Source organism: Cavia porcellus, unplaced genomic scaffold, assembly GCF_034190915.1.
Source record: "Cavia porcellus strain 051 isolate PalLab524CR breed Dunkin Hartley unplaced genomic scaffold, mCavPor4.1 scaffold_12, whole genome shotgun sequence".
Classification (NCBI taxonomy): domain Eukaryota; kingdom Metazoa; phylum Chordata; class Mammalia; order Rodentia; family Caviidae; genus Cavia; species Cavia porcellus.
Window position 1 is genome coordinate 59,748,243 of NW_026947495.1, and position 52,961 is coordinate 59,801,203.

Genomic DNA, 52,961 nt, shown 5'->3' on the forward strand with positions numbered 1-52,961 from the left:
AAGGGGAAAGTTTTTCAACCAGTCTCCAGAATACGTCAGGAGAGGGGCGATGGAAAACACTCTTAACGTATCTGATTTTAACCAAATACACTCCAAAGAAACTCTCCTCAGGCCTAAAATCTTTCCAACGCAGTAAGTCCCACTAACTGACTGCACCAGCGGTGGCTAGGCAACGGTCCGCGCATTCTTTGCTGCGTTAGCCCCGCCTCTGGAGGCGCTTTCGCCCTTGGGCGCCTCAAAATTCCGCCTTTAATTGGCTAACGTCTCGCTGTGGATGGGCGGGAGAAAGGCGTCAAGCAGTGCTGTCACTTCCGGCCCGTGAGCGCGCGGGTTGATTCGTCCTTCCTCGGCCGCGGGTGCTCGCAGCTCGGAAATGGCGGGTAAGTTCCCGGGAAAAGTTTACCAAGGGGAGGAGGTGGGCAGATACGGGAAAGAACGCCGAGACAGCGGTGACAGTGCCCGCTTGGAACTTTCAGGCTCTCGCCTGGCTTCCAGAAGGCCTGCTTTGGCCGGGGAGCCTGGAACTCTTTGAGTTGAGCTGCTGGTCGCGGAGTCCGCGCCCCCGCCCCCATCTGCTCAGGGTTCTCCGCGCTCTGCGAGCGACCCGACCCCAGCGAGGGCCAGGCGCCTGGCTGAGCGTCTCTCGCTTTGGGCTTGGAAAGTGCCAGAAGCCTTGGGCCTGTTTTTCTTCCTCCCTTTGGCGGCCTCAGCTCTTCTACATCTGGTGCTGTCCCCCCTCCCCCCTCCCCGCCTACTGATTTTAAAGCTCAGATCTTCCTCCCGATCTCTTCCCACCTTCCACTACAGCCAGCCTCGCAGCTAGCGCTCTGCAGCAGCCTCGCCCTGCACTAGGACAAGCTCTGGACAGAGTGCGGAACTGTCTTAGGGTCCCTAGGATCATAGTTAGGTGTTCTGTGAAAGGCGCGACGTTCGCGCACCTTACTTATCTAAACTTCTTTTTCAGAGGGCCACTATAATCTGTTGTGTTCTACTTTGTGTTATCTTCAGTTTACAACGTTTAATCACTTAAAACTGCTATTGCACTGTACTTGTATTGAGGCTGTTGGTGTGTTTATTTTTTCAAATTACACATCTTTTTTGAGGTGATGGGCAATTTTAATTATTTTCCCCCGATGCAGTTATCACTGTATCTTAAGTATTTCATTTTTATGAATATGCTGAATAGTTGAACTATGGCATATACTCTACAGATGTTAAAGGAAGGACTGTTCAGTCAGATTTTTGGGGTATGCTGGTACCACAAAAGAGAGGAAACGTATGTACCATATGTACATATTTCTAAGAATTACATCAGAGTTCCACCACTTAATAGTTGGGTGTCCTTCGACTTATTTTTGTGGCCGCTTTTGGTTTTGGGGACCTAACCCAGGGCCTCCACACTGAGCTGAAGCCCCAGCCCTTTTTATTTTGTAATTTTTTTTTGAAAGAGAGTGAGTCTTCCAGCTTGAGCTCAAACTTGCGTCCTCCACCTTCAGCCTCCTAGAATGGTGGGATTATAAGCATGCACTACCACACCATGTTACCTGCAGTTTTGTAAGCAGGCATGTTTTTATCAATTTAGCTTCATATTTAAAACCTCAGGTTTAGGAAAGGTGTGGTGGAACCATGCCCAGTGCTAAGTCCCCTGTACAAAAGAAAAAAAAAAACCAAAACCCACAAAACTGGGGATTAAGTTATGATTTCACACATGATAAGAGATTGTGTTGCTTAGGTTGTGTAAATTCCTTGAGGTAGGTTCCATAGTCTTCATTTTATAGATTAGGCTCAGAGAGTCTTAGTAATGTGTTCTAGTTCACAAACAAGTAAGTAATAAGGTAATAATGGTGAAGCTTGGAAAGCCTGGATTTGAATCCAGGAGTTCTGTTTCCAAATCTTTAACGTATACCGCCTTAAACGGTATGTGTTTATGGTAGCCACTTTTTTTTTTGGTACCAGAGAGCAAACTCAGGACTTTGCACTTGCCAGGCAGGCATTTATGCCACTAAGCTAAATCCCTGGCGTAACTTTTTTTTTTTTTTTTTTTTTTTTTGGTACTGGGAATTGAACTCGGGACCTTGCACTTGCTAGGCAGGCGCTTATGCCACTGAACTATATTTCCTTAGCCAGTTTTTGAAGTTTATGACTTGTGTTCCTTTCCTGTGTTCTGCCTGTGAGGTTTATTTTGTTTTGTTTTTTCTTTTTTGAGATGAGATTTTGTTACATTCATCAGGCTGGTCTAGCACTCCTCCTCCTACCATTGCCTCCTGTAGCTCAGACTACAGGCCTATAGCACCACTCACAGCTGACTTTTTCCTCTTGAATTTTTATGATCATTTTGCCAAGGAGATTTATTGTCATCTACCTGGAAGTTTTCTCTTGATAATGGTTTATTTTGGTGTTACTTGGTATATCTATGATGGGTATCTACTATGTAATAAAACCATTTGGTGGTTCTAATTGCCCACATTTATAACCATGCATACATGACAAAAAAACAATTTTTTGTAAAATATAATGGAAAGCTTTTTCCTTCTTGCCCTGTCCCCGATCCTCTCTTATCTCAGTGCTAACTATGGTTACCAGTTGGTTCTGTATCCTTTTTGAGATAATCTCTATTTCATCAGTTTTTTAATAACTGTTTTACATCTCTCTGGGTAGAATTGTTCAGTATTAGAAACAAAATGCTATTGTAATTATTGAAGGACATTCTTGGTTTCTTATGTCTGATAATAGAAGCAGCGACACTGTAGCATTATTTTTTCATTTTAAAAATTATTTTTCACATTAATTTTTTTGGTACTAGAGATTGAATCCAGGGTCTCATGCATGCTAAGCATATGCTGTACTATTGAGCTACACCTTCGGTGCCCCCAACCTTTTTTTTTTTTTTTTTTTCCTTTTTTGGTACCAGGGATTGAACTCAGGACCATGTGCTTGTCGGGCAGGTGCTTATGGCACTGAGCTACATCCCTGGCCCTAAATTTCTTTTTTAAAGGGTATAATTCCTAGCAAATAATTTGTGTCAGGATTAGATGTTTGGCAACTCAGTAGTATATTAATTTTCAGGTTTGTTTATGCAAACTATTCCTAGTCTATAAACTTCAAAGGTGTTTTTTGGGTTCATTTATTGAGACATATATAGAAAATGACCTTTACTTTTGTGATCTATTGTCCCACTTTTAATAAGAATCTTACTTGTAGCCTGGCACGGTGGCTCACACCTCTAATGCCAGCAATCTGGGAACCTAAAGCAGGAGGATTGCAAGTCAAGCCCAGCATGGGCAACTCAGTGAATTAGTGAGATCCTCTCTCAAAATAAAAACTAAAAAAGGCTGGGGATGTAGCTCTGTTTGAAGGCCCTGAGTTAAATTCTCAGTACCACCCTCCCCCGGAAGACCCAGAAAACAAAAACAGAAACAAAAAGCTCTACTTGTATGTTCCCTTGTTTGAATCTTTTGCAACCAAACATTATAGAAACTTTTTCCCTTAGGATTTGGTGCTATGGAGAAATTTTTGGTAGAATACAAGAGTGCAGTAGAGAAGAAACTGGCAGAGTACAAATGTAACACCAACACAGCAATTGAACTAAAATTAGGTATGTATGCCATTTCCAAGTGATAATATGTGTATAGTATGTGTATGTATGTATCTTTCTGAATTTTAAGAAGAATTGTACATAAAAATAGTTATTTGTGTAAATACAGATTTCCACATTCATTGAACATGTTCAGATTTTACTTAAGTGAAAAAATCTTGATTTATGTCAGAGTCTTGAGAGATGGCAAAGTTAAGCATGTTGGGAAGATGTAACAAAAAGTGATGTATTTGTGATCTTAGCTCTGTAAGAAATTGTTCTTTTTTTTTTTTTGTATTTGGACAGAAATCTTTTAATTTTTTTCCCACATCCTTTTAATAGATATTGCTTATAGATTAATGAGTTTCAATTTGGGAGATTTATGCATGCACATAAGGAACTTTAGTGATCTGTGGGCACATTTTCACCCCTATCACCTCCCTTGCCCCATCCTCTCTGCTAGTTTCACACTGTGTATGTGGGCGGTTTCAGTGTATATAACATATGTTGATCATATCTGTCTCCCTGCTACTGCCCAGGCATAAACGCTTTCACACTCCCCTTATCCTTTTCTTGTCTAGAAAAAGCCTGCCTTTAAATTTCTTTCTTTTCTTTTCTTTCTTTTTTTTTTTTTTTTGGTATCAGGTATCATACTCATGACCTTGGGCTTGCCAGGCAGGTCCTGTACTGCTGAGCTATATCCTGGACCCTGCCTTTAACTTTCTTGTCATCTTTTTTTTTTTTTCATTACACATTAGAGAGAACTTAAGATATTTATCTTGAGTCTGGCTATTGTTGTTTAACATGGTGGTCTCCAGATCAATCCATTTTTATATAAGTGACAAAAGTTTATTCATTATGGATACATAATGTTCCATTAGCACATTTTCTCATTTTTTGTTGATGGGCTCCTGGGTGGTTCCATATCTTGGCTACTATGAATTGTGTCACAGTAAACATGAATATGCAGGTGTCCCTATAGTATGCTCTACTTTTGCTTAAAAAAAGTATAGGCAAAAGCCTATACAAATAATAGACAGTATCAAGTGTTGGTGAGATTTGGGACAGATATACTCATAATGCTGGTGGGAACATGAAATGTTCTACTTTAGAAAACAATTGGGCAGATTCTTTTTAAAAATTAAACATACATTAACTCTATGACCTACCAGTTCCACTCCTAGGTATTTATCCAAGAAAAATGAAAAAAACTTGTATCTATATAACAGCTAGGCTGTGAGTATTTGTAGGAGCATTATTTGCAGTAGTGAAAAAAAATTTAGACAGCCAAATTTGAATCAACTGGTAACTGAGTAAAGTATATGGTATTTTTTTGGGTGGAGGGGCAAGGGCTGGGAATTAAATTTAGTCCTGTTGTATTAGGCTACATCCCTACTTCTTTTTAAAATTTTAAGATAGGGTCTTGCTAATCACCTGATTAGGCTCACACTTCTGATCCTCCTGCTGTGTAGCCTCCCAGAATGCTAGGATTACAGGTGTGCACGCCACACCTGGCTGATGGAATACCATTTGACAATAAAAAAGAATGAAATTCTGATATCTACCACTTCAGAAACATGTTAAATGAAAGAAACCAGACAAAAACACCGTATTGTATGATTCTGTTTGTATGAAGTGTTGAGAAAAGACAAATCCATAAAGACAAAGTAGATTAACGGTTGTCTAGAATTGGAGATAGAAACAGAGAATAACTGCAAATAGGCATGAAGGTTTTCGTGGTGACAGAAATGTTTTAAAATAGATTGTGGTACAACTAAATGTTCTTTAATTGTACACTTAAGTGGAAAAATATATACTCATGAATCTTGCCTCTTCCATTTGTCAGTTTTCTCATTTGTAAAATGGAGTTAATAGTACTTCATAGTAGTTGTAGAGGTTAAACATGAAGCTATAATTATTTAACTTAATTTATAGAAAATAGTAAATGGCCCAACACCGTTGTGTACACCTGTAATTACAGCACTTAGGAAGCTGGGGCTGGAGGACTGCTGTGAGTTTGAAGCCAGTCTGGGCTACATAAAAAAGTTCAGTGCACTATATAGAGAGATTCTGCTTCAAAAAGAAAAGAAAATAGTAAATGCCAGCTGCTATTTTAGAAAACAGTGCATGCAAACTTAACAAGGAAAGTGACAAGGTAATCCCCTGAACCCTCACAGTAAATAATTGATCTGGATTTTTCTATGCATACAGTAATTTATTTTCTAAAACTAAGAATCTTGTACAAGCTGCTTTTTATTTAAGTTTACAATGTCTTAAATATTCTTTGTGACTATATGTAGATCTCTTGAATTTTATAATGCATCTATTGGGTATACTTACCCTATAAGTATACCCTTTTGGGGATTTTGATACTTTCTTCTGTGTATATCCATTTACATACCTTTATCTGCTTATATGTTGATAGAATGTGTAAGTAGAAATTGATACGCTAGGACAGAGTTTTTCAACGTCAGAACTGTTGACATTTTGGGTTAATTTTTTTTTTCCATATCCCATATATTGTATGATGCTTAACATCCTATTTCTAGTCTCTACTCACTGAATGCCAGAAACTTTTTTGTGTGTGTGTGTGTGTAGTACTAGGGAGTGAACACTTCGTACTGAGTTGTATCCCTAGATCTCCTTCCTCCTCTTATTTTGATACCCAGTTTTGCTAACTGCCCAGGCTGGATTCTTGTGATCCTCTTGACTCAGCCCTTACAAAGTGCTGGGATTATGGTTTTGCACCATACCACTGTGTATGCTGTTTTTCATTTTCCTCAAATTATGTATCCCATTCTGATTTGAATTTGTAATCATCTGTCTCAGCCTCTTAAGTGGTGGGATTACAAGTGTGTACCACCATGCTCAGCTTTCATTTTACCAATTTTTAAGTACAGTTAGGTGACAAACAGTGAATGTAGTTCCATCACCATTATTTTCAAAACTTTTATCACCTCGAACAGAAAGTTTTAACAGATAAGCAACAAATTCCACCACCACCACCACCCCCATTTGCCAACCTCTGGTATTCTTTGGATTTGAATTGGAACTTGCATTTGTTTGTGGTATCTCTTTTTGGCTTCCTCAAACTGAAGCAGACTTCACTTTCACGACCTTGACACTTTCAAAGATTATAGGCCAATTATTTTGCATAATGTCTCTTACTTGAGGATGATATGATGTTTGCTTATTGTTTATTTTAGGTCATAAGTCTTTTGGAGGAGTATTCCAAAAGTGGTGCTCGGATTTCATTGCACTATATTAGTTTCTCATCTAACTTCCATTCCTTTATATCCTATTTTATTTAATGGATTGTAACCTGTTACTGTCACTGTTCTCAAATTGTCATTGACTTAGCCAGTGGGAACCCATTTTGGGGTGGCTTGTGTCTTTTTTTTTTTTTTTTTTTTTTTACTTGTTTCTGATTGTTTGATTATTTCATTCTTTGGTTGATTATCTTGAAAATAGATGGTGCATGCTCACTGTTGTCTCCACCTAATCTCTAGAATTAAGTTATTTTTCCATGGAGCTTTGAGTTTTTTTTAAATGCAAAGTGGTATTTTGTAGCTAAAGTTTGAGTACTAGGTAAGTTTGTTGCTTATTAATGTTACTTATATTAGTGAAAGCAGGCCATCTTAATCCACAGAACTTTGTTCTATCTCATTTAGTCCAGATTTTGGAATTTGAATTCAATAAAGAGTATAATGGAGTTAATTAGGGTGTCTCCAGTGTACATTGTAATATTGAAACTGCTAATATTGCAAGTCAGTGATGTTGATGGGCATGTTGCAGCACACTGAGGCAGCCTATATATTTTTAAATAAACTTGTAAATTGTGTGGTTAAGGGAAAGTGTGTTGTCAAAATACTAATACCTCATGTAGAAAAATTTAGATGTAATCTGAAATACAGTTAAATACTTTGGGAATGTATGGCCAAAGCTGTGAAGCTGCTCGAAGGTTAGAATCTATTTATATGAACCTTATGAACATGCATTGACAGACTTGAGTGTACGTTGTATTTTTAGGTAGTCATCAGACTTTTCAAGTTAATTAAATTAATGTACTTTGGTGATTTCTTAATTTGGCTTTGGGCTAATAAGTCATTGTTGTAGTTAGGGGTTGCAAGGAGAACAATTACATATACAGGACACAGAATTTATATTTTATGATGGACCCCCAGAATTAAATACAAAAAAGTGCAGAAAATCTGTCCACAACATTAAAGACCTAGAAAATCCTGCCAAGGGCCTGGATCACACAGCAGTGCCCTGCATGAATCCAGCAAAAGATCTGGAGCCCATGACAGGGCCCCCCAAGAGTCCAAATGGAGGTCTAGAGCCCATGACAATGACTCATGCAAGTCTGTTTTACGGATCTGCTCTGGAAAGCTCAACAGTCAGTGGTGGAAACTAGAAAGTATGTCAGCAGTGTGAAGAATTTGTGCCAGTGGGCTGAGAGTTTTACACTGGAGCCAAGAAACAACACTCAAAAAAAGGACCAAGGCTCCCCTAAAAAGTACCACAGCCATTCTCAGCAACAGTGAGTTCCCTAGCCCTCTGACGATGAGAACAGCCAAGTACACGTCAGGAAGCCAGGGTGACAAGCTTCTCCTGGAGATTAAACAGCACACATCTTCCCCTCAGGAGCCAGGAAGTCACGCTCAAAGTAAGGACCAGAGCTCCTTCAAAGTGAACTGCAGTCATTGTCAGTGACTTGGTCCCGAGCTCCTCTAATGATAATGGCTGAATACATATTGGGGAAGCCAGCCTGACAAGTTCCTCAAGGAGAACCAACAGCTCCAAATAACAATACTTAGGAAAACCCGTACACTATGCTCTTCCTCTCTGTGTCTCTATTTATGCTGGCAACTTTCCTCCACTGGGACATCTATACTCAGCACCTTGTTGATTTAACAGCTGGTGTTAAGTTGACCACCAGTTTTTAATTCATAACAGGCATATAGACTGTATCTTTTTTCAAAATGTGTTTTGTCTCTCCAAAGACTCCAGAGCACTGAGAATTAGGTTGTATAAGAATTTTATGTATAGTCATAGAAACAATAGGACATAGGTTCAAAAGGAGGATTCATTGTAAGCCTATGTTCTGTATAGCAATGGGTATCATTTTGTATTCCAGGCTCTGAGCTTCTGTTTTCCTCCAAAACTGTGAGTGATGCAGGTTTTCCTGGAAGGAAAAGTTTTAGTACTTTAAAGTATTTTTTTCTATCTCTTTCCTTCCTTCTCTTTCTCTTTCTCTTCCCCTCCCTCCTTTCCTCACTCACTTTTTCATTTGTCTGTTCATTCATTCTTTCATTTTTTTCAGACAGGGTCTTGCTGTGTAATTTAAGCTCACCTTGAACTTATTATATTGTCTAGGCTGGCCCTCAACTCATGAGGCTTACTAAGCGCTTACTAAGCTTAGCTTACTAAGCGCTAGGATTTCAGGCAGTGTCCCACCATGCCCAGCTCTTCAGTTTCTCATATTGCATATTTTCTGCTCATTGAAGTAGCACATATTTTGCAAATATTTTTGGAAGTACAAAAGAGCAATGAAAGTTACTTGTAATTCATCATTCTAACTACTGCTGTATTATAATTTAGTGCTTCCTTCTAATATTTTTAATTATATATTCATTTATATTCTTTTTTTTTGTGGTGGGTACCAGGAATTGAACTCAGGATCTTGTGCTTGTCAGGCAGGTGCTGTACTGCTGAACTAAATCCCCAGCCTTCATTTTTATTATTTCTTCTTACAAAATTGCTATTACCATATCATAACTAACTGATGCATCATGAACATTTTTCTGTCATCATGTTTCTCAAAAACATGATGTTTAATGATTGGCCTTTGTGTTTACTATAATTTGTTTAGTCATTTTCCTATTTTACATTTGGAGCTGCTTGTTTTTTTGTTTGTTTGTTTGTTTTCTTTTTACTTGCTTTACTACCAAAACTGAATGTAAAGACTTTAAAAAGATTGATGTTTCTGATGTCTACGAGAGAGATTGCACTTGGTGCATATTCTCATATATGTGTGTCAGATTGATTTAGGTCTGCACTCGTACTTACCAATATTAAGTTTCTGTTTTCTGTGGACCACATTTCATGGAGAAAAACTTCATTAATTTTCATGATCGAGGCACTTGAAGAAGGCTGATTGTAAGACACAACTACAAACACACTCGCCACCTTATCCTTGACAAAGAGGCCAAACATGTTCACTGCTCTCAGTGATAGCCTCAGATGATAGCCTCTTTAATAAGTGGTGCTGGGAAAACTGGCTTTCTACAGGCTGAAGACTTAAATTAGACCCATGCTATGCACTAAGCTAAAGTAAAAATGAATCAAAGATCTAAATATTAAGACAAACACTTAAATCTATTGGAAGACAAGGTAGGGGTAAAAATCTTGAGGACATAGGGGTAGACAAAGAGTTCATAAATAAAAACCAAACTGCATGGGAAGTTCAAACAATGAACAACTGGTATCTCATTAGAAAGTTTCTACACATTGAAAGAAATCATCAACAGAGTAAAAAGAAAACCCATGGATTGGGAAAAGATTTTTGCCAACTGTCCCTCAGACAATGGATTTATATCTAGAACATATAAAAAATTGAAAAAAAAATAAGGCCCCCCAAATTCAAAGACCCAATCCAAAAATGGGCATCTGAAGTGAATACACAATTCTCAGATAAAGAAATACAAATCGCAAGTAAATATGTGAAAAAAAAATGTTCAACATCATCAGTCATCCAAGAAATACAAATTAAAGCAACACTGATGTATCACCTCACTCCAGGAAGAATGGCCAACATCAAGAAATCAACCAATAAGAAATGCTGAAGGAGCTGTAGGGAAAAAGGAAACCTTCTCCTCTGTTGATGAGAGTGTAGATTGGTATAAACACTACGGAAATTAGTGTGGAGATTCCTCAAAAACTAGGAATAAAAGTTGCATTTGACGTAGCTGTTCCCCCTCTGGATATTTTCTAGAAGAACTGAAGATACTATGCCATGGCAACATATATGCACCTATGTTTATAGTTGCAAAATTTTTAATAGCCTATGTTGGAAACAACCCAAATGCCCATCAGTTGAGGAATGGATAAAAAAGTTGTGATATTTTTGTACAATAGAATACTACTCAGCCGTAAAGAACAATAAACTGGAGGCTTTTATAGATAAATGGATACAACTGGAAACCACACTCAAAAATGAAATAAATTGGACTTGCATGTGTAAACACTATATTGTCTCATTAGTGTAAGAAACCAAAAGAGTAAATAAGATTCAAAAGTTACAGTGGATATAATAAAAGGAAAAAAAAAAACATGCTCAAAGGAAAATTAATATTGTTTGATTAATTTTGCATGCCTGTATCTGGTAACCTGACCAACTGTTTTGAAGACAATAATATGCAAATAACAATCATGGTTAAATTCCTATCATCTTGATTTGAAATCCTATATTGCTATTGATTTTTATTTGAAAGCCTATATTGCTATTGATTGTTGTCATTTTGCTATTGTTACTTTGTTGTTTCTTGATTTTTCTGTTTTTTTCCCTTTAAAATAAAAAAAGGTCAATTGTAGAAATAATTATCATAAGTAGGGTTATATCACTTTTGTCTGTGCTGAGGATTTAACACAGAGCCTTTGTGCTGAGTTACATCCCTAGTCATTTTTATTTTTAATAATGAGCTAGTCTTGCTGAGTCACTGAATTGCCCATGTTGGGATGGTATTTTCGGCCCTTCTGCCTCGGCTTCTAAACGCCATGTGAGTGTATTTGGTTGTAATGTTTCTTTAATCTCTTTCAATCTAGAAAGTCCTTTTCCCCTACCTCCAGTGTCCCATTTCTGGCCATTGATTTATTTGGATGAGTAAAGTCAAAACATAAAATTATGAGACAAATCTACATCATCCATTTCCTTTGGCGTTAACTTGTTTCTCCTCTGTATTTCCTATAAATTGAAAGATAAATAATTTTGTAGGAAAAATATTTTTGATAAGGAAACGTCACAGGTGATACTGTGTGCTTCATGTTGCATCAAATCAGTAGGCATATAATGTTCCTCTGACCCTCCGTGAGCAGTATTGTTAAATCACTTGCAAGGGTAATGATTACCAGATCTTTACAGTGAAAAAATAGCTGTACAGTATTTCTATAAATTAATTATCTGCTTTGTAACCCAGCGAATGACTTAACTGACTATAAAGACTTACAAGTTTTTCATCTATAGCTTATCTTTTCATTGTTCAGTTGTTTAAGGACTTTTTGATAGTTTTTCTTCATAAGATAATATCAGGAAAAGTCTACTAATACAGTGTCAGAACTCACAATAAGCAGTAAAAATTTTGAAAAAAACCATTTCCATCTTAGATTGATAGAAATTAAAACTGAGGGTACAGGAATATTCTTGAATCTATTGGAAACAGAGTTTAAATCGCTCCTGGTAGGTATATAAACTTTTAGGACATGTATAGAGGATACTTAAGCAGTATTCATAAAATTAATTCAGTACTCTTATTTTTCTACTTCTTCTTTGTATATACTTGTGAAGGTACAGTAACATGTGAAAAAGATGTCATTGCAGCACTGCTTGGCTGTTTTCCAGTGCTGGGAATCAAACCCAGTGCCTCTTTCAAGCATCTTACCAGCAACTTATAGGCCCAGCCCATGCAACATTATTTTTTTTTATTTATTTTTGGTACTAGGGATTGAACTCATGACCTTACACTTGCGAGGCAGGGACTTTGCCACTGAGCTATATCCCCAACCCTGCAATATTATCATCATCATCATCATCATCATCATCATCATCATTATTTTACTTTTATTTGCATTTATTTTATAGTTAATTTATTCTCATGCCTTAAGTTTTTGTTCCTTCAGTTTCTTTGGGGATATCTTTTTCTTCTGTGCAACTTCCTCCTCTGGTTAGAAGTAATCTGTCTCTTTTTAGTAAGGATCCTCTCACTGTGGCAGGGTGAGCTCATGTATGTGTTAATCTAGCCCCGAGCTCTGTAAGTAGGGTGGTGCATCCTGGTGCTTTGTTTACCTGTATATGTTCAGTGACCAGAGAGTCTACATCTAACTTTAAGTTCAGCATTATTCTTTAGATTTTTAAAGCATGTGCAGCAAAAATTAGCACTCTGTGGGCCACTGACCCCGAGTCCAGCCCCACAGTTTAGCCTGGGCACACCTACCACCTCCACCATTGTAATAACAACATGGCACACATTGCTTCTTTAATATGACATACCTCACATAGTTGGTGGCCTTTTGGGTATGCATAACCTTGATGGCCTGGATGGTTTCACAGGTGTTCTTAAAGTGAGCAGGAAGATTAGAGCTTCTTGATTTGCATGATTTTGTGGGATTTTCTGGGTCAAGGAAGTAGCAAGCCATTTTTACAGGTCACCTCAGGTTGCTTACAGGAGGAGTCCACAATATAATTTGTAATAGGGGGAAAAAATGACTGAGAACAACATAAATGTCCTCTTGCAGTCAAAAAACATGATGTGATAAGAGCTTCATCAAACTGGGGTTCTTCTTTTTTTTTTTTTTTTACCGGTACCAGGGATCGAATTCACGACTACACGCTTGCAAGGCAGGCGTTTATGCCACTGAGCTAAATCCCCAGCTTGTGCTCAGAATGTTCCATACAGTATTCTGTGTTCACTTCCTAAATGATGTAGTTTTTCTTATCTGAGTACTTTTTTTTTCTATTTATGTTGTGTGTAAATTTATTTATAAAAAAGTCAGGTACCTCTGTCATATCTAGTCTTTTAATTCTTTAGGGGTTTTGAAGCTGAGGCTTTGAAATAATGTTCTAATTTTTACTGTTCATTGATATGAGACTGCACTATAAATTATAATGAAGAAATGACATTTTATGTAAGAAAAAATGTTGGTTGCATCTTAATTGTAGTGAAATTTTGGAAATATCTTTAATATATTTTTTATTCTTTTGAACAGTTCGTTTTCCTGAAGATCTTGAGAATGACATTAGAACTTTCTTTCCTGAATATACCCATCAACTCTTTGGGGATGAGTAAGTAACATTGTGGTAAAACACAACAAAATTCCATTCTTTTAGGTTTGGAAGTTAGATTTTATTTTTGTTATTACTGTTTTTCATGTACTTTGTTTTAAAATATAAATATTTTAAATATAAAATACAGAATAGTATTTTTTACATTGAGATACTAGTCTAGTTTAGTACTATGAACACATTATCTTGTTTACTTTCTCACAGCAGTGTTAGCTGTGTATTAAATTTGTTACTCTGTACATGTGTGGTAATTGTGTAACTGCCTAAGGAGATATGAATGGCTGGAGTTCAGATTCAGTCAGCCAAACCCCTACTTACATCACTGCTACTTTTTGGTTTTGTTTTTCCTTCCTTTTTTGTTTACTACTTCTGGTATAGCATATACTTATTCCTCTAAAACTAGAGAGTTCCAGTTGTTGTTCTGTTATTGAGTAAGCAGTTAGAGAAATTTATTTTTAGAAGTAAGTTTGAGAATAAGTCTGAGGGTATTCAGCACATCCTTTGATTTCTTTCACCTTCACTACATTGTTAGAGTAGTCATTTACCATTTTCTTTATTTTTTATTTTAAAAGTTCAAACTGACAGTTACAAGAACATATAGTAAACACTGAATGTCTTTTACCCTTTACAGACATCTTTTTTAGTCACCTTTTCTTGAATCATTCTTTTTTTGTTTGTTTTTTTGTTTTGTGACACTGGGCATTTAACCTAGGGCATTCACAATGAGTTGTATTTCCATTCCTTTTTAAGTTTTTTATGTTGAGATGAGGCCTCACTAAGTCACCAGTTACCCAGGCTGTGCTAGAATTTGCAATTCTCCTACTTCTCCAAGATTGGCACATGCAGCCACATTCAGCAATCATTTTTTCTCTTCTTATGTAAATATATTATCATTTTGTTGTTGAACCAGTTGAGAATAAGTTTCAAAATCTCTTAACTTCTGATTCTTCAGTATATACATATCTTTTAAAAACAAGAATGTTAACCATAGTAGATTGATCAAAATCAGGAAATTTAACTTTTTTTTTTTCTTTTTTTGGTCTTTTTCATTTTTATCAGTACCAGGGATCGAACTCACAACTATGTGCTTGCAAGGCAGGCACTCATGCGCCTGAGCTAAAATCCCCAGCCCCTGGAAATTTAACTTTTATACAGTATTACTTTTTTAATGTTTCAGTTTCTAATGTTGCCTGTTGGTTTCTAGTAATTCTTTTATAACAAGGTTTCTGCATCTTGGATCCAGTCAGGAGTCATATTGCATTTAGTTGTTGTCTCTCTCTATTTTTCTTTCATCTGAAACAGTTCTTTAGCCACTTTTTTTATTATGGGCATTTTTTTTGGAGTATATGTGGGTTTTGAAGAACACTTCTTTTCGATTAGTTTCTTATGAATTCAGATAATGTGTATTTTTTAGTACTGCTGCAGAAATGGTTTTGTGTCTCCAGTGTCATAATAGGAAGTCTACAAAGTCAACTTGTTCCATTGTTGGTTAACTTGGGTCACTTAGTTTGGAGAAGTCTGCTAGATTTCTTCAATGTAAAGTTAATATTTTTCCTTTGTAATTTATAAGTAATCTGTAAGGATATAATCTCAGACTGAAAAATATTCTGTACTGTTACCCAGTAGTTTTAGCATTCATTAATGATTCTTTTTTTTTTTTTCCGTACCAGTGATCGAACTCACAACCTTATGCTTGCCAGGCAGGTGCTTATGCTGCTCAGTTAAATCCCTGACCCTTCATTAATGATTCTTGCCTGAATCATTATTTTACTATGATGAGATTGTACAAGGGTGATTTTCTAACTTCCTATCTTCTACAGTTTATCAGTTTTCATTCTTTTAGGAAGAACTTTCCTTATACTTGTTTATGTTAGAATAGACTCATTATTGTTACTAATTTTGATGCCCAAATTATTACAGATAAAGCAGCTAGCAATCTTATAAATTTTTGAGTCCCTCATCATTGTTGTTTTTGGTACCAGGAATCAAACTTAAGATCTTGTGCTTGCCAGGCAGGCATTTATGCTGCTGAGCTATATCTCTGGCCCTGTCCTCGTCATTTTGGAGATGCTTTTCTCTGTGGTACAATAAGATGTTCTGGATTCATCTTGTACTTTGTCTATTTTGAACTCCACCAGTTTCCCAAGGAATCCTGGTTGTAGTAGAAAAGGATATTTAGACATAGTCGACATTTAAAGTAGTTCTTCTATTAATGGCTTTTCCTATGCATTATTTAATATCTTATTAAATAAGTAATTATTTAATATCTTATGAAATAAACAGTTATTTCATAAGATTAAAATATAAGCAGTTATTTAATAAGATCAAAATATCTTAACACACTGACAATGTGGTTTTTTGACAATGTGGTTTTAAACTGCCAAATATTTCTATAGAGTAGGGAACGATTTAGACACAGTTGACATTTAAAATATTTCTATTAATGGCTTTCCTCTGCATTATTAAATACTTATTTAATAAGATATTAAAATATCTTAACACACTGACTTTGTGTTTTTTGTTTTTTGACAGTGTGGTTTTAAACTGGCAAATATTATAGAACAGAATAGTAGGGGAGAAGATTTAGACAGTTGACATTTAAAGTATTTCTATTAATGGCTTTTCCTCTGCATTATTAAATACTTATTTAATAAGTTATTAAAATATCTTTGGCACAGTGACAATGTGTTTTTAAATTGGCAAATATCTATATATAACATTTCCTGAGAATTTCTCATTATTATTGTATCAGATTAGACATTTTATGTATTTTTTAAATACTAGTAATTACATTTTATTGCATATAGACTCATGAAGAAATTTCAACCTTTCATATTTTAAACAGGTTTTATTATAAGAATATGAATTATGTCCTCTTCAGATTTTTATCTTTAGGGATGTTTATTTTATTTTCTTTCTACCGCCTTAAAAATCTCTTCTAGGACTGGAAATGTAGCTCAGTAGTGGAGTGCTTGCCTTTTATGCACTAGGCCCTACTTTAGTCTCCAACATCAAAAAAGAAAAAATGCAAAGGTTATAACCCTTTATCTTATAACTAAAGGATATTGACTTTGAGACTGCTGTTGTTGCTTTTTTTTTTTTTTTTTTTTGTGCACATTACTTTCAGAATTCCTGGAATGGTGAGTGCTTATACTTTATTTTGCCTAAGACAGAAATCTGGAAAAGACACTGCTTCTTTCAAGTAGTCTTCTGTCAGAACTTACTATTGTTTGTTTGTTTTGGAGGAGTTTCATTTAGTTGGTTTTGTTTTGTTTTGTTTTGGTTTTTTTGTCTTTTTCCTTTTTATCGGTACCGGGGATCGAACTCACGACTGCCTACTTTACTTGTAAGGCAGGAGCTTATGCCGCTGAGCTAAACCTCCAGCCCCCCCCCCCTTTTTTTAAACAGTGTCTGTGTAGTACAAACCAGCCTTGCAGTCTGTGTACATCAGGCTTGTCTTGACATTGCAGTTTTGTGTTAGCCTCCCAAGTGCTGAGATTACTGACATGTGCTACCATGCCCAGCTAGAATTCATTTTTTTAAATAATTAAGAGGAGGCTCAAACAAGATGAAATCTTGCCTGAACAACTTAGCAGGACTCTTTCTTAACGTAAAAATAAATAAAGAGCATTGGGCATACAACTCTCTGAGTTCAATTCTCTTTTTTTTTTTTTGTCTTTTTCCTTTTTATGGGTACCAGGGATCGAACTCACAACTGCTTGCTTTCAAGGCAGGCGCTTATGCCGCTGAGCTAAATCCCCAGCCCCCTGAGTTCAATTCTCAATACTACAGTCAACCAATCAGTCAGTATTAAGTGATCATCAAAACACCTTTTTTTGAGGTATAAACACATTATGTCACCATCACTAATCTCAACTCTGGTTCTCTCCTGTACCAGGCTGTCAATACTTTTTATCTTTGTAGATTTACTTGTTCTATGTATTTTAAAATTCACTTTTTTTCCTTTACTTTTTAGAAGACTCTGTAAGCTGAAAAGTGGAATTAAAAGAAGTTGTGATAGGGGCTGGGGATTTAGCTCAGCAGCATAAGCTTAGCACCTGCCTTGCAAGCAGGCAGTCGTGAGTTTGATCCCTGGTACCGATAAAAACGAAAAAGACAAAAAAAAAAAAAAAAAAGAAGAAGAAGAAGAAGTTATGATAGCAGTGAGCATAAAGGAAAAATTGGCAGCTGCAGATCTATTATCTTATGTTCATAGAAGGGTTTGCATATACTTAGATGGGTGTTATCACTGCTTTAGACAGCTATGGATGTTAGTGATAGACATAAGCGATAAGTTGAAAAGACTGTTCCAAGGCTAGGTGTTAGGCTTCTCTAGTTGGGTTCTACTTTACCACCATTTGTATTGTTTTAAGTGCTTCATAGTAATAATAGTTGCCACAGATGTAAAAGTTACAATAATGTCTAACATTGAGTATTTACACAGTGCTAGTCAATACTTTGAATTTTTAAAATTTATTCATTTAATCAAAATAGTATTTCTGAGCTAGATCCTATTATTCTACTTTATAGATGCAATTGAGGCATAGTTTCATTGGTGGATGTTTGTTTTATTATTATTAAATACTGCTTACAGTCTGAATAATCAATCAAGTTTTTGTTTATATATACAGTTAATACTTTTTAATGACTGCAAAAAATTCATTCCACTCTTCCCCACCTTATTTTAGTGAAACTGCTTTTGGTTACAAGGGTCTGAAGATCCTGTTATACTATATTGCTGGTAGCCTGTCAACAATGTTCCGTGTTGAATATGCATCTAAAGTTGATGAGAACTTTGACTGTGTGGAGGTAAGAACAGAAATACATTTATTTGTTTTCTAGTTGAATTAATTTTAAAAATCACATGATCAGTTTTTAGTCACTGAGATATTATCTCCCTATCATTTCAGTTAACCCTGTGATCATGATCCTTAGCCTTTTTGTTTCTTGGATGGACCTTCTCTTTAAAAATCACCTTTTTTTTTTTTTTTTTTTTCTTTTGGTGGTACTGGGGGTTAAACTCAGGGATGTTCCACCACTGAGCTATACCATCAACTCTTTTTATTTTTTTAAGTTTTAAGACAGATTATTGCTAACTTGTCCAGACTGACCTTAAATCTCAACTTGCAATCTTCCTGCTTCAGCCTCTTGACAACCTTCAATTAAAATTGTGTACTGCCTTGCCTGATCCAGGTTTTGTCTTGATTGTAAACATGGAAATTAATATTTTTTCATATAAATGGAAGTACCTAAATTTTCTTTTACTTTTGTGTAGAACCCAATTTCTCACTGCATTTCTAATGTCACAGATTTTACTAATGTATTCCTTTATGAACATAGATAATCAAGGTGATTATATTATGAAACTGTTTAGTACCTGTGATCCCAGTATTTGGAAGGTTGAAACGGGAAACTTGTTGTGAGTTCAAGACCAGCCTGAACTACATAGCAAGACTCTTATCTCAAACAAAACAAAACACTGTTTGAAGTAATGTTTTCAAAAGGAGATGAAGGTAAAGGAAGATATTAAGAAGTATCTTCTGTGATAGGCTTAGGTGTTGCCTCATATGGGGAAAAAAAGCATTTTGCAAGTGTGACCAAGTTAGGAATATCTAGGTGAAGCCTAAACACAACCATCTATGTCCTTATGAAAGAGAGGGAGGCAAAAGGAGATGTGATGACAGAAGAGGACAGTGCAGTGTTCCTACAGAGACAGAATGATGTGGCCACAATCCAAGGATGCATAGCTATTGCGGAGCTGAAAGAGGTAAGGTAATGGATTTTCAAAAGAGAGTGTGACTCTTTGATAATGGCCCAGTAATACAGACTTTAGACTTTGCCTCCAGACAGAGAATAAATGTCCACTGTAAACAAACATGTTTGTAGGATTTTGTTATAGCAAATACAGGAAACTAACAGACATTTTTGTACCACCAAGTGGAATGGTGCTGTAATAAGTAATTTAAAATGTAGAGATAACTTCCAATGAGTACAAGCCTTGAAAAAACATGTATTAACTTGAATAGACTGAGGTAGAAATAAAGATGTCAAAAGTACTGTAAGGTAAGGCTTAGACTAAAGTTAGAAGAAAACCTATGTTATCTTAGGTAGTACACTTACCATAAACGTGATTTTGGGTAGAAGGGTGAACTTTAAAGGCAATTCTGTGATGGTTCAGAAGAAAATGAAGACTTTGTGTTTGGAAATGGAAGAAAAGGAGAGCCTTGTGTAATGGCAGAAAGTCTCATGAAGAAGAATTTGTAAGGATTGATTGTAGATTATTGAAAGTTTGCCGTCTGGTGTGTGCCTGCTTATAGTAAATATGAAAAGAAAAGAGGTAAATTGAGAGAAGAACTGTTATGTATGCCAAAAGGATCCAGAATTAGTCTTGAGAAATTCTCAGCTCATTCAGATTGCTGAATATATCAGAATTAGATTAACTGTAAGAAAAGTGTTCTGGAAGGAAAGCCAAGGATAATCTCTGGCTAGTGCTGAAGAGGTTAGGCGTGATAATCACAGAACTTCATCATTAAACAAGCTCAGGGCAGGGCTCTGAGAGGATCTGTGGAGGACCTTTTCTGTTTGATGCCGTGATTCTCATGACATTATAGTGATACCTAAAGGCTTTGAGAGTCAAAGCTGCAAAGTTTAGCTTGAATTGAGAGAACAATATGAAGATAGGCTGAAGAACTTCTAAAATTCTGCAGATACGAAAGTGATTCTAAGTAATACTGTATAATAGTTGTGGTAGTAGGATGCTTGAAAAGTAGTATTTAAGACAGATTTATTAAAATGGACTTTTTCCATAATCAAATTAGATTATTAAATTCTCCAGGCCCAAGCCCAGTTAGATTTTTTTTTTCTTCTTTTTAAGATAGCATGTCTTTTAGGCAGGCTTTGAACTCACTGTTGAGACTCAAAGTAGCCTCAAACTTAACAACAGTCCTCTTGCCTTAGCCTTTCAAGTGCTTGAATCATAGGCAAGTGCCAGCATACCTGATTTTCAGCTAAGTATTACAAAAAATGCAGGTAATATTTTTCCTTGTGCTGTACAAGATTCATTGAGGATTTTTTTTTTTATTTTAAAAAAGCAAAACAAAAAAAAAAAAGGATAGAAATGATACAGAATTTCAGAAAAGAAAAAAGGGAATTAACACTAGTTAGTATACTGCATATTGTTATCTCAACTAGTTGCTCAGGTTACAAAATCTAGACAAAAGTAATCAAATAATGACAGCAGAAACTTATTTTTGATGAACTAAGAGATTAGTAGTATAGTTATCTGTCTAGCATACATATACATATATACATTTTTATGTTTACCAATATACATATAATCTTTTTCTTTCTTTTCTCCTTTCCCCTATTCTAATGCTGTCCTTTTGAGCACTTTCTTTCCCTTTCATTATTATAACATCTATTGTATATTTTGAATCTTATTACTCTTTCAGATTTTTTTATTTTTTATACTAGGGAGACTATGATGTTTATAAATGTGAGTTTGATTTATTTCACTTGTGAGTATGGTCTCAAGTTGCCTCCATTTACCTATAAAAGCCTCAAGATTATCCTTTTTATAGCTGAGTAATACTCCATTATATAAAAATATGACATCTTTTTTATCAATTCTGCAGTTGATGGGCATTTTGGTTGTTTCCAAGATTGTTTTTTTTTTTTTTTTTTTTGGTCTTCTTCATTTTTATCGGTACCGGGGATCAAACTCACGACTGCCTGCTTGTAAGGCAGGTACTTATGCCGCTGAGCTAAATCCCCAGCCCCGGTTGTTTCCAAGATGTAGCTATTACAAATTGTGCTGTTAACCAGCGGCAGAAAAATAGCATGGCAGAAATAAGGCAGAGAAGGTTGGCCATAATCATTAATATAGATTGGCTCAATTCACCAATAAAAAGAAACACAGGTAGAGTGGATCAAGAGATAGGGTCCATCAGTATGCTTTATATAATAAATACATTTAACCCAAAAGGGGGTTTATAGACTGAAAGTCAAAGATGAGAAAACTATTCTGTGTGACAGGGAACCAGAAAAAAGTGGGAGTAGCTTGCCCCATCAGCTGCAGATTGATTAGAAAGCCATGAAACTTTTATACAATGGAAAACTACTCAGCTATAAAGAAAGATTACCTTGAGGCTCTTGTAGGTAAACGGATACAACTTGAGATCATGCTCAGGGGTAAAGAGGTTCAGAGTCACTTGAGTGAATAGCAGGTTGTCTCCCTAATATAAAATCTAAAGGAGTTGGTAGGGTTCAAAATGTACAATACATCCTGTGAAAGTGAAAGGGGAGGAACTGTTTAAAAAGGGAAGGCAGTGGCTGTTGTTAATCTGTTATGATTTGAAACTCATGTTGTTTTCATTGTTCTTTTTAGTTTGGTTTTATTCTGTTTCAGTTTGTCTACTTGTATTAGATTTGATGGCATGGACAGCTGTTCCAAAGATAGCAGGATATATTATGGTAACCATTTTTGATTTCCTGTTAGCTTGATTGGAAGCTCTGTATTGCTTTCATTGTTTTGTTTTGACTGATTTTATTCTATTCTGTTTTGTTTGATAGTATCAAGTCTGATGATGTAGACAACTACTTTGAAGACAATAAGATCTCATTGTGGTTTTACTATTATCTTCTTTTGAAGTCCTATAATGTCTCTATTTTGTTTTTATTGATTTTGTTCTGTACTCTTTTGTTCGATTTTATTATGCCTGATGATGTGGGCAATTCTTTTGAAGATAAAGGGCAATATGATCTCCTTGTATTTTGTTTTTAAGTCATGTACCATGTTCATCCTTTTGTTTCGATTGACTCTATTTTGTTTTATCTCATTTGGTTTTATTCTCTTTAAAGTAAAAAAAAAAAAAAAAGAAAAAAAACAATTTTGCTGCTATAAACATGGGTACACATAAATCACTGTGGCTTGACATTTTCAATATTTCCCAAAAGGGGAATAACTGGATTAAATAGGACTTCTAATCCTAGTGTTTGAGGAACCTCCACACTGATTTCCACAGTGGCTGCACCAGTCTACATTCCCACCAGCAGTGGAAAAGTGTTCCTTTTCCCCACAGCTCCACCAACATTTAGTATTGGTTGATTTTTTTGATGGCAGCCATTCTCTTTGGAGTGAGATGAAATCTCAGTGTTGTTTTAATTTGCATTTCTTGAATGACCAGTAATGTTGAGCATGTCTTCATGATTTGCCACTTGTATTTCTTCATTTGAGAAATGTGTGTTCATTTCAGATGCCCATTTTTGGATTGGGTCTTTGAATTTGGGGCACCTGATGTTTTTCAATCCTTTATATATGTTCTAGATATAAGTCCTTTGTCTGAGGGACAGCTGGTTAAAATTCTTGCTCATTCTGTGGATTTTTCTCTTCACTCTGTTGGTAATTTCTTTTTTTGGTCTTTTTCGTTTTTTTATCGGTACCAGGGATCGACCTCATGACTGCCTGCTTACAAGACGGGCGCTTATGCCACTGAGCTAAATCCCCAGCCCCAGGAATTTCTTTTAAAGTACAAAAACTTTTCAATAAGATGAGATCCCAGTTGTTGATTCTGGGAGGTGCTTCTTGTGCAGTTTGAATTTTGCTCATGAACTTTTTGCCTACCCATATGTCTTCAAGATTCTATCTAACTTGTCTTCCAGTAGATTTAGTGTTTCTGTTTTAATATTTAGATCTTTGATCCATTTTGACTTTAGTGCATAGTGATAAATGTGGGTCTAGTTTCAGTCTTCGACATGTGGAAAACCGATTTTTCCAACACCATTTATTATTGCCTATCTTTCTTCCAGTGAACATGTTTAGCCCCTTTGTCAAAGATAAGGTGGCTGCATCTTCTAAGCTGTTCCATTGATCCTCAGGTCTGGTTTTGTTTTGTTTTGTTTGTCAGTACCATGTTAATTTTATCACTAAAGCTCTATAGATATAATTTCAAGTGATAATTTCAAGTCAGGTATTGTGATGCCTCCTGCCTTGCCTTTGTTGCCTACGATTGTCTTTGCTATTCTAGGTCTCTTCTGTTGCCAAATAAATTTTAGGATTGTTTTCTCCAGATCTGTAAAGTATGTTATTGGCATTTTGATCGGAATTGTATTAAATCTGTATTAACCGTTTTTGAAGTATGGCCATTTTCACAATGTTGGTTCTTTCTAACAAAGAGCAAGGATATCCTTCCATTTTCTGTCATCTTCTTCTGTCTCCTTTTTTTAGAGTACTACAATTTACAGTATAGAGGTCTTTTACATCCTCTGTTAGGTTGATTCCTAAGTATTTCATTGTTTTGGATGCTACTGTAAAAGATGTCATTTCCATAATTTTTCTCTTAGTGAGTTTCTTGTTTGTGTACAGGAATGCCATCGATTTTTGAGTACTGACTTTGTATCCAGCTACACTGCTGAATTTACTTTTTTTTTTTAATTGGTACCAGGTATCGAACCTGGATACCAGGGATCAAACTCAGAACCATGTACTTGCAAGGCAGGCGCTTATGCCACTGAACTAAATCCCCAACCCCTGAGTTTGCCTAACTCTGTTAGTCTTTTGATAAGAGTTTTTGGGATCTTGTATGTAGAGTATCATGTTGTCTACAAATAATGATAATTTAACTTCTTTCTTATCCTCATTCCTTTTATTTCTCTCTTGTCTAACTGCTCTGGCTAATGAATTCCAGAACTATATTGAATAAGGTTGGTGGTAGTAGACATCCTTGTCTTGTTCCTGGTTTTAGAGTGAAAGCTTTTAGTTTTTTTCCATTTAGTATAATGTTGGCTGTTGGTTTGTCATAAATGGCTTTTATCAGATTGAGTGTAGATACTGTGTATTCCAAGTTTCTGTAGGTTTTTTTTTTTTTATCATGAACGAGTGTTGGACTTTATCAAAAGCTTTTGCTGCATCTATTGAGATGACCATGTGATTTCTGTCTTTGGCCCTGTTGATGTGGTGTATTACATTTATTGATTTGTGAATGTTAATCCATCTCTGCATTCCTGGGATAAATCCCACTTGGTCATGATGTGTAATTTTTTTGATGATTTGCTGCATTCTCTCTGCCAGTATTTTATTGAGAATTTTTGCATTGATGTTCATTAGTAAGAGTGGCCTATAGTTCTTCTTTTTGGTTGGGTCTTTCTCTGATTTTGGTACCAGCTTAATACCTGCCTTCAGGAATGAGTTAGGAAGAATTGCTTCCCTTTCAATTTTACTGAAGAATTTGAGGAGTATTAGCATTAAATCGTCTTTAAAATTCTTAAAGAATTCAGCTGTAAATCCATCAGAACCTTGGCTTTGTTGGCAAGTTTTTAATCAAATTTTCAATTTTAGTAGCTGATATTGGGTTATTCAAGATTGTTATATCTTTTTGATTCAGCTTTGGTAATTTATACATTTCTGGAAATCTGTCCATTTTCTCTATGTTTTCCACCTTATGTGGGTAAAGATTTTCAAAGTAGGTATTAATGATCTGAAGATTGGTTTTTGAAGCTGGAACTGGTAGTGCTAAATTGATTTCTTCCACAGGAACTACTAACTTACTTATTGATAAATCTTTCAAATACTATGTGCTATGAAAATAACTAGATATTTGCATTGGTTCTAATAGTCACATCCTTGAAAAGCAGGTTTTTCCATTTAGAAGTACTATGTTAGACTTTTAGTGTTTTTATAGGGTTACTTTGCTCCATAGTCAAAAGATCATTTACCTGTAGTGTTCAAGCAAGTATTAAGGGAAAATAAATAAATATCTATCTATCTATCTATACATATACATACACAAAATAGTTAAGATAGTTATACTACTAATTGCTGTTAGTTCATTGAAAGAAAAGTTTGGTTTGTTCCTGTATTGTTTGATAAATTTTTCACACCTGTATTGTGTAATATGAGCAGCTTTGAAGATAACAGTATGCAATGTATAACCATTACTCTCCTACAATGTTGTTTTGAAATTTTGTACCATTGTTTTTTTTTTTTTATTTTCTTAAAAAAAAAAGGATTGTGGATGTAGAGGTAATGGACTTGCCTCTTTGATCTCAGCTTGCAGTGAATGTTCATCCCACAGCACCTTGGTACCAACGATACAGTGGCTAAGACTAAGTAACACTCTTAACGAATTTAAGTTCTGGCCAAGAGAATGTCAGTAAACAACTAGTAAATCAGCAAATTAGATAGTGAATAAGTAAATTAATGTTATGGAGAAGTATTTTGCTGGGTTGATTGAAGGACTTGACAAAAGCTAAATGGTGTAGTCTTTGCTATGATGAGGTGTTCTTAAGAGGTAGAAGTAGTTAGTAGCCTTTAGAGATTTTAAGTAGGTAGAGAATGATACAATATAGTTGGTATTTTTAAAAAGATGATTCTGGCTGCTATGCAGAGATCACACTGCAGGGGGAAGAGTGAAAGAAGAGAAACCAGAATATTGCAGTATGGAAGGGACACTAGATTTGGTTGTCAAATTGAGATTATTTGGAGGTTGAGCCAGTAGGGTTTGCTGTTGAATTGAGTGTGATGGATGAGGGAAACAAGAATCCCATTGCATAAGTAGTGGTAGTACGATTAACTGATATTGGGAAGATCTGAGATGTAAGGTTAAGTGGGGAAAATAATCAAATTTGTTTTGGAGGTTATTAGGTTGGAATTTTTGCAAATCATAGTATGTAACATTTTTTGAGTACAAAAATATGCCCTTTTTGGGAGAAAATTTGCTTAAAAGTTAATTTGCTTATGATACTTTTGTTAATACATTCATCTTTCATCACCCATTATTTGTTTCCAAGCTGAGTACTCCAGTTATATCCGAAATTCTTCTATCACGCTTAAGATGTCTATAAAATACAACAGTTTTGCTTATTCATACACTGATGATTTGTTCACTCTTGCTTATTCCTGACTTTTGCTTTAATACCTTCTATCTTTTGGGGGTGATTTTATTGATTCTTTGTGGAGGGGTATGTAACTGAAATTGTTCAGTATTGCTAATTGCTAGCATTTCTGGGAAAGGTTTGGTAGAGAAAGTTAAAAATAAATATATAGGGGGTTTATATTATCTATGAATTTTAATCATTTTATCCTTATCTTCCACTAATGTGGATTGAATTTGATAATACCGTTAATGTGGGAAGATTTAAAAGTTTTTCTGGAGCTAGGTTTATGTGTCTGACTTAATCCCAGTACTCTGGCATGCTAAGGCAGGACGATGGCAAGTTCAAATCCAGGCTAGGGAATTTAATGAGACTTTAAAATTAAAATATGGGCTGGGGATGTAGCTCAGTGTGAGGGCACTGACTGGATATATTCCCCAGTAAGATACCACCAAATCTTTATAGGAAAGTCCTACTTATTTACAAAAAATTTAATCTTGAGGAAAGGAAAAAATAATCTTTGGTAGAAAAATTTAAAAGTTCATGTTTGAAATTTCTGTGACAGTATTCAGATGTCTACATGAAAGATTAAATATCAGAATATGAGATCAAGCAAAATAAATAAATATAGAACTTCTTTGCTTTCTTTTGGTTGCATATTTTTAGGTGTTAGATTCACGATAATGTTAAGACTATACACTATTTTAACCAACATGGAACAGTAGATTATACCTAAATAAATATAGAACTTCTTTGCTTTCTTTTGGTAGCATATTTTTAGGTGTTAGATTCACGATAATGTTAAGACTATACACTATTTTAACCAAGATGGAACAGTAGATTATACCTACTTAATATGCCTTAAGTTACAACCTCAAAAACTCACTAAATCGCTAAAGCATAGACATTCAAATACAAGTGTAAATATTTATAACATTACTAGTTATTTTCAGACACATTGCTTTATGCAGTGATGAAGAAAAGCAAAAATTGCTCCATGGGAATATCATGTATAACAAAGCATAGAATACTGGTACTTGAAATGACTAGTGAGAAAGTACGCAATCTAAAAACATTTCATCATGACCCACTTACTGTGAAGTACTGTGACTAGAATGGTTTATGTTATACTTTCCCTTTAAAAAAGTCACCAAATGTTAGGGAAACATTTGTAAGGGATATCTTTATTAAGATAATCAAGTTGTATTCTTAAATTCATTTATTCCATTTAAGTTTTTATTTTTTTCTGTTTTTTAAGTTTAGACTAATGTTCTTGAAGATAAGGAAGTTTGCAGGGATCTTCACAAACACAACCTAAGATTTTATCTACAAGCATTAGAACTAAAAAGCTTTAGTTCATTTTTTCATTTAATTAAAAATGATTAGATTGGATTTTTCTGATGATTTTATCATCAGACCAGTAATGCAGTATGAAAAATGAATGCTTTAAATTTAATTGAAGTAAAGCATATATTTTAGAAAACAAATGTTCTCATTTACATGTGTGTGTATTTTTTTTTAAAGCAAAATCCATTTAATAGAGAAATATAAACATTTTTCTTTGCTAGATAAGTTCTGAATTCTGGGTTTGAAAAACTAGTTGTTATATGTTCTAGGTAAATAGGTAGTTATGTGTATATGAATATTTACATATATATAAACAGAACTCTTGCTTTGAAACTTTGAAACTGCATAAGTAAAATACAGCTTGCCTTGAGAAAAATATTTTATTTGAACATACATGTTACAATGAATAAAGGATTCTTTGAAGACTCAAAGTTGTATTCCTTTCCAATTTTGTTGAGCAGACCTTTGGGGAGCTTTGCCCTTCACCAGAAGACAGGACATAAGGAAAGCTATTAAAGGTTAACATTATATAGACTATGTATATCTATATCTTGAAATGATCTTTAAATTGATAGATTATAAAGCTTTTTATTTAAAAGTTTTTCTTGAATTTGTAAAACCTAAACTACAATTGTACTATTTTGTCCATTTATTACTTTGGATTTAAATTGCTAAAAAACCATTTTCAGCTATCCATTACAATAATTTACGCATGTAGTTATTGAGAATATGCTTACAGTGATCTCTTCATATTAGATAGCAATGTCAAGGAAAAATATTTATCAAATAGTGCATATTTTAAAAATAAGTAAAAAGTAGTTCAAGTCCAGTTTGTTTGATCTTGAGGGTGAATGGATTACAAGGATTAATGTACATACCAGAAATAAACTGTTGGGCAGAATGCTAAAGAGCTATATTTTAAATAATAGCTCTTATTTTTATAGCTATAAACAAGTTATATATAAATGTTGGTGGTACCAGAGCATTGTAAGTAAAACTTGTTTGTGATAAACTCCATCGTTGGTTCTGTATCTGAAAATGTAACTGAATGATAATAAGTGCTATTCATCTGCAGGTGCATTGCTTCTACTTAGTTAAAAGATGGTTGAAAGGATAGGAATTAGTAGCATGTTGTATTAGCCTTTTGTAGTGCATTTTGTCCTAAGCATCTTAATTTCCCTGTTTTGAATGCTAAGTAGCAAGGGTCTTGGTTTAGAACTAATACCCATCATGCATGTAAACGGTATGAAAGAGCTGCTTAGTAAGTTAACACAAAGTGTTCTTGTGTCAGTCCTTGTGGAAATAGATACAATACAAACATTACAGCTGAACTCACGGCAAACTCCATTAAGTAAAAACCTGGCTTCATTGTTCAGGAAAAAGTTTGAATAGAATGCAAGCTCATTTTGTTGAATGTAATGTCAGGCTTTTAGGGACTGTATTGAGGGATAAGGTTTTGTTAAGTTGAGACCAATTCATTAAGTTTTATTGCCTGGTGAGAAGCAGTAATACTTTATTGTAAGACTTCATCAAATATTCATGGTTAAAGAGAAGTAGTAAATGTATTCAATCAAGTGGTCTTTTGGGGTTTTGAAAAGGATTATGAAGTCTGCTCAGATGATAGTTTTAACATTCATTGAGGTTGTTTAATGAGGGTAATTTTAATCTTTGAGTTTAATTTTGTTGTCCAGTCTTGTCTCTTTTGTACTACCACAAATCCAGGTCTATAAAAATTATGTCACATTATAGAGATGAGTGAATAATATACCCATTCATATAATTTGTGTTTTTCCTAAGTGGGGATATTTTTTAAATTACCATCCTAATTTGGCATATGAGGGAGTTGCTGTCTGTGTGTTGATTATGAAGTTGCTATTCATTTGGTCAGGCTAACCTTACTTCACTACTGCTAGTGATCTTTTCTTGTCTTAGATAATGCATTGTGTTTGATACATAAAATAATAAGTAGTCTTTTGTTTGGCCATTTCAGATTATCGTGAAAGGTTGTAGTCAGCATTTTCTACAGGATGTTAGAAATTTTGTGGCACACTCATTATTGCACATGATAGGCTACCTGTTTCCTCTAATTTATTGTTAAGTTATGCTCATCTCAGATTGGTGTGGCAGTGGTTTATGCACGTGAAACTCATCCTTCTGTGGTTCACTGTGTGTTTACTTCTTTAGTTTGTGAGCTAAACTTTTATAATGTTCGTTGGTTTTGTTCTTTCAAAAGATCAAACATACTCAAAAGCCAAATTTGTTACTAAGTTTTTATGTTCTTTATCCCCTATTCCTTAGGCAGATGATGTGGAGGGGAAAATCAGACAAATCATTCCACCTGGATTTTGCACAAACACAAATGACTTTCTTTCTTTGCTGGAAAAAGAAGTTGATTTCAAGCCATTTGGAACACTACTCCATACATACTCAGTTCTCAGTCCAACAGGAGAAAACTTTACTTTTCAGATATACAAGGTAAAGAGAAATCTAAATATTCTTTAGGTAAAGTCACTCCATGTGTCTGAAACGTGCATGCAATTTATTTGTTATTTTCATGATTTACTGTAGCTTCAGGAAACTTAAGTTTTTTTATTGACATTAAAAACATCTATTTGTGTGTGTGTGTGTGTGTGTGTGTGTGTGTGTGTGTGTCTGTCTGTCTGTCTGTCTGTGTACACATTTAATGTGAGACTTCTAAGCATTTTCCCACAGGACAGTTTTGTGTTCTGAAGACTTTCACGTACCTCTGTGATGAGTTTCACCTGACTTTTTCTGGCTTTTTCCCTAGGCTGACATGACATGTAGAGGCTTTCGAGAATATCATGAAAGGCTTCAGACCTTTTTGATGTGGTTTATTGAAACTGCTAGCTTTATTGACGTGGATGATGAAAGATGGCACTACTTTCTAGTGTAAGTACAGTTCTAAAGCAACAGTAGACCTTATTACCTTCACAAAGCCAGCATTTTAATTGTGGCAGCCCAATTATTGGGACAGTATAATGATATTTTTCCCAGGAAAGAAAAACTATTGTTTATGAGGCTTGAGTTTTCCTTCATTATGCTTTAGGAGACCTTGAGAATAGAGCTGAATTCAATGCTGTTGTCCGTTAGGGCCTTGAATGTAGGCTTAAACAGTAAAATGAGCTTTGCCTGTGTTTTCTTTTACTTGCCACCTATTCATCTTTATAATAGGCAAGTGCACTGAAGTGATGTAAAGAGGTCTGATTTATCCAAGTTGCTGCACACCAATTAAGTGAATTGTACATTCAGAACATAGCAGGTGTACCCATTGGGCCCTCACAGAGTAGCTTGCTGACACTGAAAATTCAGTCAGAGAATGGAAAAGAAAATGGACACTGCATGGGAGCGCGACTGTAATTGACCTGCTGGGCTTTCTGTTTTATCTGCAGATTTGAGAAGTATAATAAGGATGGAGCTACGCTCTTTGCGACCGTAGGCTACATGACAGTCTATAATTACTATGTGTACCCAGACAAAACGCGGCCACGTGTAAGGTAATTGGCAGTATAACACGTGCCTTGTCTTTTATTTCAGAAGAAGGAACTGCTGAAGTTTCCAATACTTGTTATAATAGTGTTGATTTGTTTAAAAATATCACCATTATTCATTGACTATGTACTGATTTATTTCATTGTTCCCTTTGAAACAGTGTGGAAGAGTAAACCAATTTTGAGTATCTTGATAATTTTTGGATTTCTTCAAGGTTGACTGAAAAAAATTACAAACTTTTAAAATATTCATAATACTAGAGGGATTTGTAGTTTTTTTAACTGGCCATGATATTTTAAAGTTCTAATTTAAAAAATTTATTTACTGCAGTCAGATGCTGATACTGACTCCATTTCAAGGTCAAGGCCATGGTGCTCAACTTCTTGAAACAGTTCATAGATACTACATTGCATCTCCTTCAGTTCTTGATATTACAGGTATGTAAAATTTAATGCTACTGAAAGAACTTCTAATAACGTCTTTGTTACTGTTTTTTTTTTTTTTTTTTTTTCCAAAAGAACTTTCATTTTAATAGTATTCTTGGGTGCTCTTTTAGGGACTGTCCAAATATTGCTTAAGGGTACATTTTTTTGAGACAGGGTTTCACCATGTAGTTAATGCTGGCCTTGAACCCAGGCTGGCTTTATATCCAGTGACCCTCCCTGCCCAAGCCTCCTGAGTGCTGGAATAACAGGCTTATACCACCATGCCTGGCTTTTTAAGGCTACATTTTTAAATTTAATTTTTTTCCTTTTTTTTTTTTTTTGGTACCAGGGCTCGAACTTATGACCTTGTGCATGCCATGCAGGTGCTTGTGCCACTGAACTACTTCTCCAGCCCTTAAGGCTGCATTTTAGATCATAAGTCTCTGTAGAGATTAAATATACCCCTAACTGTAAAGCAGCTTAACTGAACAAATTGAAGATCATGAACTGAATATTATGGAGAAATCTTGGTCAGGCATAAACACATTGAAAGTATGGTCAAACTTAGTTTATTTGGCAGTTACATATATTATTCAGTATGTACTCATTCGTTTCTCATGTATAGACAGAATTTTAAAAAATTTATACCTTTGAAAAAACCAAAGGTAAATAGTTGCTGAACAGAATACACACATCCTAAACTGTATTTTATGTTCCTAAAATGCATGCCTTTATTTAAGGCAGTAGTAGATAAGGTAAAATGTAGGCCAGTTTGTTTTGGGAACATCTTTTAGTATGGATTAGCCACAGAATTAATGTTATGAAATGAACATTTTGGAGGAGAAAAGAACTTCATCTTTTAAGAAGAGAAGAAGGTACCATCAGATGGAGTTACAGATGACAATACCTCCCTTCCCTCTCCTCTCTTCCCCTTCCCCCCATCCATCTCTTCCTCCCTCTCTCTCTCTCTCTCTCTCTCTCATTCATTCACTCATTCACTCATATTGGGAACTAAACCTACCAACATTGCATTGAACTACATCCTGATACCTTTTTAAAATTTTTTTCAGATAAGATCTCACTAATTTGCCCAGACTGGGGCTGAACTTGTGATCCTTGGGCCTTAGCTTACCAGAGTGCTGGGATTATAGGCATGTGACAGATGATAGTGTTTTAACATGTAAACTACTAAAGAACAAAGAGGTTCAAGGAACATTTATGTTGTCACTATTTTCTTTTCCCTTGAGTAGTAACTCAGATTATCCCTTATAAAGTTTCTGATTAAGCTGAAAGTTATCCTTTCTTTTCCCATGAAAAATACTATAAAAGTTGAGCATCCTAAATTAAAAATCGAAAGTTTTTGAGTGCCAGTATAACACTTATAAAGGTTTTGATTTCTGAAGCCATTTGCATTTTCAGATTACATATGCTCAACTGGGAAAATCTATGCAAAGGTTCCAAAATCCAGGAACTAGTTCTAAGCATTTCAGGTTATGGTTGGTGTGTGTGTGTGTGTGTGTGTGTGTGTGTGTAATTCAGTGGTAGAGCATAGACTTCTCATTCAGGAGGCAGACTTCAGTCCCCAGCACCAAAACAACTCTTCAGGTAAAGGTCACTCACCCTGTATCACATATTCACATTCAAATTAGGTATTAAAATTTATTCTATAGTGGTATAATTGGTTAGTGTTTGGTACTTACATAAAATTTACTGTACAAGTTTGAATAGTGTTTAACATTCACTAAAATGTTAACTTGTTAAAAAATGCTGTTTCAGAATTTTATGTTTATTTAAAGACACCAAAATAATTCCTGAATATAGGACTAACAGATTTATAAACAGCTTAGTAGGCAGACTGTGTTAGTTGCTCCGTTTTTCATATAGTAGTGGTTTCACTTGTCGAAAGTAAATAAAGTTATTTGAGAATAATGACTTGATCCTATAGAGTAATAAACTAGAGGAAAAGCGTGGTCTTGTTTTTTTACTTGCTGACAATTAAAACCAAGGCTTCATTTATACTAGGCAAGTGTTCTGCCAATGAGCTATAGTCCCAACCCAACATGTGTTTTAAAGGGAGTTCCACATTTATGGAATTGAATTAACTTTTCATCTGATGTCCTGCTTCTGTTAAATGAGCTGGAAAGAGAAAATAAAGTAGTTTATATCAAACCTCATTTGTATCAAAAGTTATAAATTGCTTAAGTGACACTTATCTTTAGTGACTTGTAAAATTACAGAAACAGTTTTAGAAAAGTACAAATTACATCACTTCTTTTAGCTAAAACTGAAAGTTGTTTAGCTTCTATTTCATTACAGAGCTTGGACTTGGGGCTATACGAAGGAACATTTTTGGTGATTTTAATCTGGAATTCACACAAGTAGTCTTTGTCTGCTCTAGTGGGTAATGTGCCAGCGGGGGTTGTTTCTCTGAAGCCTCTTAACTACTTTCTTCTGTCTACTCCAGCCAATAAAGTCCTTGATACTTAGCACCAATTAGCAGATAAAGAATTTTATTTCTTAAATCTCAGTGAAGAGTCATCAATAATAGTACCCTTTATTCATTGCTGTTTTTCATTAGAAATGAAGTCTTTAAAAAAGAAAAGCTAAACATGCTAAAGGACTTCTGAATTTGACTAGAGGTATCAGCCTTTATTTTCGGCATTAACATTTCTTAGCATTATAAAATACTAAAAATGCCTTATCAGCTGTTCTCATTAAATAATTCTAGGCTTCCATATTTGATCTTTAAAAAGCAAAAGAAAACAAAACAAAAAACTTAAAGGAGTTTGTATACTTTAGTCATTTTAGTTGTCTATTTCTCTGGTATCCTATATATATTTTTTAACTATGTAGCTTTAGCAGGCTTTGGCTCTCCCTTTGCAGTTCAGCCTATTTGTACTGAGTAAGCCTTTTGCTTACTTGACATAAAAACAGTAATAGCAAAATTTGCCATTGTAGCTTAGGTTGTATCCTACTTCCAGTGTATGTTTGTGATGTTATTGCTGCTGTTATAATTTTAGCTTAATTAGTATGTATACTCCAAAGTGTTTGTCTTTTTACATGTGGATGTTGAATTGTCTTGATACCTTTGTTGAAAGTCAGTAGACCATAAATATGTTAGCTTATCTCTCTATTATAATGATTTGTACATTTATCCTTAGGTTAGAATCACTATCTAGAGTAGTTTACCGTAGCATTATATTCAGGGATGGTTGTGGTATTTTTGTGGTAGTGGGAATGGACCTACAGCTTTATTCTAGCTATACTCCCAAATCTTTTTATTTTTTAAAACAAAGTCTTGCTAAGTTGCCTAGGTTGGCTTGAAGCTGTGCTTTTTCTGCCTCAGCCTCCCATGTAGTTGAGTATACAGGCATGTACCACTGTCTGGCAAGTTTTGTTATGTTTTCTAAACATTTTTTTTTCTTCTTCTTCTTCTTTTTTTTTTTAAATCCTTACCAGGGATCAAACTTATGACCGCCTGCTTGCAAGGCAGGTGCTTGTGCTGCTGAGCTGGGGGTTTACCCAGCACCATGGTTTTGTTATATTTTCAATTTTGTGAAGTTTCAACTGCCAAGTATACAAATAGAACTTATGGAGTGTATTTTGTCTAGATGCTGCAGAACAAACAGAAGTCTCTTGCAGAATTGATGAGCAGGGTTAAACATGGGCACTGATCCTAGCCAGGTGGGTGGGAATGGTACAGGGAAGAGCAGATATAAGAGGACTCCATCAGAGGGCACTGTCTGAGGATGATCCTCAGAGACACAGTCATACAGTCTATACGTTTCTCTTTGTGTGAAGATCCAAGCACCATAGCCTGGGGCTTGATATTCCAAATTTAACAGCACCTTGTGTAATGTACTTGATGCATGGAAATTCTTACTTTTCTTGCTGGGTATCCCATTCCAAATAGGTGCACAGTCTGAATTCTAAAAATAGCAAAAAATAAACAAAAAATCCCACAGACGTCCAAATGGTTAATGAAATGTTCTTTGCATCGTCCCCTGTCAGCCCTCTCCCACCTTTCCCCAGACCTTCCTGGCAAGATGAAGAAGTTACCCCAGTTGGCCTCCTAGCTGTGAAGGGCTGCACAGGATGGGCAAGACACAGCAGAGGTCTTGACGGGACAATTGTTCCCTTGTAGCTCCTTCTATAGGCCATGCTTATTCAGACAGACAGACTAAATCCTCTTTAGGGGCAAAGTTGCATCTTCTTTTGCTTTCCTGTCTATTTTCCTGGTAATTCCTGACATTGCTGCTAGATAATCGCCATTCCTGCAAGATTGGCCTTGGTTTCTCTGTCTTCTCAGCTAAGTGCAATTTCGTGTTACATCTTCCATTTTCTTTTCTCAATATTCTTTTTTGTTCTCACCTTGAAAACTCCTGTGTCCTGTCCAGATTCAGTTGTATGACATTTCTGGTTGTCTGTGCCACCTTGTTGGAGTGTTTTCAGTGCTGATGAGCCCTTTTTACCTTTGTACTTTCGTTTGCGTCATCTCCATTGTTTTGTCTGACACCGGAGATATCTTCATTTTGGGTTACCTGCAGCCCCATCTCTACTTTCTTTTTCTTCTTTCTTTCCTTGGTTTTCTGCTGTTTAGCCTGAAGCTTTGCATTGGTCTCATTGCTTCTGCACTGCCAATCTTTGTGGCCTTTCTCTTTCCTTTAGGTATATAAAGGCCCTGTCGGGAAATGCACCTTGAACTTTATATTTAGTTTGGAAATAGGAAGTCCTCTGACTTGTTGTTTTTAAAAATTGCTTTGGTTATACAAAGTCCTTTTTATTTTGGTAAAAATCTTAGGATCAGCTCATCAATTTCTGCAAAAAAGTAAATAAATAATTAGAGTTTTTGTAAGGACTGCACTGAGTCTAAATCAATTTGAAGAAAATAGCCATCTTAATAATATTGAGTCATTTGATCCATTAACATGAAATATCTTTTTATTCAGAGCTTTAAAATTTTCTCTGAAAGGGGTTGAGCGTGCTTAGCATGCACAAGGCCTTGCTTTGGTCCCCAGCATGTGCATACATAACATTTTTCTGCAGTGTTAGTTTTCAGTGTGCAATTCTTTTTTTGTTTGTTTGGTGTTTTTTTTGTTTTTTTCCTTTTTATCGGTACGAGGGATCGAACTCACGACTGCCTGCTTGCAAGGCAGGTGCTTATGCTGCTGAGCTAAACCTCCAGCCCCCCAGTGTGCAATTCTTGTACTGTTTTTGTTACATTTATAGCCATTTTACTATTTTTAAGTTGTTTTAATATAGTATATAGAAATAGTTTATATATTTTCTGTACTTGTTCATTAGTTGTCAGTTTTTGGTTAGGACTTTCTACATACAGATGATTTTATCTACAAAGGTAAAAATACTTCTCAATCAGATGTATTTTTTTCCTGATTGCAGGAACTCTGTAACAATGCTGATTAGAAATGGTGAGGCAGGGACCAGGGGTTTAGCTTAGCAGTATAAGCACTTGCCTGGCAAGCATGAGGTCATAAGTTTGATCCCTGGTACAAAAAAAAAGGGCAGACATCTGTGCCTCAGAAGGAAAACATTCTTTCACCATTATATTAGCTGTATTTTTTTGTACGCCAGTTTTCAAAGTGAGGAATTTCTGTCTATTGCTAGGTTGCTTAATTCATTTTTATATTGCTATAACAAAATACTGGAGGCTAGGTACTTTATAAAGAAAAGATATTTAGCTCACAGAATCTGCTCAGTCCTGATAAGGCTCATAGCCAATGACGTCACAGTGGCAGGAAGACATGCCAAAGCAGTGAGCATCAGATGTGCAGTGGAGATTAGGAGTTACCAGGCTCCCTTTTAAGAACCAGTTCTTAGAAGAACTTATGTTTCCACAAAGCCTGTGTTAATGACCTCTCGGGGTGTTGTCCCCATCACCTAGTAATTTTCCTTTTGGCCTCACCTCTTAAAGGTTCCACTACCTCAACATCACCGTAAGGCAGACCAAACCTCCCACATATGAACTCTGCACAATAAACCAATATCATGTGCTGAGTATTAACGATCAGTTGGTGGTGAATTTTGTTAGATATTCTTTTTTGTGACTGTTGAGATGATTATAAAGTTCTTCTCTCATTCTGTTAATACAGTGTGTTACATTAATTGATTTTTTTTTTTATGGTAAGCCAGTCTTGCATTTATAGTATAACCCCATTTGGTCCTATTTATGATTTATCTTATATTATGTATTGCTGAGTTTAGGTTGCTGATTTTGTTTTGTTTTGTTTTGTTTTGAGATAAAATCTCACTATCCGGTTCAGGCTGGCCTCTTAACTATGTAACCCAGGCTGGCTTCAAACTCACGGCTATCCTCCTTCTCAGCCTCCCAAGTGCTGAGATTACAGGTGTGTACCACCACACCGGGCAAATTTGCTGTTTTTTTTTTTTTTTTTTTTAGGACAGTTGCATCTGCATTCATAAATAATCTTGATTTACAGTTTTTTCATTAGGTCCATGATACTAGGGTAATTCTGGCCTCAGAATTTGTTTGTTTGTTTTTTGAGACAGTCTAAGTTGATAAGCTTCTTAGGTTGGACTGGAACTTTTAATCTTCCTGCCTCAGCTTCTTGAAATGCTAAGATTACAGGGATGTATCACCATGCCAGACTTCTGTTAATTCTTATAAACCTGGTATGCTAGCAATATAGTTCTTGTCTTTCTTTTTCTGGGAATATCTTTATATTGCTTTTGCTTTGAAGAATAGTTTTGTTTGACTGATAGCCATCTTGGTTGATGGTTTTAGATGGTATTTCCTGTTAGCACTTTGACTATGTCTTCCCACCGACTTCTAACTTCCTTGATCTCTACAATCATGATTGTCTTGCTTTAACAATTTTCTGTTTGTCTCTGGCTTCTGATGGTTTGATTGTGATATGATTGGGTGTGGACTTCTTCATGTTTTCCCAAATTAAAGTTGGTTGAGTTTCCTGGGTCTGTAAATTTTGTTTCTCATCAAGTGTGGTAAATTTGACCACCCTTTCCTTAAATATTTTTGTTCCTTTTTGATTTCATCATGATTATACTAAAATGCTTGAACAGTTTTAATTTGGGGGAGTATCTAAGTCCAGTTTACGTTTTGTAAAGCAGAGGAATGTTGGTAAAGAGATTATTTTAGTAGTTGACAGATAGAAGCATGTACAAGGAATTAAAATGTTCTTTAGGTGTTCTTTAGGGTGACTTGTGTAATAGAATGGTGATGCTTATTTGGAAAGACTGAAGAAAGGGATAGGATGACAAATTGTATATACAATCTTATATTTCCTTGATTTTTTTTTTTTGTGTAGGTTTGTATTTCCATTGTTTTGTTTTATTCTTAATTTCATCATTCTTAATAAATCATAATTTCATGGCCTTCTTTCTCCCCTTCCCTGCATCTTTTAGTCCCCTTCTCATTTGCAAAATACTGAATACAGTTACATTAACTATAATTAAAACTAACATACATGTGGCAGCATACTAATCAGAAAAGAATAGTTCTTATTTCACTAATAATATTTGATCAAAAAATAACATTTAAAAAATTATAATGTATTGCAAAAAGAAGACATTGCCATTAATGCCTCTCAGAATATGGAAGTTTCTTTGAACTTTGAACTTTTTGTTTCTTCAAACATACTTATTCCGTTATTCTTCTGACTTTCTGAAGCAGTTCTGGAGGACCTCTGTTGTGTAGATATCTTTAATTGTGTAGTCACGGCTGCCTTGATATCCTGAATCGATTCAAAATGTTTATCTTTCATGGTTGTTTTGATTAGGGGAAGAGCCAGAAGTGGCACAGTGACAGATTTGGTGAATAAGGTGGATGAGGACAACCGTGTTGTTAAGAGCTGGCCTTCTGGTTGGATGGTACTCAGCAGCACCATTCACTGTATTTTATTATTACACCTTGTAAAGCCCTCACATAACACTTCTAGAACAGCCTCAGAAAATGGCAAAAACGATGTGATAAATGTTCAAAGTGGGTTGGGGGGTATTTTGAGAGGGTTGTGTCTTACTATAATTTGCACATTCATAGTACATTTTGATCACACTACATATAAATATCTTTGCAAAAGAAGTATACCTATAATTTTATTGGGCACACATAGTCCTGTTTGAGTTCTAAGAAATAATCCTTTGAAATTGTGACTTTTGCATGTACTATTTTCTTTCTAAAATATTTGCCTTTTAAGTTAGCATGTATATTGAGATTACAAATGATGATAGAATTATGTTGGGTAAGAGGACTGTTACTCTGCTTTACATTTTTAGCGGAAGATCCATCCAAAAGTTATGTGAAATTAAGAGATTTTGTGCTTGTGAAGCTTTGTCAAGATTTGCCTTGTTTTTCCCGGGAAAAATTAATGCAAGGATTCAATGAAGATATGGCAATAGAAGCTCAGCAGAAGTTCAAAATAAACAAGGTATTTTTACTCTGTAGAAATTTACGTATGGAGCCAGGGATGATGGCTCACACCTATAATCCCAGCACTTGGGGGGCTGAGGCAGGAGGATCCTTGCGAGTTCAAGACTAGCCTGGGCTACAAAGTGAGTTCAAGGCTAGCCTGAACTGCATAGCAAGACCCTGTCTCAAAAAGACAAAATAAATAAATAAAGGAAATTTATGTATGTATGTATTTATGCATTTATTTATTTTGAGGATCTCATGTAATTCAAGATGGCTTTGAACTCCTGTAACCCAAGCTGGTTTTGAACTACTGGAAATCCTCCTGCCTCAGCTTCCCAAGTGCTAGGATGACAGGTGTGCACCACCATGCCCAATGAATTTTAAAGATTTTTTAAAAAGTACAGTAAGTCCCCAATTTAATGAATGAGTTCTGTAAGTCCTACAAAGTAAATCTTACACAAATATACAATGTACAACATAAAAAAACAAATGCAAGGTCTGTTTGTGTCTGTGAAAGTTTGCAACTCAGATGCTTATAGTCAGGGCCTAAGTGTACACAGCAAAAAGCGAAACACCTAGCAGTACGTGTGAGAAATAGCAGTGGTTAAGAGTACAGGCTCCGGGGGCTGGGAATTTAGCTCAGCGGCATAAGTGCCTGCCTTGCAAGCAGGCAGTCGTGAGTTCAATCCCCGGTACTGATAAAAAAGGAAAAACACACACACAAAAAAAGAGTACAGGCTCCAAAACCAGACTGTGTTCAAACCTAGATCTGCTGCTTACTCTGCGATGTGGGACAATTGTGTTTACTGCTTTGTTCCTTGGTTTCCTTATTAATAGAGTAGAAAGATAATAAATTTTATGACTATTAATTGTAATAAGCAAAACAAATATAGACAATAAGGTAGTTTGCAAGTTTTACCTTTTGAAAAATGTTTAAACTACAATCATTTTTCGTAAAAACAGTATGTGGGAAGAGGGTCTGAAGTAAAACATGTTTCAAAACATTTTATAGACTTCTACATATTTGTTTGAAGTCTAAAGTAGTGTGACTAGTTTAAGATACATATAGAACAAATAGTACTGGAATTCAGAGAAGGGAGTTTATAACATTTATGTAAATAAAGGAACCACACTGTTTTGTGGAACGAAGAGCATTTGAATAAAACCTTGAAGAATGGGTGAGATTTGGATTTTGAAAACACGTGGGATGAAGCATATTACAGTAAGGACTAACCATTTGATACTGTTGACCACCGTCCCTTATCTTCCAACTACAGTTCTTAGCTTTTCACTTACTAATCATTTTTCTCGAAATACTTTCACTCACTGCTATGTGCTCCTTAAATGTAACTCTTTCACAATTCTTTATTTGTTTTTAAGATTTAATACATGTTTGCAGTACATAATTAATACACTCATTGTGAGGAGTTGGTACATAAACATATCACATCCTGATTTTACTTCCATTCTCCTTTCTTTCCTTAGAGTTCTTTCTACCCATTTCTTCTTACTCTGTTTTAATTCTGCTTGGACAATCTCATGTAAATCTCCAACTTAGATTTTTTTTCCCCTCTGAGCTTCTAACTGTATAGCCAAGAGGTTGCTGGTCTCCTTCAACAACTCAATTTAAACTAAAATATTCCATCCTGCATTAAAATATTTTAATAATTTTCTGGCTTTAAGATGGAAAATATACCTTGGTCAGCCCTGCAGGTTAGGGAGGGAAAAGATTGAATCTCTAGGCTGTGTTAAATCTATATTAAGAGAATTTATTTAATAGCTCTGCTTGTAAAAGAAAGGGTATATGGACCATTAAAGCAATTCAGATTCTCAAGTAGAATACAGAGCTGTTGTAATCTGGACAGTGCTTTCTTCTTGACTTCAGCTTCCTATCACTTTGCTACCTGCTTTGGCTTTATGAGCCTGCTGCCATTTCCCACCTGCACCACACTTTTCTTCTGTGTCCCTACGAATATTTCTCCTATTGGGGATGCCTCTTTTGCCTGTTTGCCTGGCCACATAGGACTCATTTTTCAGACTCAACTCAGGTGTCCTTTCAAGGAAGTTGAAGACCAGCCTGAACTTACATACATAGCAAGACCATGCCTCAAAAAAGGAGAGGGAGATGCCAAAACTTCTTGATTTCTCCTGATATTTCTTGACCATTTTTCTCTTTCTTTCACTTGCCCATTAACTGTTAGTGTATCATACAGTCTCTCCTCTGCCCTCTTATCATTATGTATGTTTTTCTTTGGTGATCTTAACTGATCTTAAGGATTTAAATTGCTACCTAAAGTTAGTAATTGTTTAAACCTTCATCTTTAGACCAGCATCATACGTTTTGTTGCCTCCAGACTCTCCTCTGTGCTATGAAAAGGCTGTCATTACATATCCTTCTGTTTGTTATCCATCTCTAGAGTCCTTGTCCCTTAGTATTCCTATTGGACTGTCTCAGCTCATGCTCTCATGGTTTTTTTTTTTACCTGATTTAATAACTTAGCTTCTTAATTGACCTTTCTGCCCCTATTTTTCTATGCAGTTAAAAAGCAGTTTACTTAAAATTCAAATCTGTGCACATTGTTAAGCTTACATTTAAAACCTGGTCACCCACTAAATTGAAGTTCAGCTGTTTTACCCTGTATGTCTTTGTCCTCACTGCATGCCTCCTTACCTCTTATTCTGTGCACAGATACACAGTGCTCTTTCTATTTACAGAATGACGTCCTCCTACCTTTAAGGCTTATCCAGGCCTGCAGGTATGGCTCAGTGATAGAGATTCAGCTTAGGTTTTATTTTTTTATTCCTTCAGGAATGCTTGCTCTCCTACCACTTCCCACAGTTTCAGGCTATGCTACCTTAATACTCCATTTCTGTCATTAAATTTTTACCATTCTATTATTAAATCATTTTTGTTACCCACTAGATTGCTAACTCCTTGAAAATAGAGACAGGCTGCTTTTCTTCTGGTATCTAGCATAATTCCATCCCCATGGCAGATGAAATATGTCCCGTCACTGTTTTTTAATTTGAAAATGTTCAAAAAATGTGATTTTTTTTTTTTTTCTTTCAGCAACATGCTAGACGGGTTTATGAAATTCTTCGACTGTTGGTGACTGACATGAGTGACGCTGAGCAATATAGAAACTACAGGCTGGATATTAAGAGAAGACTGGTCAGCCCATATAAGGTAGAGTTTTCAAGACAGGCATTACATTCTTGTCCCTGTTTAAAACAAGAAAGACCAGCTAGTGCTGGTGTGTGGGCAAGTCAACATCAGTTTCCTTAAGGAACTTTTGCAAAGTGAAAATTTTCTTCCTGTTACAAAAATTTTTAGTCTAATAAAAAAAGAATTCTTAGTCTAGTAAACGGTAAATGTTTTTCATTCACTTCGAAGTGAATGTCAAGGATAGTCTATTTTTCTTTCATTTGGATGTGTTTTTTAAAAATTCAAATGCTCACATTCTTCTCTAACAAGTTATGTTGTTTTTTTTTTCCTATTTTTCTTATTGTCCTTTTTTTTTGTCTCTTAAAAAACAGCCTTTGTTTCTGTTTATAATGCCTGTAATGTACTATAACTGAAATCTCAAATTAATATTATTTACCTCTTTCTCTGGTCTTTTGTTAGTGTTTGAGACAGGGTCTCTCTCTATTGCCTAGGCTAGGTCTGATTTCTAATGTCCATAAAATTAACACTTTATTACTTGCTCTTAATAAAAGAATTTATATGATAACCTAGAACAGTTTATCCAAACATGAAAGTATGAAACAAGAAAGTATATTGTAGTGTTGCCACCTAACCAAGCGATCGAGTTCTTTTTCCTTCTTTGTATTATCCAGTACTTTCTTCCCTAAATCCACACTGTTCCTTCCATTTCTCCAACTGCTGACTTTAACCTCTCATCATCTGACTCTAACCACTACAGTAGGTACTTGGTCCTCCAATCTCATCCATCCTGAATATCACTGACACAGTGTTGTTCTGCAGTAGTGTCCAGCACAGAAATTGTTTACTGGCTCCTTTTTGCAAATTCCTCCAGCTTAATGTTGTCCTTCTTAATAAAATGTGGAGGGTATAATAAAATATGAGAGATTCAGTAAGTGCTAGTTAATAAACACTATTAAAGTATGATTTTTATTTACTTTTGTGAAACTTCCAGCAATTAGTTAAACATTGGTATTAAGTGAGCTTGAAAAAGAATGATTATTTAAATTTTAAAAAGTTATTACAGGGGCTGGGGATTTAGCTCAGCGGCGTAAGTGCCTGCCTTGCAAGTAGGCAGTCATGAGTTCGATCCCCGGTACCGATAAAAAGGGAAAAGACAAAAAAAAAAAATTATTACAATAAAAGATGCACTGCCATTAAATATTCCCCTTGACTTTGAACACACTTCTCTTATTAGTCGTGCCATTTTCTGAGGTCATTCTGGAAGTCCTTTTTGATTACTATTTTTAGTTGTGCTGTCATGATTATTTCAATGTCTTGAATAGATTGAAAACAACTGCCCTTTCATGTTGGGTGAATAAAGTAGGTGAGGGTACATTGTAATGTTTCTACAATCAGCTTACCTTTCAGATGGCACCATTCACTGCCTTTTTTATCACAATTCATGAAGACCTTCACATAAGAGGACTTCTAGAACTGCTTCAGAAAGTGGTAGAAACAGTGCCGGGGATTTAGCTCAGCAGCGTAAGTGCCTGCCTGGCAAGCATGAAGTCGTGAGTTTGATCCCTGGAATAAAACAAAACAAAAAAAAGTAGTAGAAATACTGAGATGTGTGTTCAAAGCAAGAATATTTTGAGTTGATGGCAGCAGCACTATAATCTTACTATAATGATTGTTTTAAATTTGAACATTCGGGTCTGGGGATTTAGCTCAGCGGCATAAGCACCTGCCTTGCAAGCAGGCAGTCGTGAGTTCGATCCCTGGTACCGATAAAAACGAAAAAGACAAAAAAAAAAAAAAAATTTAAACATTCGCTGTGTATTTCTTTTTTTTTTTTTTTTTTACTAGAAATCAAACTCGGGACCTTAGGCTTATCAGGCAGATGCTGAGCCACTGAGCTAAATTCCTGGCCCCATAATAATAGTTGCTTTTTCGTTAATATGTTTTTATTTAAAGAAAGGTATGTGTGTACACTGGCCAGAGATTGGGTTTTTTTATTGTTCCCTTGTTGGGGATCAAAACCTAGGCCTCATGAATGCAAGATAAGCATTCTGCCACTTAGCTACACACCCAGTACCGGCCAGAGTCTTTTCTTAGGCTCTGGAAGGAGCCTACTAATCACATACCTGTACTAATCATTATTCGACACAAACACCATGTCTTGTGAACTCTTTTAATAGGATTTGCAATTCAAGGGTAACAATTTAATAATGGCTTATTCCACGTGATTCTTCTGTTGAGTAAACTGGGTAAAATCTTGTCATTTTTTTCTTTTTCTATTATAAAAATTAATGAAAAATACACAATTTTGGTCATCCTATATTTAAATAATTGGACTTGTGAGTTTTTCCTCAAGGATAAAAACACTAGATTGGGCAGATAGCTTAGTTGGTCACTTGCCTAGCTTGTGTGAGGCCCTGGGTTTTTTTTTTTTTTTCTCTTTTTCATTTTTATCAGTACCAGGGATCGAACTCACGACTGCCTGCTTACAAGGCAGGCGCTTATGTCGCTGAGCTAAATTCCCAGCCCCTGAGGCCCTGATTTTAATCCCCCGCACCATGAAAAAAAAAAAATACCTCTTCAGGACAAGTTTGGGCGTATTTCTACTTTCATTTTTAACAGTGAAGATTTAAAATTTTAGGGAAAAAAATAGATCTTCTTTCTTAGTCTAATAAACAATTTTGTTTGTTATTTAGAAAAAGCAAAGAGATCTTGCCAAGATGAGAAAATGTCTCAGGCCAGAAGAATTGACAAACCAAATGAATCAAATAGAAATAAGCATGCAACATGAACAGCTGGAAGAAAGCTTTCAGGAACTAGTGGAAGATTACCGGCGTGTTATTGAAAGACTGGCTCAAGAGTGAAGTTATTCTATTCTGTACAGGAATCCCACAAATTTCTGTACATTGTGCTGTGAGAAATGTGATAACTTTAATGTTAACATCTTGTAACATTTTACTTACATTAAAAGCTATCTATGTTATCATTAGTTGATATTTTCTTTTGGAGAGATTGTATATTTTAAAATATTGTCTAGAAAGTTTATGAGCATATATTGCATTAAAAAATATAGCTTCTAAAGTACCACTTCTTATCTTCTTAAACAGTATAATAAATGCTTAGTTGTGATATGTTCATGTGTGATATGATTTTTAAATACTTACTATAAACTTTTCCTGTCTTAAAAAGCTTTAGGTTTTAGCTTTATTATCATGTATCATATACTTTGCTTCTAAGAGTTGACATCTGATATCTTTAAAACACATTCCTTCATGGTCATCTTAATAATCTTGTTTTTCCTGTATGATATTTCTAACTAGGAATGTTCCTAGTAAAGATCTGATTTGTTTTAAATAAACTCCTGCCTATATTAATTGTTTGTTAGTGGTTAGGCAGGTGAGAGAGAGACAAGAACTATACATACACCCTAAAGCCTAAATGTTTGGCATCAAAAATTAACTGAAGATAGGTTAGAAGTTAGCTGTAAAGCATTTTATAAACGATGTAAGATAGAAATTGGTTTATATACCATATGCAAATATCTGTTACAAATTGCTATATGGTTACTAGGGTGTTGAAGTACAAGGAATAAACCAAGTCAGGTGTAATGACACAAGTCTGTAATCCTAATACTCAGGAAGCTGAGACAGGAGGGTCAGTCTTGCTTCTTAAGCAGCGTATAAATTAATTGGTAGTTACAGAATTTGGTTTTTTTTTTTTTTTTGCTTTTTTTTTTTGGTACCAGGACTTGAACTCATGACTGCATGCTTGCAAGGCAAGCGATTATGCTACTGAGCTAAATCCCTGGCCCGGTACAGAATTATTATAAGTAAAAGCTTAAAAAGTATATAAGGTTTACCAATGAACCACATACTATATAACATTAAAACAATGTAAGCTGAACTTTACTTTTAAAAATCTGATTTGTTTTGATGCTCAGGCCAAAATTCCAACTTGGACATGCTCTGCTTTGGCCTTGGATCAATTTTCCATTGGTAAAAATCTGTCAGAGACACAAGACAAAGCATCTCATGGCTTCTGGACACAAAATAAGTTGTGGCAGAGGGCATGCCAGAAGTGCTAAGCTATGTCCTTAAAGGAGGGTGATGTAAAAGGTGCATGTATCATCTCAAGGCTGAACATAAATAGCACTTGATTTCTGAGAAACTATATGTATTCACTGCAGACAGAATGAGCTAGTTCAGTTAAAATCTTTTCTGGCAAGAAATTTTAAATTAACTACTGCTTTTGGTTTATTTTCTGTTCTGTGAGACAGCATTTAACTGGATAGCTCATCCCCGCCTTGAATTTAAGATTCATGATCCTCCTGCCTCAGCCTTCTGAGTGTTGAGATTACAGGCATGAACCACAATGCCCAGCTCAAAATAGTTTTCTTATATAGAAACCAGAAAATGTCAATGAGATAACTAATTTCCCCAGGTTTTTTTTTAAAGCAATGTTCCTATATTCAGTTAATGGATAAAGATCTGTTTTTCTTTTGTATTAACCTTTGCGACTTAAAAGGTTATACCCTCATTTGAGGTTAGAAGGGTAAAAATCTGATATTTAGATTTTGTATAGTAATTAAATACTAAGAGAAGTGTGTAGGATTGTGTATGAAAACAGCCAGCAGGGCGTCACCTGCCACTCCTGACAGCCCTCACCTGACACCATTTACCATCTTGTTCGTGCCTGCTGTACCTCTCTGCCTTTATCTTGTCAATACCCTTCCATTTCTACTGTTTACTTTTTCCTTGTTGTCTATAAGAGTGTTTCCTTCTGAGCACTGGTTTGTCTAAAAATGAGGTTGCATCATGGTGATCTTCAGGCTCTCTGCTCTAAGATCCTTGCTTGTCTTTTTCTGTGGCTAGTGTTGTGGTTATGTCTACAAGAGCATTTTTTTAAATCACACATGAAAAATCACAACATGTATGTGACACAGTTGGTGTGAGAAGGAAGAAAGCACTATGTCACCAGTTGTCTCCTGGGGCTGCAGTTTGTTTCACCAGAGCCTCATTTGTTCTGCACAGTTCTCTAATCCTTGGAATCATGACCATCCTTAACTAGAGAAGATCTGGCAACCATACCTGAGAATCATTAGAATCAGATTTTAGATATTAACTGATTTAATTCTTTGAATTTGTTCTTTTTTAGAGCTTAAAAGTCAGTTTAACATTTTAAGAACTACTTAAGATGTACCTATAATAATTCTTCCTATTAGTTTCTTTGAGACAAGTTCTCACTGTAAGCCCAGGTTAGCTGGGCTTGAATTTGGGATTTCCTGATTTCTAGGATCACAGGTGTGTGCTACCAGCCCTGGCTTAATCTAACCTCATACATACAATGACTTACTTTCAGCAGCTAAGATTATTAGCACAGGGCCAGAGATGTAGCTCAGTAACACTGCACCTGACTGGCAACACAAGGTCCTGAGTTCAATTCCTGGTATAAAGAAAAAAAGATTATTAGCATGACTACCATTACAAAAACTTGGCAGTGCAACAATCTAGAAAAACTTTTTCATGCAAACAGCAACATACTGGGCATCTCCAACCATTTCCTTTATGGTTGGGAATTAGGGTTACCTTAAATACACAATGATATGAATGCCTGGGCATATAAACATGACTGTTTATTCCGGTAGTTTTGCTTAGCTCTTCTCAAATCTTAGTAGCCACAGAATTGCTCTAACAAGGTTTCTCAGCTTCAGGACTACTGACATTTTGGGGGCACAGTTCATTGTTCAGGGTTGACTTGTGTTTTATGGGCTAACAGTATCCCTGGCCTGTCCACATTTGATGCCAGTAGTGCCATCTCCATCAACCATTGGGACAGCACGCCACTTATCCTGGGAGCTTGGGGGAAAACACCTTTGGCTAAGAACCACTGGTCCATGGATTGAGCATCCACTTTAAGCATATTTATTATGTAACATACAGTACAAAACTCAAGAAAGAGTACAATTAACCCTTGCACAATGTATTCGGAAATCTGTATAAACTGTATGAAGGAACAATTGTCATTCCCAACACTGAGAGGCTGAGGAAGGGATCACGAATTCAAGCCCAGCTTCAGCAATTTAGATTCCATCTCAAAAAATATAAAGGGCTGAGGGTGTTGCTCAGTATTAACAGCCCTGGATTCTATCTTTAGTATTAAACAATAACCTGCATATAACTTTTTGACTCCCCAAAAACTTTACTAATAACTGCTTGTTGAACTGTGAACTTCAAAGAAGCCTTATTGTCAATTAGCAGATTTTGTGTGTTACATGTATTCTTTTTTTTTTTTTTTTTTTTGGTCTTTTTGCTTTTTATCGGTACCGGGGATTGAACTCATGACTGCCTGCTTGCAAGGCAGGCGCTTATGCCACTGTGTTAAATTCCCAGCTCAAGTTACATGTATTCTATATGGAGAATACAAGAACTATGAGAGACCACAATACTGCAGTGTTTTCTTGTTTTTGTTGCTTTTTTCCCCTTGTGGCACCGGGGATCTGGAGATTGAACCCAGAGCCATCCCCAGGCTTTTTTTTATTTTTTATGAGACAGAGTCTTACTAAATACTTGCCCAACTTTGCTCCAAATTTGTGATTCTCCTGCCTTAGCCTCCCAAATGCTAGGATTACAGGTATCTTAGCCTAGGCCAACACAGGCTTTGTTTAGGTTTTTTTGTTGTGGTTTGGTTTTCCATGCTGGGGATAGAGCCTAGGGTTTCGTGCATGCTAGGCAAGACTCCATCATGGGACTATATCCCCAACGCTGAAACCATCGTAAGCAATAAAGCTAAGATTTTTGTTCCAAGTCATGACTCTTAGATTCTTAACCATTGAAATACTGCATGAGATAAAATATTCTAGATGCTCCAAAAGGGAAAATGGAATTTAGCATTAGACTTAACCATACTGTGTACTGAAAGAACAGTTATCTTCAAAGCCCTGTTGGAAAAATTATTGTGAGTTTAGAATTCTCTATTTAAACTATCAAGAAAGTGAGAGCAAAACAAAGTTGGTTTTAAAGCAAACCAGAAAACTTACAGTCTTTCTGATATTACTTGTGATTTACTATAGCAACATGAAGGCGAAACAAAACATATAAGACATGGAATACAAGAAATGGTAAAACAAGTCCCCACTGGTAACACATGCCTGTAATCCCAGCACTCCAGGAGCTTGAGGATGAATGCTGAAGCCAGGGCAGTTGGCAATTTAGTAAGATTCTGTCTCAAAATAAAAAGGGCTATATATGCAGCTCAGCTTGAAGACTCTGGGTTTAATCCTCAAGTCCACCAAAAAGGAAGGGGGTTAAGGAGTGTAACTCGGTGTAGATCACTTGCCCAGTTTTCGTAAGGCATTGGGATTGATCCCTGGCACTGGGGGAAAGAAAACGTAAATGATTCTAATAAAAAGAAATCTTGGGATGACAACAGAATCATATGTTGAAGAAAGGAACTGGTTTAGAGTAAAAAATTATTCACTCCAGAAGAAAGTGTGTATAAGAAAGTCAAAAAATAATGTATAGCTTAATACAAATAAACTCGTTTGCAAAGCTTGGAGCCATAATTTAAAAAAAAAAAAAAAAAAAAAAAAAAAAAACAGGGGAAAGTAGCTGAGTGTAGCTGGGCATGGTGGCAGACACCTGTAACCCCCAGCCTGGGCTACCCCATGCATTCAAAGCTAGCCTGAACTACAAAGCGAGACCCTGCTTCAAAAAAACAAAACAAAAACTGATTGTACCTGGGAAAGGGTAGCATGGACAGTGGGCAACTACTGGTTTTCATTGTAAATCTTGTTGCAAGTGATAGATTTTTAATTAAACAGTATACATATTACTTTGATATAAAAATTCTTTAAAACTATTATTCAACAGCAGGACTCCCTGTCAAATGTTTTAAAACTTGGGAAATTTTTTAAAAAGCAGACAAGTAGAGTCTTAAAACAATAAAGTCATTCCTGCCTTGACTTCCACAAAGCAGATTTCACCAAGAATTTCTTAATTAAAAAAGAACATCCATTTTTTTAGAAACAGCTTCTCAAAGAAATCATGGTTTACCATATATTTTCTTTGGCAGAAAGGGAAAATTTGCTACCAACAATTTGGTCTCCATCTTTGACATCTTGGTTCTGTAAGTCAGCAGACATTAAATATATAAATAAATCTCTGAAAATTACAGTTTGTGGGGCTTTCCCCCAGTTTGTGGGGCTTGCTATTGCTTATAAACACCTGATGAGCTATTGTGAAACACTATAAGGAGTACTTTAAAAACATACTCCAGGAAAAAATATTTTTTAAAACCTCAAGTTTTATCGTAGTGTAAACAGGCTAGAAAAGGGATAAGAAGTCTTTCTTCTATGACCTTTGTGGGCCTCCCTGTCTTGACCTTCAAATTGGAAGGAGTGAGTTACAGTAGGATGCAGTGTCTTTAAAGCAATACTAAAGACGAGGTGGAAATATGCTTTGATTCGATTCTCGGTTCACCTGGACAGTCCTTTGAACCTTTAATCATCGTGGCAGGTGGATCTGTGGATGTCTTCGGCAGAACGCATCTGTTTGCCGGCTTTCTGCAGCCCCTTTTGTGAAGGGGCCACACAGTGAGGCTTGTTTGCTGTCTGCGCCCAGAGCAGCTGCAGCTTCTCTTCCTTTATCCTTTCTCAAGCAAAGCAAGCGCAGTGGTGTCTGCTCTGCAGATGAGAGAACGCACTTCACACAGGTTATTCTGTGGCTTCAAGTAGGCAAGAGCAGAGGGAAACGGGGTCATGCAGCATCTGCCCTCTTGTCTGTCTCCACACTTTGTCTTGAATATGGGATTTGTTAAGGGAGAAGCAGGCAGAAGTTAAGAAATGCACCACTGCCTAGTTTTGCAGTCAGTTTGGGGACTGGAGGTGGAGAGTAGGATGGGAGAAAGGGACACAACTGGTTTACTTTTTTATGATTTAATCCACTATTTCATAATCTCCACTTTGGAGACTTTTACTTTGGAGTCTTTCTGTTTACCTGTTAACTGAAAGTCACAGAAGAGTTTTCAACCACTAGTATTACTGGTCAAACTGCTCTCCATAAGAATTGGCCTCACGCTGTCTTGCAGGACTGTCTGGCAACAGCAAAAATATATAAGAAGATGACCAGGAATGTGTCTCCACCTCAAGAAGGAAACAACAAAATCAAAAACGCACAGGAATGTAGATGTAACCTTACAGAAGTGTGGAAAAATGAGAGAAGAAACAAAGTGAAGGTAAAAGAAGAGAAAAAACACAGTAGACTGTACTAAAATTCAGGCAATATTAAGCATCCCTCGCCTTCCGCATGGGGTTTGCCTTTGCCTTCCTCCCTACCCTCTTCATCCTGGGATTGAACTCAAGGCCCTTGCATTTCCCAGCTCCCTCCTCCTTTACATTTTAAGACAGGGTTTTCGGCTAAGTCGTTCAGTTGCCCAAGCTGGGCTCAAATTTTCAATATTCCTGCTTCAACCTCCCAAAGTACCAGGATTACAGTTGTGCAGTACCACACCCACCTTGCTGTCTCTTCTATACAGATCTGTGACTGCTTATGGCAAAAACAGGGACCATCTCCAAGTGGTATATTCATAGAAAAAAGTCCAGATGAGAA

General features: G+C 35.8%; 1 protein-coding gene across 1 annotated transcript; it reads left to right on the plus strand.

Moving 5' to 3' along the window:
* Nucleotides 1-217: 217 nt before the first annotated feature.
* On the plus strand, nt 218-46,487 carry Hat1 (histone acetyltransferase 1). Its single transcript, XM_063259278.1, has 11 exons — nt 218-380; nt 3,491-3,595; nt 13,559-13,634; nt 18,323-18,443; nt 30,150-30,326; nt 30,640-30,761; nt 31,262-31,366; nt 31,692-31,798; nt 40,058-40,209; nt 43,264-43,380; nt 46,053-46,487. Exons 1-11 carry the CDS (start codon nt 374-376, stop codon nt 46,218-46,220), a joined length of 1,257 nt encoding a protein of 418 aa, XP_063115348.1. The 5' UTR covers nt 218-373; the 3' UTR covers nt 46,221-46,487.
* The last annotated feature ends 6,474 nt before the right edge of the window (nt 46,488-52,961 follow it).

Bases quoted from the DNA above. Each gene is read 5' to 3' on its own strand.
- Hat1 (XM_063259278.1), top strand. The intron at 30,327-30,639 runs GTAAAGAGAAAT...CTTTTTCCCTAG, and splicing joins TTACTTTTCAGATATACAAG to GCTGACATGACATGTAGAGG. The intron at 40,210-43,263 runs GTATTTTTACTC...TTTTTCTTTCAG, and splicing joins AGAAGTTCAAAATAAACAAG to CAACATGCTAGACGGGTTTA.